The sequence below is a fragment of the Perna viridis genome, chromosome 4 (genome assembly GCF_037379345.1).
Source record: "Perna viridis isolate PV_CMFRI_1.1 ecotype Kerala chromosome 4, ASM3737934v1, whole genome shotgun sequence".
NCBI lineage: Eukaryota > Metazoa > Mollusca > Bivalvia > Mytilida > Mytilidae > Perna > Perna viridis.
In genome coordinates, this window is record NC_142448.1 from 26,782,344 (window position 1) to 26,854,432 (window position 72,089).

The following is a 72,089-nucleotide window of genomic DNA, read 5'->3' on the forward strand; positions in this document are numbered from 1 at the left end:
GACATCAATAAATCACTTTCAGTGAAAATTGCATGATTCTTAGGTGGACTGCTACTTAATATGTTCAGAGATCACAGTGTAAACACACCTTTAATGGTGGTAACATCCCTTCAACACCTCCTTATGGAGGTTCCATATTGCAACTGGTACGTTATGCCAGAGCTTGCGTGACTACCCAGATTTTTTGTATCGTGATAGACTTCTTTCAATTAGGCTTCTGGAACAGGCTTATGTTGCTACAGAATTTAAGTAATCACTACTAAGTTGACAATACGGAATGAAAAGTCATCGCGTTTGTCGTATATTTAGGTCAGTAGTTTTCCTTTACCGTTGATCTTTAAGTGTAGGTCAAAATATGAGGTAGACTTCACAGTTTCTGCAGTATCCTTTATCTCGAGTTCTTCGGAGTAGACGTGATGTATCAAATCCCCGAAACTAGGATTGTTTAATGATAATACGTCACGGCATCAATATAGCGGAAACTGAGATTAAATGATGTAGCTAAACGATGTTTAGTGTACAAGTGTATACAGGATAGAAAGTCATAACTATCAACAGAATAATGAGAATCCTGAAAGTAATAAAGTCAATCTAAAATGAATTTTTGACACCCTATAAATAGTTTACACCATTATTTTCATAACATATATTGCAATAATTAATTATATATAAACATTGGACAAAGTTTTGATAGTGGTTATAGCGGAATTTAATTATTTATGAATTTTAGTAGTAAAACACTGAAGATAAAATAAAGCGTGATTTGAACGGCTTTTTTGGGTAAATTTTGGTATCCAGAATAAGGTCGGAACGGTCATGTCAACGGTGTTAGTACACAACAAAGCAGTTAGTTTATTATTTTCTTTACTTACTCCACTCTCTGTAGAATCCATGAAATGGAAAGTTCTCGGGTTAGTTTTTTCGCTCGTGTCATGTAGGAGAGAAAGCACTTTAGCCGTATTGTTTGTGCCAGATTCCATAGTCGCTTCAAATTGGTTTAAAAAATTTGTATGATATTCTGATTTTTCACTAAGTAGATCACGAAAATTTTGTATGATATTCTGATTTTTCACTAAGTAGACCCCGAAAATTTGGTATCATATTCTGATTTTTCACTAAGTAGATCCCGAAAATTTTGTGGTTATTTTGATTATGTTGATAATTTTTTTTTGTAATTTGCACCCAACCTTAAAGAGGTAGACCTAAGGTAAGGGACATAACTCATGAAGTCAGTGATATGTTTGTATCATATTCAATTTCACCATAGCCTGTCAAGCTTTAATTTGAGACCGAATGAAATCAGTCCAGATTACTTTGATGCTTACATATTGATGTAAAATGGTGAATACAAACGTTCCAGTGATTTTTATGAGTTGTGTCCCATACCTTAGGTCTACTTCCTTAAATCCAGGATCCACCCAGTTATAATAAAATCTGTGTTTTGAATCATTGACCGACCTTAAGAAATGCGCATTAAACTTCTACGTCAATTTTGGCGAAGAAAATAGTACATAGATAGTTCGTCCACTTCCACTGCATAACAGATAAAAAAAAGTTTCACTGGGTGCAGCTTGATACGACCACAGCGGTAGAACCCGAACAGTTACGATAAGTATTGACACACCATGCAAATTTGGTTACAGATCGGGAATTTTGACTCCGATTAAATATTTGATACAGGGTAAGAATTTGACCAGAATAAAAGTGGCCCCTTTTTGATAAATGGTTCCAGGCATTAAACTTCATGGTACAATTTCAAAGCGATCCATTCACTTTTAGTTATTGTCTATATATCATAAAAATGCTTATTTCTGACCCCAATTCCAAAGCAGTTCAGGTAAAATAAAACGACTCGATCGCCGAGCACAGCATGATACGACCACAGTCAGTTAAACTCTGTTCCCAAATGAGGACACAATGTTAGTTTTTAACACACTAGGCATGGTGACTTACAGCTAATGATGGAAACAACAACTCATTTGGACACGATGTTGCAAAATATTATAAAATTCAATTTAAGTATAAAGGACTGCTTTAAAGGATTACATTCTTTTGATTACCGCTATAACCTTGGTTCCCTTGATTACTCCTTCAGCGTGCACTCACTTGATCACTTTGTACCTCATTAGATTATAGAGTTGATCTGGTAAGCATACTTTTTAAATCTCTTGTGTTGAATCTGAGATTTACATGTTGAATCCTATATAAAAAAAATAAAAAAATCGTACCAAAATTTAAAATGTCAAATTCCCTTTGGTCCCATATAATTTGAAAATTGTAAGAAATATCTGAAATCTGATTGAAAAATACAGGCAGGGATTTTCACGAAGAATCTAATAAAAAAAATCTTCAAAACCAAAAAAAACCAAGAGGCCCCAGGAGTCTGAATCGCTCACCTGTCTAAATTTAAATTAACACGTTGTCCAAAAATTTCGACTCAAGAAGACTTTGGTAAGACTTATCATAAGGATCCTTTCAGCAATGGAAGGTTTCTTTCTATTTATTATAGTTTTCAAGATATTGGCAGAAAACTAAAACAAGTCATTTGTCATCTTTCAAGGGCAATAACTCTTACAAGGAGTTGTATGACAACTTTGATTCCGTACAGACTTTTGTAGGCCTTATAATAAAGATCATTTCAGCAATTGAAAGAATTTGGCTAAACCTAACGCTTTTGAGGATATAATTAGCGGAAAACTACCGTCTGACCCCTGTTTTATTTTAAGTAACGGCAGCCATATTTTGTGACGGATAAAAATCCTCACATCAGTTCTATGCAGGATACCCCAAGGAACATTCATACAAAGTTTGGTTCCCATTGATCGAGTAGAGTCAGAGAAGAAGATTTTTGACAGGAATAACATTCAAAATAGAAAAAAAACGTCGAAAAAGGGCAATAACTCCAACATGGCTCAACAGATTAAAACGAAAATTTGAACACAGATAGATCTTATGATGCTCAACAGTCTTATCCCGATAAAATTTGGCTTAACCTAACGGTTTTTGGAGATATATGCAAAAATTACTGTCTGACCCCTATGTTCTATTTTTAGTAACGGCAGCCATGTTTTTCGACGGATCAAAAATCCTCACATCAGTACTATGCAGGATACCCCAAGGAATATTCAATCAAGTTTGGTTCCAATTGGTCAAGTAGTGTCAGAGAAGATTTTTGAAAATTTGCTTGTGACGACGACGGACTTCAAGTGATGGAAATAGCTCACGTGGCCTTTGGCAAAGTGAGCTAAAAGTTCGACATTTTTGGGGGTGGCCCATTTGTCCCCATATAATCTGTGACAACTAAAAGATTCGGAAATCTTATTGAAAAAAAAAAAAAAAAACGCAGGCGAGGATTTTCATGAGGAATTAATTTCCTTTATCAAAAAACAAGCTATGATCAAGAAATCAGAAAAAAATTCTTGTTTCTGGCCCCTTATTCTTAATTGACTCATCACATTCCTAAAAGTCAATCCCAATCTTCCTTTTAAGACATGGCACCTTGTAATACAATTTCAAATGTCTGGACATCAGGAAAATCCATGTTTCTGGCAGGTTCAAGTCTATACCCAAAAAATCTATCCAAGTTTGACCATTGTGGTACAGAATGTTGTAGAACAAAATCAAAGACATTCCTTTACTTTTATTGAAGTTAAATAATTCAATCTTGAAATGCTTGTTTTAGGCCCATAGTTCTAAAATGGTTTGGACAATAACCCCCAATATCAATAACAAGTTTTCTTTTGTGGTATGGAACCTTGTTAGAAAATTTCTTAAATATCAACCAATTAGTACTCAATTTACTGCAGGTAAACCATGTGTCTATGGATGCCGACAATACAAAACGACAATAACGACAGCGCCACACCAATATACAACTCGCAAACTATTTGCGGTCATATAAAAAGCCCAAATATCTATCCCAGTCTTCCTTACCTTGTATGGCAACTTCTTGTACAATTACGCAAGAGATCCATTCACTTTTAGTTATTGTCCAGACTCCAGACCATAGATACTAGATATTCTATTTAATGCAAATCGATTCTGGCCCTACTCCCTAAACAGTGATAACCCCAAAAATCAATTCTAGCCATTTCTTTTGAAGTATGGACCCTCATGGTACAATTTCGACAATTATAGTCAAGTTATTGTCCATTTATCATGAAAATGCTTGTTTCTGTCCCAGCTTCCTTAATGGATCAAATGCTACTCACTTATTTTGTGGTATGGCACCTTGTGATATAATGCATTTCATAGATCCACTTCTACTCAAGTTATTGTCTGGAAACCAAATTGTCTACGGACACCAGCATGATATCATTATACAACTGCAACTTGATTGCAGTTTAAGAAAATAGCATAAGAAATTTATTGATGTACATTTAAGTGAAAGTGTAACATTTTTAAGAGCCTGAATTATTCACCTGGAGAATTTGAAATAATATTGTTTGCACCAAACCACTCGAGCCATGTAAAGGCAGTGTTATGGGCCAAAATGTGTTTTCCAACAGCCACACAAGTGGATCATTGAGGTCATTTAACCTATCAAGTTACAACATTGGTACCTATCATTTTAGAGGAGTTGATTTTTGAAAATTGGTCAACCAGAATCTAAAATAGCCTTCTTGTAAAATTAAAGCCCATTTCATTTTTTTCTACAAAGTTTGGTTACGGTTGCCCAAGTGAAGCAGAGTTGTGGGCCAAAATGTGTTTCCCTGTAGGGTTTCAATGGCAATTTAGTGTGAATGCAGCCATCGGAGTCACACAAAAAGTGGATTGTTTATAGAGGGTATTGAGGTCATCAACCCTATCAAGTTAAAACAAAATTGGCACCTGTGGATTCAGAGGGTCTACAAAATTTGCCAATCAGAAGCTTAGATAGCACATGGCAGCCATCTTCTTTGATCAAATGGAACCAAAAGTGGATCTTTTGTGGTAGCACTTGCACACTTTATTTCAGCAAAGTTTGGTTAAAATTGGTCAAGGGTTTTTTATGTAGTTGAGCAGAATGTGGGAAGTTTATGGGCAACAGATGCAAAGTGATGACAAAAGCTCAATACGACCTTTTGTCCAGGTGAATTAAAAATAAGCCAAAGCTGTTGACCTGTATGAGTTAATTGCATCTGAAGTTTCATGTGTTTGTAGACCATTAGATTCCATAGTAAATCTTTTGCAAAGAACTTGTTTAGTAAAAGTTGAGTCTTGATTAATGAAATTTTAACTCTTCATAGATTTTCTAGCCATTGCCCACATGCACATCTGCTACCATTTTATATCCATTATTCACAAGAAGTAAAATTCTCCACAAAATTTGTAAATATAAGGAAGTATTCAGTTTCTCATGGTGTGTAGCTGGACTTGACTTAGTAGTTGGAAACATCACAGAAATTATCCGACTGTCTTAGTGAACTGTACAATACAGTTCACTGTAACCAACCAGACACAAGCTTGGGATTAGTAGAAACCCCACTCAGTTCTAGTGCCAGATATACAGCAGACAGTATAAGATTACTATTACAAGCAATTAGTAAAGATGTTTGATCTGTGGTGCCTTTACTTTTATTGAAATCACCTGGACAGTGACCATTTTAAGACAACTGAAATTCATTTTGGTGTCATTTTTGTAATATCTGTATTTCTTTTTTTAAATATTTTGAATGTGTATGTGTGTTTAATTTTCAGTACTTAATTAAAACATGTTTGTGTATTGGGCAACAAAATACCATGATGCAAGTTAAAAGCCATCACCCACAGAGCATGAAACCATGCAATAGATCATGCTCCAATGACAATATATCATGCTATTCTAGATAAAGCTCCATAGAGACACCATCTTTCACCAGCATGTGTGTTTTACCTTTGTCTCTTTTTGGCAAACGAAAATTTGCACCCATCATAAAATACAAGTACCTCTTAATCTTAACTTCCTACATTTTTATATTCAGAAATTCAAAGGTCATTTTTGGAAAAAGAGAGTATCATGAAGTAAAGCCCCCCACTTCCAACGACTTGAGAATATTCTCCTAAAAAGAATAATACAATTTGTCATGAACAAATTTGATTCTGTCTGAAAATATTACTAACTTTTAGTTAATTAAAAAGGATATCAATACCACAATTTTACCAAGGCAAAATCACCAAGCCCTATCTAAGGTGTTGCTAATATAATTAAGTATCTAGAATATGCAAAATATACTTTTAAAAAGAAAATCAATTCTCAACGCCTTCTTAAAATTATCCTCTCTGCCTCCTTATAAAGGAGAAGCATTGAATATCATAATGAAATGATCTTAAATTTAGCTGAATATACACCCACCATAAAAAAGACAATAAATACCTGGACACCTTCAACCTTAACATTAATCACATTTTATCATTAAAAATAATTTCTTCAAGTGGATCCCTGTTAAATAATTAACTGTATCTAAATACAATATTTATCTCCCTTTACAAATTAAATGTCTACTGTACTATATTGACATTTACCTAACACAGTCATCCCCCTTCTAAAATTTAAGTGATGAATTAAAAAAAATCTATCGTTAATCCTACAACACTGAGAACTAAGAGGTACTATGATAAAACACACATGCAAGAGCAAAAGAAAGAATTCAAACCAAGCAGTCAGGTTATCAGACTGTTTTAATGAAGATTCCTATCGATTTGTCCACAAAGCTTTAGAATAATGCAACCTCCTGACCTTTATTCCCAATATCTGAGTCTATCTAACAATTTACACCCCAATATCATGTTTTGCAACCCTAATCCTCCACCTCATGGACAAATCGACAAATATCTTACATCAACAAGACCGACAAGTTATCTAGAACAGCAGATTATACAGGGTTGATCCTGGGACTGTAATTAATGCATGCATCATATAAATATTTCGTCAGTTTGACTACAAAAGAGATAAATGGCAAGACAGGTCAACAGAGTTATTGTTCTTTGCCAAATAATGTTACCACGAACATAAATTAGTTCCAAATTTTGATTATTACTTAAGTATTCAATTTCAAATAGCAAGAAATGAACTTTTTTATACAAGATTGTGAGTATTTAGAAGATAAAACCTCCAAGTGAAAGAATTTCATAGCAAAACAACTTTTAGTGTAAAATATTGTTCCAGAACTTAGAAACTAAAGATTATCAATAATATTTTTCATTATAATTTTTTTACAGATCATTTTTTTTACCTGAAAAAATTGGGAAAGCCTAAACTCTCTTTTTCATGGCTAAACCCATAGTTAAATTTTCTTACAGTACAAAAATTTCCTAAAAATAACAAAAACACCACAAAGCATCAAAGAACAACTACTCTAAATTGACCAAAATTTCATGCATTAGCAATAAGAATGCTGTGAGATGGTACACAAAAATGACAGTTTATTTGCATCTGAAAAAAAAATCAACGTCAAAGGTCACACTAAATGTTAATTAAGACACAAAAAACTGTTCAAAAAGGTGTGAGAAATGTTAAATCATAAGTATATATATATATATACAGATATTTGTTGGTGCAAAATTTAAGCATCCTATATGGTATTACAATATAAATGTATGTGTGAATTATAAATCCCCGAAGCATTTGTGTAATATCAATAATCAGAGAAAAAATGCTAAAACAATGCCCTTATAATATTCCTGTATGTAATTCCATTCATGCAGGGCTTGAAAATGTTATTAAATCAAGATATAGAAGCAAAATACCACCACCTCATCAAGTAAAACATATATTCAGATTACAATATGCTATTTCTTTTCTCAAAATCTCAAAGAGTAAGAAGTTTTTAAATGTATAATCTGAAATGCTAAATGAAATTTCTACATTACTAAATAAATTCCAGTTCCCCATACATAGCGAAAAATTTACCATTGTAATAATTAATTTTTGCTGTATAAATATCATAAAGTTACTCTTGATAAGGGGAATTTTAATCTTGATGTAATAACTAAATATCAAATTTAATAGTCAACTTGCATACATTACATACAATAATCAATAATCAATAAATACTACATAAACTAAACAATGAAACAATAAAATGTACATAAACACACAAAGTAATTTCAAGAGAGAGAGAGAAAAAAAAACATGACCTACTAAAGATTACATAAAAGATTTTAAATACAATGAAAAAATCAGAATGTTACATCTAATTTCTGGTTAAATAGCTACAGAAAATTTCTACCTCACATCTATATGCAAAGGTTAAGTTAAAAGAATGTTCATGCCAGAGATAGTTCTTGGGTACAGGGAGAAAAGCACAATCATACATTCATAATAACATGCTTATTAAATCTCACTGAAATCATTCCTTTATTCATGCTCAATTCCCATCATGCCCACAGAGCATGCCTGTCAGTAAACAAGAAGCAGCACATTGCTTCTGCTTCTACATTGCAAAAGTTAAAACAGATCAAGAAAGATTAGGCTATCATAAAGGACATAACAAAATTAGGTACAAAGCGACATACATTCACACATAAGAATATACTAAATATGGGGGTTGCTAACTAGCACTTAACATGTTTTGCGTGGTGAATGGTGTTTTGTTTTATTTACAAGTTTGCGTCATTAGGGGTCATTTTTGCGTGTAAACAGGGTAAAGGATTAATGAACAACTCAACAGTTTATTTACGTTAAAAATTTTGCTGTATTTTGACATTTTGCTGATAATATTTTGATTATCAATAAAAATTTGAACAATACCTCCAAGAGTCAAGTGACCTTGTTGTGTATCTATAAACAACATATGTAAAAAATAAAGTCCAACAACATCAGGTAATTGGAAGTACATACACATAAAATATCATCCCAAAAAAAAAACAGAGATTGCAATAAAATAATATCAGATCAGGGAAATAGGTTTTAGACAAGAAATGCTGACAAGGGGAATAATTCATTGTCTCTAGATGAAAAAACATCTATGGTCAAAGTTCCACAGATGCAGATTAATATTATAGAGTTGAAGTAACTTTGCAGGTTTAATAAAAGTATTGCACTGCATTTTCTATTATGCCAAAATGGAAAAAAAAGCCAAAAATAAAAAAAAGGAAATATCAATTTATACGAAATGGCCTATGCTTCCCTGAGAATTCTCCCTACAAGTACCATATTTTCATTTTCATTTCTTTTCTTAAATTGCAATTATAACCCAATTTTTACAGAAAAAAATTATACAAGAAAACTGAAACAACAACTATCATTCATGATGGAAGAACAATTTTTTTTTATATTTCAACTGGAAGAGTTATGGACCCTTAGTAGCACTTCCTGAACCCTGGGAGATTCATGAACAGCCATCTTCCAAAATGTATGTCATCAGTCTACAGAACACTAGCAACAATATAATTTCAGAAGATGGTGAACTATGACACAAAAAAAGGTAATAAAATGGGCAAGAGCATTTTGGCAAGTTGATTAACATTTCAAATAACTTTTAAATTGAACAAGTTTAAATTATGATGTTTAACGAACAATAGAGACTAGTTATCCACTCAAAGTAATACTCAGACATCACAGATTAACAAATCTTACATCTTGAAGAGACATTCACTCACAACTTACACACCACAAAATACTTTCACACTAAAAGAAGAATTGATGAATTAATTCTTCAACAATATGAATATAATGATACACCCCTATCATGACAATACAATTCTTCTTAATCTTGTGTCACTCAAAAGTTAGAACTACTAACAAAAAGAGCTGTAAACAAAAATCATTTTAAATGAAAAAGAAACAACATAAAAAAAAATCAATTGCACAATAAATATGGTAAAATAAAGCACCTAACTGATCTGTGTAAGACCGACTTCTACCAGTGACTTTTCATGAAATTATTTGCTAACTGAAAAAGGCTGACTGAAACAAAGGAACACCAAACATTTCCCCCCATAATTTCTAATCAATTCACACTGTACATATATCTGTGCAGCCCCTAAAAAAGATGTATCTTTTCAGCTTCTGAGATAACAAGTTTCATTCCTTTGTATACAGTATCAATGACCTAGTCAGTTAACAAAACTTTGGTGGCTACATCTTTTGCTTAAATCTTTAAGCTATAACCGTAATTCAAGATTTTTAATTAACACCTCAAAGGAAGACTGCTCTATATCATTTGATACATTTTTATCTTATGGCTAGCTTATCAGTGAGCTGCCTGTGTTTTAGTCCTCCACTATTTCAAATATATATACATGAATGATATATATTCCTCCTTGTGTAAAATGAGAAATAATATTGTGGTTTTAAAAGCAGTAAAAGTCATCAAAATGACTGAAGCAAAAAAAAAGTGACTAACTTTCAAAAATGAACATTAAGCAAAAAAAACTGAATGAAAATGTAAAAATTGATGTGAAGTTGGATGAATGAATCCATGTGGAGAATAACTTTACAAAATGTAAATGTCTGAATCGCAATAATCTTCTACTATGACTCTATATAATACAGACTAGACTGCAACGAGAAATAGCGGAGAACTGAAACACCAGGTAACGAGGTAACAGTAACATTTGACTAGACTTTTGTTCAATATAAAGCTCCATACATGAGTATTTATACAGTACCATTATGACTCACCATTCTGTGGTATAGCCATACTCTTAGAGATTCTTATGAAAACATCCATATGGGAATCTGGTTTGATTTTTTATAGGGATTAAACATTTCATCAATTAACTTCAATTAATATCGGTCTTTTAAATCAATACCAACTAACTCAAATTTGAATGCAACATTCCTCATTATGTCAAATTTCATTTGAGAACATCAATTCCACTAGTAGACAGTATTCGAAAAATTTATAGCTGCTATTTTTAAACATACTCATCAATTGAACTGAATTATATTTGAGGATTTGTTGTCATAAATATTAATTTGATGGTTGCAAATAAACGTTTACAGGTTATGCTGACACATTGCCAGTAAACTCAATTTGTGACCATCGAATCCATGACTGAAGACTCCAAATACAATTATCTCTTAATTATCAAGTACTGAGATATTTTATTTTTTGAACTATTTAAATAACTCCATCTCAAAATTTGAGAGAGAAATTAATCATAATTAGGTTCCTGTTAAGGATTCAATTTAGAAAATTACAGGCTTAAAAAAAAAGTTCTAATAAATTGTCAGAACTCCCATTTAAAATGTATTCCTAGAATCTCAATGACGATTTTTCAAAGGTGAAGTTTTAAACAATGGCAGCGTATGACAAATCTCAACAGTGCTCTACAATAAATAATTTAAACAGAAAGCACCAATTCAGCACTGAAATATATAGCATTGCACTTTTCAGTATAAAAGCTGTCCAATACTGTTAGGAAAATCACCACAGAATCTTCTGCCTCACGTCGAGCCTTATCAGTATGGAGCAAATCTTTGATAGGCTCCCCTGTACACTGTTGCCTGTGAAATAAATAGTGGGTTGTATAGATGTTATACAGTAAAACCTATTAAACCAAACTTTCTTTGGTACTTTAAAATAGGTTTGCCTTAGACAGGCGTTTGGTTTACTAAGGTTCAAAATACATTTAAACTGATATAGACTTTCAAAAGTGTCTGGTTTAGACAGGTTTCCAAATTTTTAGAGTTTTATTTACATATTTCATTGTAATTTCATAGCTAGTTTCATATATTTAATCTTACAGTGATTTTACTTTCACGAACATAAACCATGAAGTCAGTTTTAATCATTTCTAATCTATTATGTAGCACTATCACCTTTCGTAGAGGGTATTTACAATTCTACTCATGTACCAAAGCTTATTTTTTAACGATTCCAAGAAACCAAACTAATCTAAGGAATTTCAGAGCTAAACTGCAATGAAATCCATCTTCAACTTTTAAGAAAATTTTTCACAAGTATTATTTCATAATACAATTTAAAAGAGGTTAAGCTTCATCAAACATAACACAACATTTTTTTTATAATGGAAAAAAAGCTAAATATTGAACTTGAGTTATTTCCCTTATGTCATACTTCATTTTCTTACCCCATAACCAGCAACTGGTCCAATACTATGTCCTAAATATGGATCTGTGTATTCCCTGCCCGTCAAACCACTAAAAATAAATAAAATTAATTGTAAAGACCTGCTTATGCTACTTAATGTCAATCCACATCATGAATTTTGTAATTTTCAGCAAAAGTGCTATCGGGAGATACAACCGCATAATTTGCAGTCAAAATTTGTAAAAAACTAAAGAGAATCAGAAAAAAAGTAACACATCTACATGTACCCCACCCCTAATCCTTGCCTAGTGGTATTATGGTATTAAAAAAAGAGGTGGAAAAAGTCATAACTCCACATAATAATACAATACTAAAACCACTGATTATTGAAAAAGTTAAAAAGCAGCCTCTAAGGAAGATGAATTGCAACCTTGTTACTTTCTTGAAAATGAACATCATTTACAAATATAAATTGTTTACAACAAAATATCTGGGACAGAGGAATAGTAGCAGCAGTATACTGTTATGTAGTAATTCTTTAGCAGAAATTTGCAAAGCAAAATATGTTTAAATTATTTTTAATTCATCCAAGCTTGTCTAATAATGTTATTATATTATTATGTTATAATTCTATTTTTATAATTCAAGAGGATGTTTTATCTTATTTTACTCAGGAAGGCAAGTGGGCAGAAACTTATTGTAAACAATATGACAATGAGAAACACTTACGGTAATGAACCAGCTGTGTATGTCCCAGCAACCATTTGAGCTGTAGCTACTGCTGGAATGGCCACCCTAGTGCCAGCTGTTGGGTATGGCTGTGATGCAACCAACTGAAAAAATACAAGACTCAATTAATCTGGTAAAAAATCACCCTTAACACTGCTCTAAGCCTTTTGTCTCTGCATTTATCATTTGTTGAGCAGCTTGAAACAGCAGAGATTTTCATTTACTATCAAATACTAATGTCATTGCACAAGAATTTACATAATAAAGTGCAAGAAGTACACTCAAGTTTAACATACACTGTACATGTACCATACAAATTAAAGAATGAACATATTCAAGTAAATATTACTGATCAGTTGTCATTTTGGCATAAAATATTCATAATATCATCAATGTAAGCAAATGCTGAATTACACAATATGGTCTGTTAATAAATAAAGGGTCATTCAGAATTCATCATTCCATATACAATCAATTTTCAACTTGTGACCTTCAGAACTACATTAAAGTTTCATAACTTATAAAATGCTAAGGCTCTGAAATAACTACAAGATCAATAGACAAATGCTTATGCAAAGAAAAGGGGAAAGACAATGAAAAAACAAACTCCTTCATAATTTAACCCAATTAACCTAATTAATTACATTTTTGAAAACTTTCTTTTTGGCATTTTGTCAAAATTACTGGAATATAACCTGGAGCATTTCAAAATATATATTTATCATCACTTGGTTGACATGGATGATGATTAAGAGATCATATCTTGATATTATTTATTTCTATCCATTAGCACAACAGCTGGGTCAAATGTTCCAAGATAAATATTTTTCTGAAGATATGATAGATACTGCCATAAAATAAACATTAGGGTAACCAAAAATGTATTTCTTCTGATTTTTTTAAATACATTTAGGTGAGTCATGTATTCATGATTTTACAGACAATTTTAAATTATAGGAAGGGGGAAATGTAACAGACCTGGTAACCTCTATCAGCTGCTGCATACGTTGCTGCTAAGTAGGGATCTTGAATAATTCCTCTGCAATGAAAATAAATAAAATTTGTTTAATTTGCTAATAGATAATAAAAATTATCTACACTAATCATTTCCACCAATTATCTTTTTGTTTTATAATTGAATAACTAAACTTCACAGCTTCTTTCTGTAACTCAGGTTAATCATATAAAAGATAAATTCATGAATATGTAAAAGAGGCACTATAATACTAGGATATATTGATAACTGCTAAGAGGAAAGTTTTTTGAAGTTGGCAAAAATATTTGACAAGGAATTTACTTGTCTCCTGCTCAATCATGAGTCAACAGCCTTTAATCCAGCAAGTGTACTAAAAATTAAATATACTACAATACTCTTTGTGACCCTTATTCTCGCAGGATAAAACTTACGCAGCATATGGCAAAGCTGTGGCGGCTGTAGCTAATGGTGTTGGATGTCGTACAGCTGCTGCTGCGGCAAGAGCAGCAGCACTGTAAACACCTCTGTTGGCAGCAATGGCTGCAGCAGCTCGTCCCCTTGTTAATGCTACTCCTCTGAGTGCAGCAGCTGAAAATTGGTTCACAAGCATGAAACTAAGGATGGTGAAATAAAAAACACATAAAAACAACTGAGCATGCTAATATTTGTATGTGCATTTTATGTGTAAGAGATACAATATGCAGATTTATGACATCTATGCAAGAGACTGTCTATTTAGATTCAGGCATTACACAGTATCAGACAAAATGCTGCAATTTGCAACATGTTTAAACATACTGAACAGGCAACAGTCAAAAAAGATGATAAAATTAAAAGTTTTGAACTACAGACACCAAAACACTTACAGTTAAAGGAAGTGGTAGCAAGTTCTACAAGGAGAATTTTATTTTGTAAGAAAATGAGGCACATATGGGTTGTTCATAAAACCGCCTACAGTACTGCACAAAAACTACACGAAAACATACTGGGAGCGTTTGACTGCCAAACACAAAGATTTAAATTAAAAGGAATCATTCCCAATGCATTGTTTTGTTCAACCGTTAGTCTATTTCTTTGCATGATGCCGACTGGGGAAGACAAATGCAAAATCCTGTGGATGCAATTTAGACATTGTTGAGTTATCTCCCTCTTATCCAAACATGCCTGTTATTTGAGATTGTTCCCACATTAATATTTGTCATTCCCAACCCATGCCTGTTGCGTTGTAATTTTTGTCTCGCATTGTACCAGCATAATAGAAAAATCCAAGGCTAAAAATTACTCCATAATGCAGCATGCAATTACAGCGACATTTTACAATGGTAAATAAGAGAAATAAAAATAATATGGCTGACATTCACACATGGCGGTATTTTATCTATTCTCTAAGAGAAAACTTCCTGCAATTTGAATAAAACAGATTAAAATTGTTGCTTAACTGCATACTGCAAGAGGAACCTATACTTTGGGCCTTTATTTGGAAGTTTATCACTATCATTTGCCTAAAAATCATAATTTAATAACATTTTGAAGTAAAATAACAGACCAAATGTACAAAAGTTTTGAACTGCTATTCATATTTTTTTACATTTGAAGTTCCAAAAGAATTGATTTAGGATGAGAATGCAGAACTCCCAAGCCATTACAATGGTTCTAAGGCCCAAAGTTTTGACGACAGTGTATCTTGTATGGGTATCTTACCATTCGGGATTGTGGGTGCCGCAACTGATTTTTTGGTCAAGACTCGGGCAGTGGCATTGTTTACCTAATTTATAAAATGGCAACAATTTAGAAAGCAGGAAGGATTATACTGACAAGCATACAAAAGTATCATACTAATGGTGTGAACATCTCCCTATCTTTCCTTACTGAGTTTCAATACATCTCTTTAATTTCACTTGGCTTGTTTGTAAAGCCAGACTATTTATCACAAAATTGACTTATCTGATCAATTTAACAGGTAAAAAGACCCAAAAGAGATCACTTAAATGTCTATTTTCATGTTAAAAAGACTTAAGCCTTGATTGATAGGGAGATTGTCTTGGCTATTCTGTAATCCTTAAACAAATTTGAACTTAAATCTCTTTAAATTGATTTAAAGTCTTCTACCTCAATAAAATATTGCTTACACTAGAAGATTAGGGTAGGTATGAAAAGAAAACAATAAGTAATTGAAATCGAAATTATCCCTAAAGAATAATATTGAATGATTTGTCCACCAACAATGACCTAAGACTTATCTGTATAGGTATAAATTAAAAAATATCATTTTTTAGCTCAATATTGCTTACAGCTTAGAAATTGATTTTTTTTTTCATGAAAAACATTCCTTACAGTACTCAATTGCATCGAAAATTTATTCTTACTATGAAAAGTGGAAGGACTGGAGAAATATATACAGAACAGCCAAAGATGTAATTCACACACAAAATAGTTACTAAACAAATTCACATAAATCCAACCATTTGAAAATGCTGTTTTGAAGTATAAGTTGAAAAATTCTAACTAACAAAATGAATTTAAGCCCCTTGAATTACTAAATTCTTTAAATGGTTACATAAGATAATCAATAGCAAATATTGAAGAATTACTGTTTTCCCTAAAAGAATTAGACATTAAATGGAACTAAACTTATAACAAAACAGCAGTTTCAGGTTCATAAAATGTTTGGCAAATCATATCAGATACCAAAACACCTGGCATTTCAGAAGTAACAAAGATTATAGATACAAAATTGGTTATGATTGCCATTGGGGTTCAAAGCCAAATTTCTGAAAATTACAGAAAGTGGGAAGTAAGATATCTGTCTAATGGTAGAATTTTTACTGTTGATCTGATTCAGTTACTTTATCAGAAAGATTTTGAATAATAAATGACTCTGTTGACTTAATTAAGATAATAGCTCTGTAATTTCCCTAAAGATCAAATACATCCAGATGTTCTGATATGCAAAAGCCATATAACAATTTTCTAATATTAATAATCGATTTTTCATTTGCTATATGATATTCAACAATGCTACAGGAAAACATCATTTTTTAATGTAGAATTTTAACAATAAAAACAAGTTTCATTTATTTCATTGCAATAAAAATTTAATTAACTAGGGTCCAATTTCAAAAGGCAACTCAACATGATTGTTTTTCACAAAAAGGACATGATCTTTGTTCTAAATATGGACAGAAAGTATTTAAAGAGACTCCTTTCCAAATACAAAACATACTTGTTGTAACCTTCTATTAAATTTTGTAAGATAAACTAGTATTTTTTTTTTAATTAACATGTTACAATTCTATGTGATTGTTAAAATTCTACAATCTGTGTTTCAGGTTTTTTGTAGGTATCAGATGTATTTTAATATTTGAGTAGTATTTTAATTTCACCCTCCAAACTAAACTGTAAATGTACCAGTAGACAAATTTGAGATGAATTCCTAATAACAGGTAATTTCATATACATATGGACTAATATATATATTTTTTTTTAAATCTTCCATTTCTACTAAGAGTATTAACCATGCATTTAATAGGAAGTTTAAAAGCCAAACTGGACGAAATTAAAATTTTATCAACAAGAACTGTTAATTTAAATTGCTACACATACAAAAAGTTCCAATAACTGTTTAAGCAAAAAATCTTAACACCCTTTAATTTTCTTAGCATAGGCAAATTCTCTACTTGGATACATGAATACAATCATACTGGTACATTTACAGGAATTCCCAGTATTTCTTTTACTGCATGAGAAATATTGGTGTTCACCTACCTACCGCCCTAAACTAGGGAACACCCAATCTTTATCATTGGTCTGCTAACAAGATATTAAAAAAAACTTTTTTAAGATTTGTTTTTGGTTTTGTAAGGGAATTAATGATATAAGTAATAAAATAAATACATAACAGCATAGAGAAATGCCATGTGAATTCAGTCCACTTACTATAGCTAACATACAAACGTAACAAAGAACATAGGAGGCATCAAACCCAACTTAAAATAGATAAATAGAATTACACACTCTGTGATTTGTATAGAGAGTATATTGCAGCTAAACGTTCCTTGCCAAAATGCAACGAATTAAAAAACACTGCTTGGGTGATACGATACAAAGAAATCATTCATTTCCACATTTTTAGATATAGGAGAACAGAAATATAAAATCTCCAGCATTCTGACAGCCAAAATTCAGAAGTTCATCAACCATGAGTAATTTTCTTGCATGGAAAATTTCGGTTTAAAGTAAGTTCAAATTTCTCTGGTTTGCTAGCCACTTTTCAAACAGTAAGTCTGTATGAATGTGTGAGAAATTTTCATTGAATAATCTTATATGCAAGAGATAAGGTTTAAATGACTCATGCAGGAAGAATGACCAATCATAAGTTAATAAAAAAAAAACAGGCTGCAGAATGAAAGAGATTCCAAAAGTACTCACAAGATCAAAATATGTAAATATCAAGTACGGGCATTTCTTTATACTGAACAATAATTAAAAAAACTTGTATAAGACTTAGCAGTTGGTGTTGTGCTACCACAAATTGGACTTTGGACATGCACCTCAATCTTTCTTCCCTCAACCACCGTGCCGTTCATTTTCTCTCGTGCTCTGTCTGCCTCTGCACTATTTTCGAAAGTTACAAAACCGAATCCCTACATGCATGAGGAAAATAAGGAGCATGCATTAATTCGTGCAAAACAACATATTTCTTATGGCATCAATAAAAAAACATGTATCATAATTGTCATTTTTTGTCATAATAATAAAAAAAAAAACATGCATGATTTGAATAATATTCAATAATAGTCCACTTTAAATGTCCAGGAGGGACATGCTCAACTTTCTACAAAGCTTCGACATGCTGTCATGCCGCGAAAGCGGACGACACCATTTGATAAAGTTTACAGTGAACATAAATATAAACATATAAAAAAGATAAATCATGTATATGTAAATTTTTGTAGTGTATCAACAATCATTTTTTATAATATGATAGGTTTTAGCAAAGTGACAATCAACAGTTCCTTAGCAGCAGTGTTTACAAAATGTTGAACTTTTACTACCACCAAGAAGGTTGTTTTCTGAGGCACAGGAAATTTTACTTTCTATCTCTAGTAATGGATACCAATAAGCAATGAACAGAGTTCAATTTACTGTTTTAAGTACCAGTCCATATAAAATTCAGATACTGCCTATGGTAAATGTAATTCATGGTGTAGAAAAATCCACAGAACAAACGATGCCTATTCAGTCTACATTTGCTATATTTTTATGTGACAAGTCTTTTCTGTATTTAGATCTGTACTTTTGAGAAAACTGCAGTTTAACTTCCCAGCAACACCAATCAAGAACAATAACTCTTGCAAGATGCTAATCTCATGTACAATATATATAAATTTTATCTCAAAAGCGCAACGCCCAAATGAAAAACTACAACTGTTTCAGAGGTCTATAGCTGTGTCTTAACAAGAAATAAAAGTGAATGTGGTGGGTTTTAGACATGCTGTCTGATTTTTATAGACTACGACTTAAATCATCAATTTAGACATTATTTTGTTGTCCTGTCACTACGGCCTGATGGATCTCATTAAAAAGTGAGAAAAAATAACAGTTCCAAATGACCTAATTGATTGTCTGTTATTACAAGACTTGGAAGAAGAATGAGTTCCATTGTACAAGATGATTCAATTTGCCATCTTGATAGCATGATGAAACATAGTTATTAGAAGAATTAAACTGCATGGTAAATATTGAAGATCAAAAGAATTTAATTTGGATGTTTTCAACCCTGTAACTATTTCTGTCTAGTTGATAACACAAAAGAATTTTGTTTATCATAAGGCACAGTATGATTGTAAATCTGCCAAAACCATATCACAACAGTAGATTAACTTCATATCAAAAAGCTGTGAAAAAACTGCCAGAATTTCTTAACATCCTCTCTTATTTCTGATAAAACAGTCGTTTTGATACAAAATGGCTACCTAAAACATTAGATCTGTTAATATTTTGGATGCAAGTCAAGAATTCCCTGCTTCTTTTTGTCCTGCCAAAGGCATTATTCTACATTTAACTGCAATTTTTACTCAGACAATATTCTACTTTTTTAGAGAAAACTCATATCTTGTTTAATGATACAGAACTAGAGAAATAATCTGGCAATTTTCACAACTGTTTGTAAATAGCTGAAGGGCTGTAGTTTTTAACAAAAAAAAAAATTCATTACTTCTTCTGCTAAAAAATGAAAGTCCTTCAAGCTATTCAAACAAGTACTTTGAAATATTGTAACAGAACATTGACATGATATATTTATAAAATAAAATGACAGACATGGCATTATGAAAAGGTCAAAGTTTAAAAGTATTTTTGAATTGAGAATCAGAATAAGGCAGAACCTTTTTTTCACAAACATTTTTTCAAGACATTAAATAATCTGTCATCTCATTTTACAAGTACATATTTTGAAGATGCATATCAAAATCAAATTCTTGACGCGTTTAAGTAATGTTTTTTTTTTCTTAAATATGTTTCCGGTAATTTCATTTGGATGTGACAGCTTCTGAGTTTTAGTGTAATGTGACAGACTGTATAGATTTTATGTCTATATTGTATTGCTACTGAAACATCACCAACAGACATGAAGTGTATATCATAATTACAATATCTTTTCTGCATGATGAAACACCAGTTATGGTAACCAAAATAGTATTAGTCACAGGTATACAATTGTATCCAATTTTTAAAAAAATTTGTAAATAAAAAATCCCAATAAACAGAAACAATTCATTAGTTATGGTCCCCATGCCAAAAGAATAAGTCAAACAACCTCATTTATCAATTCTGCAGTAAAAAGAAAAAAATTGAAAAGAAAGAAATCTAATTCAGCACGAACTTCATGTAATACACCAAGATTTTTTGTGTCAAAATTTAACCTACCATGAAGAAAAAGAAAAATGAATTGAGTGCACTTGTAGTTTTGCACTGAATAATATAAATAAAATTAAAACTGTTCAAATAATCCTAGGTCAAAATGGTATTGCCAAATTGTAAAGGGAAAAGACCAAAGTTCCATCTGGGAGAAACAAGGCAGAAAATAACAGCTAGAGATAACAAATAACAAGTTAACATCTGTTAGTATTCTTTAACCCGATCATATTATCATTCAAAAATACACCTGAAAACCCTCTCTAAATAAGCTAAAACTCTAGACAACTCTACATTTAACGCAGACATACATAGGAAAGCGATGACCAGAGGATATGTTTCTGGAATACGGAGAGGCATGCAGTGTACTGAGTTACCTGCCCTTTACGGATACTGCATTAGAGTAACAATGTTCAAAGGTAAAAATCAGTCTTGCTACAGTTGACAATTTTGTAAGCTTATGTTTTGCTGAGTTAACACATTTTTTAAAAATGCTTTTTTTCCTGGAGAGCATGTATCTTTTAAGTTTGCTTCATTAAATTCTTTGTGTATTTTTGTTTAATGCCAAAATGTGCTTTTCTTTATACAAAAAAAAACTGTTCTATGCTATATGTAAGTTGTCTTAAAGGATTAGCTAAATTGAGTTTATTAGAGTTTTAAAACAGCAAATTCACTCAAAGAGAATTGCAAAAATAATCCAATTACATTGTATGTTCAATTTTCAAACAAAAAAAAATGTAAACAAGACACAATATAGCTAACCCTCAAGTGTAAAACAATTTCCTGCCATCACAAAGGAATCTGAACTATTGAATTATATTGTAACCAAACCCTTATTCAGACACAAAAATGTTTTACAAGATACTTCAATAAAAAAGGAAATATTGATATTTTTCAATCAATAAGCTACGAATGCTACAATTATAGCATGTTATTGTATGGATGCACAATGCCAATAATCCCTGAGTATTTCCCATTAATATCATTCTTTGAGAGGGCAGGAAATGGTGATATGCATCTTCAACTACAATACAATTAGATCATAAAGTATAGAATCACTAGATTTGTGAGATGAATCATCATAGTTGAACAACTTTATAACAAATATTGGAACAATATTTCATGTTTTAGATTAAATTACAAGTAACAAATCATAAATCAATTTGTAATCAATGTTCTCTTCATTATGGTTGATACAAACCTCAATTACGTAAATTCAACTATCTGACAATATAGAAATTTTCTAATTTTGAAAACTTTGTGCATTGTATTAAATTCAATATGATGATTCCTTCAGCTTATAGAATTTCTTACCTTGGATCCTCTCTCGTTGAAAATGATTTCTACATCTATGATTTTACCAAATTGCTGGAAAAAAGAGAAATACATGTATCATTATTGTTGTTAACAACAAATTAGACACACTGAAGTGGGTGTCATGTAGCCTTTGCTGCACTAGAATTACATATTGGACAAAACTTCAAGGGAATATTTATGTTCTATTTTAAAAATTGTCTCTCATTTCAGTATAGTGCCTAAACATACTGGAGAGATGTTTCTTCATCATGAAAGTTTTGGGATAACAAGGATTCAACCTGACATTTCTCATCAAACATTCAACATTGAGATTCGATCAACACACCAAAAAGAAAAGCATTGCATCAAATAGGTACTCTCAAGGGCTTCAAACTTCAGTGAAATGTTTATCAAATCTATACTAACCAAATAATTTGTTGTCTTCTACACGGAGTAAAAAATCTATACTGAAAACTGCTTAATCAGAGAAATAATTGCACAAGACGTTCTCCTAAATCGAGAATTACAAGCAAATCATTATACCATGACACAAGAAATCAAGGCCCAATCACGCTTAAAAGAAAAACTGTGATGTGGGAAATACAGACAAAGGTTGATTCAAAACAAACAAAATAGAAAATAGTTTCAATTTTTTTTTTTTTTAGAGTTTCTCAAATAAAGCAATTATCAACACGAAGACAAACTAATTACATTTCGTATTATTGATAAGGTTTCCACGTGCATGATAGCATCATGGCAAGATAATCAATTTCTCTATTGATTTTGTGGAAAAATAGGATGTGATATAATTTAAACAGGACTTGCTCTGACAATCTCATTTAAATTTCAGCTGAACAACTGAAAGCGTTATCCCCAACGGGTAAAAATTTGAAAATTGTACGTTATTATTTTGGAGACAAGAAGATAAAGTGTACATAATAGGCACTTTAGCCCTTGGCATATAACGAAAAATTGTGTTGTGGAAAAATCAATACTTAAGTAACATCTGCTAGTGAGGCTTTACAATTATTGTCTCTGAGTTACACATTTCACTTTTCTTCTCCAACACAAAAAGGTGGTAAATTGAACACTTTGAAGGTTATGAACATAATGGCGGTAATTTGGATGTTACACAAATGAGCAGAGTTCTAAATTTACCCAGACATGAAAATTCTATTAAACAGAGGGTGATCATAAATGTAAGACTTTCTCACTAATGAGCCACCTGACAAAACACATCAGAAATTTTCATAACTGTCATGCATTAAAGAACATTAAAATCACATCAAAACAGCTTGCTTCAGGTCAGGGGAAAAAAACATAACACATTGCTAAAGTCAAGAAAAACAACCTTGAGGAAAACTAAGAGTATTTATATAATATCATAAATGTTTTTCACATCACGACCTCAAAAGTGTTTAATTTGATGTTTCAAATTTATATGAAAAGGTTGACTGGTTTCAACTTAGCTTTCATTCAGACAGTTTTAAGATATGTACTTGATAGTTTCAGAGTGAGATATGTACTTTTCTTCAATATCAAATTACACATTGGTCAAGCATTAAGAATTTTAACCTGAAGGCTGGAATACAAAAGAAAGTTTCTGACCTGTCTACATAATGTGGAGACTATATGATGTAAGTGATGATTGAAAAAATATGATGGGGTTGGGAAGAACAGGTTAACCCCAAATTATCTCCATTTTATGTACCTACCCCTAATAAACTTTTCAAATCAGCTTCTCTGAATCTGAATGGGATATTTGACACATGAAGACGTTTTGGACCAACATTGCTACTTTGTGATGCTGTAGAGGTTGCTGTGGCGGCTGAGTCTGGGGATGTTGCCTCCCCACTCTCTAAATCTGTTTGCTGAAAAACAAAAACATTCTAGTCAAAACAATGATTCGTTATATTCTGCTACGTTGAAATACAAATATCAAGTGTGTAAGATTTGTGTTTAGTTTTTGGTGTTATTGTGTTGTTTACTTCACTGGTCCTCAAATTCATGTCAAGCCATAGTGTAATTGACCCATTCCTGGGCTTGTAAAGTAGTCAATAAATAACTCTTCATATGCTTGAAGATATTTTTTCTGCGTTTTTTGTTTACAAGACAGAACAACTCTTTCACATGATCTACACACTACTTTCTAAAATCTAATCGACTAACCGAACTAAAGAGAAACTGTCACTCCAGAGCTTTCACAACTGAATTCCACATTTAGACCAATGCATAACTCTTGCCCTTAAGGCATCAATACTTTCCAGGATGGGAGAAATTGATTCTTAAAGATTAAGAGCCATGCCAAACTTTAAACAAGCAATAATCAAGAAAGGTTTGCCTGGTTACATCCAAACAATGCAAATTGTGTTTAATTTTTAAACAACAGCTATACAAAATGAGATGTGGGTTGCAGTCTTCCCACCACTTCTCCATCTTTTTTTTTCAAGGGAAGCATACAGAATATTGGGGAGAATTCAGAATCCCAAACCATGACTATGTATTACAGATTAACATTTCCTCCTAATACAAGACTGGTACTGATTTTATATCTTTTCTTGCCAGATTTTTTCAGCAGCACACAATTTCTCATTTCCTTTGGTAATTTGAACAATGGACTAACGATCATAAATCTTCCCAACTTATTTACAAATAGATAGGCCTCAGGATAAAATTCGCTTTCATAGAAAATCGATTCCAATGATGAAATATATGGTTTAACCTTTCTGCTCAATCTGTCCGGCTGAAATAGACTAATTTCTAATTCCTCTAGGGGCAATTGATAGAAATTTCTAGTTCTACATACACAAGATTGCTTGCCAAAATGATAGAATGGTGAAAGTCATCAAAACTTAATGAAACTGCAGCCAGAACAGACAAGTACCAAGTAATATAAAACTGTAAGAGCAAAATAATGCTACTCTGTATTGACTCAGTTTACATAATGTCCAGAGTCAATACACAAGGACATGGCTATAGTTCAGACTGGGAAAATTTTTCATCTAATAACCTTAAAACATTACTGACTCATTTTGAGCCTTAAGTACTAAGTTATAGTGTTATATTTGAAAAGACGAAACTAAAAATAAAAAGATCTGAATAACTATATGCCTGAAATTCCAGAACTTGCTGCCTCCACAAAATTTTCACTGAACAATACCATCGAACTATTCACCAACTGTGATACAAATGTCCAGATAATCTTTATGTTTAGGAACCTTGTTAGGAGTCTAACATTGAAACTCCATTAAATCAATGGCTTTTTGTAGAATCAGACTTGATATTGAAAGGAAAGGACATAACCCATGATGAATCGATACAAAAACAGACAAAATAGACTGCCTTCACACTTATTACAGTATTTATAGGGTCTATAGCTCAATTTTCCATTTCCGACTCTTTCCCTACAAAATTATCTAATTATCAATAAAAGATATGATGCTACAACTCTCATGGGTCTAGATCACTTTCTATCATGTTTGGAATGAATAAAAAAAAAAGTATTTTTCACATGCAGGCATTATTAATTTGATATACAGTTATGACACACATGAGGGTACTGACAAGATAGTAATCGATACTGATGGATTCTAGCAAATAGCATCATAAAAAGAAGTTGCAGGAAGTGAACAAACTAAAGCTTATATAACTGATTTGACATAAGCATTACTTGTCTTTTTTTATTGTGATTTTTTTGCATGTCTTTTTTAAAGCACATTTTATTTATTTTTTTATCAGTTGTATCAAAAATATAACCCTTATCACTATGTTCCAAGCAAAAATTCAAAGAATATACAAATATTCATAAATGCAAATTAAATCTTCTAGCAATTATATCTATATTAGTACACATTAATGTTGGATCTATATGCTGATTAATATTCTAGTTTACATATACATTATAAAAAATATGGCAAAAAACATTTAGCTCAATTCCTTCACCAACATAACTGGAGCTAGCCACTAAAATAAAACATAAACTGCCTGTCTCCAACCTTTCCACAAGGTACATACAGGGTTGAAGTGCAAGAAAATTATATATGGTGCTGTAGTTATTTGTCATAAGAGAAGTTATTTCAAATGTTATGTAGAGTACTTCAGTAACCTTTCCTTTATAAAATAGAATATTATATTTATTTCTAGAGAAGTGAAAATACCCTTTAATGGATTTTGTGCTTGTCAAAAGATTGGAGTGAAAATTACATTTCTGGAAGGCAAAGATTGTGCTGCAAATATTGGAATAATGCAACCAGTAAGAAACAGACAAATGCCAGCATGAAGTGGTTAATTCGAAAGTCTAATTTCAGACATTATCTGATTTCTCCAATTGAGCTGAAAATAGAATATGCCAGAACTGTTGAAAACAGATGAACATACAAGATGTACCAATCTTATCTTTTCTTTGTAACTAACTAACTGACAAACATGGTTATTAAACAAAATAGCTAGCAAGTCAAAATTGGTTTTAAGTAGTTGTCTTTGTAAGAATCATGCAAAATCTGAAAAATGTGATACACCCCAAAAAAGGCTACATATTTTTATATTCGTAATTAAGTTGTTTTATGGGTCTATACTATGGAATGTGTAATTATTCATTCAAATCTGCCTGCTCTTAGGAGATAATTTACATTTGAAAACCCAGTAGATTCTATTGTATTTCAGCGTCATTTACAGAGTTATCTCCCTTAATTTTGAAATCTACAGAGCATTCTATATAATTTTTATCTCATAAGAACACAGGTTATATGAAAAACCACATGATAATTTCTGTTTACTATGACATTTCAAACAAAATATCAAAAATAAAAATATGTAGTCTTTTTACCCATGAATCACATTTTGCATGATCCTTAGCTGGAGTGCTACTTAAAAGCTCTAATTTTTTTTTAAAAGTATGAATAGCATATTAGAACATTTTGTTGAAATGACAGACTTTTGATAATTTTTTGCTCATTTTCAATGAAAGTTATAAAATGACATTTATTGCGTTAAAAGGCTCATACATATGATAGCCTTTACTTAGCTGACATTATTTTTCTGTTTCTTGACTACACTGAATAACTGAATAGAACTGTTAAGAGTCTTGAGTTTTTTTGTCTAAATTCCTCAAATAAATAAGTACTAGTTTGAGATCAGACTAAACCTCCCGGCACAACATTGCATCACAAAGAAACCCTCATTTGTCTGAACAAAAAATTACAAATAATTTTTTCTAAGAATATTTGAAGACTTTATAAGCATGTACAGTATCAGTAAAAGTGAAAATCAGCCAATTACATTCAGTAATTCAGTGTAATTTGGTAGTTTATATGGAATTTTAAACCATAAAATTTCCCTTCTATCATTTACGGAGTTGATCACTGACTCATGTGATGACAGATAATCTATAATGGAATATAAATGACACCAATTATCATGTAAAATTAGAGTAATCCCCAGTCCTACACCAAGTATAGATTTTGATAATAGCTAGCTATGGAGCTCTCAGTATTTTTTACATTGACTTTGACAAGAGAACAATGATCAACTCAGTCTCATATAACAAAGCCAGTCACAGATCTTTGAATTTCATGTTAAGTGAGTATCTCAGTGAACTACAAAAGATGTTTACTTCTGAACAAATGGTTGGATGAAAGTTCAGTCTGACTATTTCCTACTTTTCAAAAGCCAAATAAAAATATACTGGTAATCTTCTTGAATTTCCATGCAATATCCATGATCAAAAACAAGAAAATCTGTCATAACTAACAGTCTGGCTTTAGGTTAGACTGGTTCCCGATCGCAATATTCAGTATGTTACACGTATACAAATATACGTGAGAGTGTATTGCTGGTAGCTAATACCTGAAACGTAGTACCGGGAACCAGGATAGCTTTCGGCTGGAATTGGTTGGTATCATTTCCATTTCAATAGACAGAAAAAACATGAAATACATAACGACTTGTGACTAACTTAACATAACAATTTGGGCCATGCAATTTAATGAATGATGAGTGGATAAAACCTGTCCAATTCCAAGCTGCAATTCTTCATAGTGTGAGGTTGGCATCAATATATTCAATGGCTGTCCCTACAATATGACACACAAGCAAATAATTGTTATCATCTTGTATTATCAAATGGTGTTGAAGGTAAGAAATACAGAATTCAGAGTATGTACAGTTGTAGTTGTTTTCAGAATATCAACCTCATAGAATTAAAGGTTTTTACTCCCTACACTGAAATTTTTAACTCAAGTTTGATTATTTTTACACTTTCTGGGATTCTGTTTTTACAATTAAGTATTACAATAAATTAGCAATCCTGGAAAGATCATTAAAAAGACTTAATTTATTTTTACCCCATGTTAAATGGTCACTTTATTTAACAATGAAGTCGAAAACAGTCATTTAGAACAAAGCACTTATTTAGTATATTCACTGAAGATTGTGATAAGCTTCTAAACAAGGCTTTCCTTCTTAGCATGTTACAAGCCAAATGCATTCAACATCTTGTGCTGTTACAGCCACTTAAACTGAAAAAGGAAGTCACTGAAAAAGCTTCTTCAAATAACCAGATGTTATAATGAGTCATATGAACCTGACAAAGGCTTCTTCTTAATACTGAGTGTTAAGGGTGATGGATGGTCATGGGATCCAAGTGGGAAGGAGAGTTAATGTTTTAGACACAATCACAAGTCAATAAATTGTGTTAGAATTTTATCAATATTAATTTTGTCAATATCATGTTAAAACTCCACAAAAAAGGGGTCACACACAAGAACACTGTACTAAAAATATAAAATTGTGCTAGCTTACATGTATATCAGGAACTTAAACACAAAAATGCTCCTGCTTCTATGCATTATCTTTATAAGCTAATAGAAAAAAACAATTTAAAGGCTTTCCTTTTTTGAGCCCAAATATTTTCAATGTACACATTTGACTAAGTGTAAAAGTCACTTGCAATTATCCATCTTGTAAAATATCTGTCTAAATTCTAGTACAGTATTGTAATCATTTTAGACAAACATGCCAAAACCAACTTCTTTAAACTGATTTTTCTTTTCCAAATGCACTAGAAACTATGATGACAAAATGCATGGTATAAAATGACCCTGATGAGTAAATCTAATTTGTACCCATATGTCAACATTTAATTCCCAGTCAATCAACACCATTGACAATTTATGTGCTGTAAACAGCAGAATTAATAAGTCAAACTTGACAGTGATGACATCAAATTTTTCAGGTTTATTGCAGTTCAAAAAGGGTCAATGGGTGTGGTCAGCACTCAATGTTCACATTTTTTGTTTTCCTTGAAGTATCAAATTCAAATCTTTAAAATACAGTATACATTTATGTTTTTAGATATGTGACATATTTTTGAAAAAAGATTACACAAATTAAAAGTGTCTTTGCCTGAGAAATGAAAAACTACTTCTAAAATTTATTTTTTAATGAGAATTTGATGCCATGTATGAACTTCACAAAGTTAATTACACTAAAAGCATGCACAGAAATCTGTTCTAAGTGCCCTGCTGGTTAGGTGGCAGCTACCATTACCGCAAACTTCCACAGCACTCTGTACATGCTAAGAAAGTAAGGGAACGTACATTTATCGACCTGGCTCTTACCGTCTGCTGTTCTACCCCACCATTGGGTGTGACGGCAGCTGTCGTAAATGATGATTGTTCGGATTTAAATGGTGATGTGGCTTCTGAGGAAACACTGACTGGCATAGCTGAACTAACTACGACCTGTGTATAATCCTGTAACCCTGTTGTTTGTAGACCACTCTCTGTGAGACCTGTCTGAGTTAGGCCTGCCTGTGCTAGACCTGTCTGTGCTAGTCCAGCTTGAGCAAGTCCTGCTTGCGTGAGCCCCGCAGGTTGAGCTGCAAATTGGTATGTTGGGGGCATCTGACTTTGCACCATGTGCTGAAAACAAAAATACAAAAATATGAATAATGTCAACTTACAATGATATTAAATATAATATTACAATAATATAATAATATATAATATTATACAAATATCATTTTTTTCCCCACAAACCAATAAAAAAATATCAATTACATTTAAATTAGGTTCATTCATATCCTTGGTGAAATTGATGTATTTAAAGAGTGAAAATAAGTCATTTACTTCTTAACTTTACTTACAAAATGGCAGTTCAAATCATGTGAAACAAATTTATAGTAAAAATAAAGAATGATAAAGCTGTTCCTGTTGGATGAATATAAACCCTTATCATCAAGCACAAATTAAAAGCTAGATTTCCTGTCACCCAGGTTTATATATATGTACAATTAATCTACAGCTTCCTTGACTATAATATAATCCAATTATAAATACACACACACACTTCCTATGAATATGTATACACAACACACGTAGCTAACATTAAACTGCAGGCAAAAATATTTACCATCATGGCGATAGGAGGAAATGCACAATTCATAGATAAACTTGTACAGTTACTAAAACAGTTCAATAAATATCACTTTTCTGAAGTTATTTTCATGTAATCAAGTTATCCCTACACTAGGAATAAGAACAATATATCCTTTTCAAACCCATCATACTACTCCACCCTAGCATTTGACAATGCAATATGAATATAGAGATCACAAAATAGCTGTCTACACCATGACTTGGTTAATATCAGTTCTCCCAACAGATAAGAATTTATTAGACACAATTTTCGATATGAATTCCCTACCCACAATAAAGGTCAGCTTATGGTAAGATCCAAACTTTTCCAATTTCCATAATTGGATACTGGTAACTCCAGGGTTTTGGATTCATATACCAATGTTATATTTGACCATTTTTGACCTTTTCTTGAAAATAACACTGACCAATAAATATGACGTTAATAACCTACATACTTTATTAAATTTCTTAAAATTGTTAATTGTATTTTATATCATATTTGTCAAAACATGAGGGCTGAGGACTTGATGGGGTTTTCCTAAATAGAAGCTTAAAATCAATACCAATTTAGTTCTTTTTCCATTTTTACTGATAAATGTGGTGTTTATTTAGCACTGCAACATTGCAGGCAGCCAATGTTTTAAAGAAGATTATGCAAATTTTTTTTCTACAACAAGCAGGATACTCTACATTTTGATCAGTGTCTAATTTCATTCTACTATCAAGGAACAATAGTTTGCATCAGACATCACAAGAACATCTGTCAGCCAATTTTTAGTTACTTTATCCAAATGCTGTAGATGAATTCTCCTGAGGACAAAAACTGTGGGGTTAGGACAGACAAATATAAAATGTAGTACAATTCATTAAAAAAACAGTAACTTAACCCTCTCTCTCATTGAAGTGAATGAATTGATTTAAAAGTAAGCATGGACTTATATACTTGTATTGCACAAAACACTGTCTAAGTTTGGGCAATTGCTGCAAAATCATGGAGATTCTAGCACTTGAAAATATGTAATTTTTAAGAAATATATATGAACATTTAGCATTGTCTGTCCATTACTGAAATGTACTTTGATTATTGGTATTAAAATTGCCTTCATTTTTCCAACTTTTCCTGTTTGTTAAATGTTGATCTCACAAATATTTTACCAGACAAAGGATACTTTCCATAGCTAATTGATTGATCTGTCTTTTGTTTGATTGACATAGTAAATTTCTAATTCATATGCCAAATAAGTGTGTAATTAACCTAATTGCATTGATTTTATACAAAAGATTTGTTTTTATCACTTATATCCAGGATATATTACCTGGTATAATCAGGTTATCAAAGTAATTAACATATGTTTTTTGCAGCTTTTCAAAGGTTTGATGGTTTAAGTGATTGGCTGATTTGTAAAAATCAAAGTCATACGATAATACTACTTTTTAAAAAGAAATTTCTAAAGTACTTGCAAAACTGTAAATAGGGAGTCCATCATGAATCATATCATACATTATGATGTGAAACATATTTTTTTAGGAAAGCTATAGATTAATTTGTTTAACTTTATTGATTATAGACACTCAAAAGATTGAAAAAATGCTCAATTTTGACCATATGTCACCAAAAAATTCCACTAACAGCTTGTTATTATAATAAATGAATTAACAGAAATAAAACATATTTATCAATTGGAGTAACATGTACAACATGAAAATGCAGCATAATTGTTAAAATAACATTAAGCATAACATATTTTATAAAATATTGATTGAATTGGTTTGACTATACACAGGCAGGAAAATCCCTACTAATACAAAATGTCCATAACTACATTTTAAAATCATAACAATGTCAGAATTTGATGACAATAATACATGCTGTACTCCATCAATCAAAAACTTTCTAAACAAACCTGTTTAATGTGGATAGGATTCGATATTAAAGTACTTCCAAGAACCATGTTTAAAATCTCTTGTTTTCCTGATTTCACTTGAAGAAAATCACAGAAGATGATGCTGACTATTGACCAATCACAATCTTAACACACACTGATTGCTTCTGACCCAAGAATGGGATCCAAATAGATGTTTGAGAGTCAATAAACAAAACTGACAAGAACTTCCTCCATTAAAATTATAATCCTGCAAATATACAATCTCCCTGGGGGTTTCAATAAACAATGTCAGTATAGAGCATCCCTACAGTTTCAGTTACTAGTCGTGGTTTGACACTGTTCCATATGATTTGATGACAGGAAGGACTTGCCCCTTAATACATTATGTATACATATCAGTTATGAGCTGTCACAGCTCTAGTTATACACAAACATACACTGGGTTTTCACACCTAACTCACACACATTTAGAAATATCAATTGGTCACAGCTGATCTTGCTGTTTGTTTATTCTGATATTATCCCCAATCAACAAAACATCTGTCCATTAATGGGAGGGGTAATATCCAGGAAATCCATTTAAAAAAGAGTGTGTGGACAATAGCATTTGAAATTAAACATGTAATTTTCAAATTCAAGTAAATTATATGAAAAAAGGATGAATTAGAAATAAATGATCAAAATCATAAAAAGTTAGAAAGACCATACTTGTAATCCACAAGTTGCAGGGATTCAAATTAGCAGTCCAAGGTCTGGGACCTTTAATTTCTAATGCAGAACTTTTGAAATATCATTTACCTAGGTCCTGGACCTACATGTACCTATTTAGGTTTACTCTTATTGACAAACTTTCAGCTTCTTATACAGGGCCTTTCATTTAGTATGCAGAAAAATCCTGGACCTTTCACTCTTGAAGAAAATTTGAACCCATGAAGTTGTAAGAACCTGAACAAAATACTGCCATAAACTGGACATGACATTTGTAAAATAAAACTCTATCTGGTTGTACATTACAAAAATCTTTTGAAAAAGAAAAGGGGTGTGTGACCTACATAACATGCATTTCCAGCATGACTCAGTGACGGCTAAAGCTCATAATTTCACAACAAACCCTAAATCCAACAAAGAGGTTGAGAATCTGACAATTACAAATACCATAAACCTGGTTCCTAAAGTAAACTTTTAAGCCCCAAGAGCCTGAGATATAGAGGTGTTTTTCTATAGTAACTCCTACAAAAGGTAGAAATTTGGTTTAAATAAAATGTGCTCTGGAAAGTAAACAACAGAACTTCTTAAATGGTTTAACCTTAACTGCAAAATGATCACTGGTAACACTTTAGAGATTTCATAGTCCCTCCAAATCTTTTCTATCATGTCTACTTAGCATTTACACTGCCTGCTGATTTACAAGGGCTGACATTGTACAAGTAAACAACAATAATTTGGTTCTACACAAACCTGAAGAAAACTATTTGGCAGAGGGAACTTCTTAGAAGATTGCGATAATATTGCCATGTACACATTAATCAAGCCTGCCATTTCTCTATATCTAGTCCATTGATCTTATACACTCCTGATATTTCTAGTTGCCATGACGACTTCTATCATCAGAAATCTACTGAGATTTAACTTTAATAAACCTTGTCTCTGATGTCGGTAGAAATTAAAATTGTTATAGAGAATATTTTGAAGTTTAATACAATAATACTGGCTTTAATTTTTGGAAAAGAGTTTAAGAGAAAATGTAGACATTTTAGTTAATTTTGATTTGATTAGGCCAAAAAAAAAAATAAAAATGTCTGTTTCAGGTTTCCCGACCGACCCTAATACATTTTTTCGCCAAAATTGACAAAATCAGTAATTTCCGCCAATTTCTGATATAATACGGATCATTTCCTGTAAAACCGAAAGTACATTAAAAACCAGGTCACAATGACCTTTGAATAGGAGACTAATTTATATCACGTAAATCCAAGTGTAAATACAGTGTACTTATATTTTGTTCAAAATTCCTACAAAAAATAAGTGTATTGTAATAAAAGACATGAATAATAGGTGTGTATGTTAAAAATTAAACTTTCTCCTTAAAACCAAACACTTTCATGACATAAACATGCTATTTTACAAATATAGGCTCAACTTAAGTCGACAAAAAATAAAAAATAAAATAATAAAAAAAAAATAATAATAAAATGAAAATGTCTACCGACCTACCCTATTTTTGGGAGGAATGTAACCCTAAAAAGACCTTTTTTTTTTGGCCTTAGGGAAAACTTTACATTTCTTCAACTCTGAATTTAATTTTCACATTTTCTTAATTCAAGAATTAGTGCAGCCAACTGAAACTTATATATTTTTATATATGTGGGAAAAACCTCCTAAAAAAGCTCTAAATGTTTTATATAAGAAAACATGAAAAACTAAAAAAACGGATGCATGTCGATTAAAAGGACAACTTGCTACCTACTGAGCATAAAATAACAACACAGATATTTTTCTAATGGAAAAACCTTGGCTATTACAACATTTCTATTTGAAAATTTAATGGCAAAGAGCAATAGTATAAAGAGGACAACTATCCATTCTAAAACAAATGGAATAAAAACACTGACGAAGATGTGACAGTTGGCTAAGAATCCTTTTTTTGGTTTGTTTATATTAATAAACATTAACAATTCCTCACAAGAAAAATCTCCTGTAAGCTTCAATCACTAAATATTTCATAAATACAAAACCCTTAACTCCTTCAAGAGCCCTCCTCAAAAACCTAGCTTGTACAACTGGTGTAAAAATGGCCCTAAACACGTATAGAAATAAACAAATGTCACTTCCGAATTTATACGGAACATCTATTTGATCTAAACAGCAATGAAATTTAAGAAATTTTTACAAAATTTCCCAGAATATTTCAATACATCTGTCCCTTCAGTAAGCCCCATAAAAAGTATAGTTACGTGTACATGGAATACTTTTATCCAACTACAATCATTTTTAACACAAATGACAGAAAAAAAAACATGAATTATTTAAAAGACATTACCAGAGGTTTTGCTGCTATGGGAGCTCCTGTCCACATCATTTGGTTCATGATAAAAATTCTTCTAAAACTTCACATACATAAATTTTAGCTACCACATCTACACAAGTTCAGCGAAGCATCTGGATTGAATTAACCATCTTGCTCTTCCTAGGGTCATATGATAGTACCAAATAAGAGGGGAGGGGTGTAGATAAGCATTAGTTAGATAACAGACACATCCAGAAGTCTTCAAAAGTAATTTAGATTCATTAAACATTATCTATATGCTAATGACCTTATTTTTAATGGAAAGACAAAATGTCAGTGCAATTTTCAACAAGTGAAAATTACAGTTATTAGCATAATACTACTAGTACATGATGAGTAACATCACCAAAACCAACCTACAAAATAATGGCATCTTCTGCATTTATCAGAAAATTGTTTCTGTCATGACCCCTTGTTGAGTTTCCTCAGAAACTTGATACCCATTCAGGGTTTTATCTTGGCATGATATCCCTATCAATGTTTATTCACCATTTTAACACACACATACCCAAAGCTCTTTGTTAATTGCATCCCAATCATTGTTTTTGGATGGAAAGACTTTTTGGTTAACTTCAAAAACTGGATACATTCCACATTCCTTAACTACTAGAGTGCCAGAAAATGTAGCAGACGACACATTCTGCCCATGTCCAAGAATTGAAAGGAACAACCTGTCAATCATACTTACAGGTCAAATTTAAAAGTGCACCCCTGCATTGTTTATTTCCTGTGACCTTTGTTATACTTTTCATCAACTGTTTTGATCAGAGGTCATTGCTAATTATTAATAGCAAGATTTGGAGAACCTTGATTCTAATTTTAGATATCATGACAGGAATACTTGTTGAGATATATATACTGATGCAATTACACACGTCAACTACAGTTCCTTAATGCAATACTTTGACAGAAATTTTATTTTATAGGACCACACCTGTACGTCAATTATTTTTATTCTTTGTGAATAGAAAATAACAAATATTAAGTGTAATAATAAATAAATATCAAAACACTAAGTGTAAGTATTTATTAGAGATTTCTAAAAGTTCCTTTAACCTCCAAGAATTACATTGTAATTTTTTTATGACAATGAAATAATTTCTTCATCTGTCACAAGTGTACTTTTTGATCCACTTTGAATGAAAACAGGAATCACTATAATTGCATACATGCCAACCCTACTGCTTTAGGCAGTAGTCTACCAATTTTCTGATGATTCTACCGCCTACCGACTTCAGAAACTTTTCTACTGATTTCAAAAATGATTGCCGATTTTTCATCTTTATTTAATTCAACTCTGTTATGTTCGAGTCCATAATGTGATAACTGCCATTACTGGGGGAGTTTATTAAAGGGGAGTAAAATGCATGTCCAACATAGTATACCTATACCCCGACCTTTTCATTGTTATTTCAATACATATGTACCAATTAAAAAAGTTAATTGGCACGCTAGATTTGTAACTTGAGAAAATCCCTGATACAATACACCAGAAGCCCCAAAAATGTTTATATTATGTTTTTTTTTTCTTTCAAAAATTTGCCCAGCAGGATGCAGCATTTTTCTTCATCATAGAAAAAATCGGGGAGATGGGCAAATATTATGAACAAAATGGTAAGTTTTCACTCTCCTTATTAAATGTCTTTTATCCTCCAAAATGTGCCCAGGATGCAGCATTTTGCTTCCAGGATAAAAAAAATGTGGGGGTGGGGCAAACCCCTCTACCACTTTTGGTTCCAAAAAGGTTGGCATGTATGGAATTGAGGGGGTGTAAAAATAGGGTAATGAAATTTACAAAATTTGTTGAAGGGTCTAAGAAAAATAGGAACAATAAGGAGGATTTTATGTAAGATTTGGGACTAAAAAGCTCTGATATATGCATAGACCATTTTTATCATGGGGGGATCTGATGTGGGATCAGAAATGTTTTTAGTGCAAGCGAACGATTTTTATATATATTTCAGCAGCAACTGAAATCAATATTTTTTTTTTTAAATGAATGAGTAAAACAATTTTTTTCCAAACTTTGGAACATAAAAAAAAAAAAAAAAATCCCAAGCCCCCCTTTTGCTAATAAAATGGTACATGCCTAAACTGGTTAAGGATACAAAATTTACCCACAAATATGACTTCATAGCTTTAACAGAGCAGACTGCAAGAATGAACTAGTTTATAAACAACAAACTCCTGTTACAATTTGTTCTCATTAAAAAAACAAAAAAAAACATGAAATAAAAGCAACCTTTATTTAAATTTCAACAATAGGTCTATTTACAAAAATACCTGTAGATCATTGCACATAAGCCCATGTACATCAAAACTGATTGACAAGATGTTTTTCAGTACAGTTATTGTTATATATTGTAATATTATCACCCAAATCAATCTAATTTCCCAAGAAATAACACAACTATCAATTTCAAAACCTCTAATAGGTTCGATATCCAACAATCAGTGTTTTATTCCACGTTACGATTAAGCATATAAGACCATTTTAGCTTTTTTGTAATTTACGGTAATATACACGAGCCCCCATTCAGAAGCCTGTCGATGAAAAGAAAGATACCTACAAAGCACTATGAATCATGTACAAGCAAAAAGTCTATTTAAATCTGTAAACTTAGTCAAGGGTCACTTAGCCAAATCAAGCTGAGTTTTTTCTGGATCAGCTAGCTCATATATGTAAGAACTGATCTACATTTTTGGAACAAGAGGAATCTTCCCAGATAAGTTTTATCTAGACAGACAAGATCAAAGTAATTAATTTGGGTAAATAAGTCATAGATTAGAAACAGACACACCTGTCAATCATGTATTGATCAACCAGAGAAATTCCTGTGTAGAATAAATCTACCATAACATGTACATGTATCTGTCCTACAGACAGGAGACATTAACAATGCCCAGAAGTGTGTCTGGTAGCAGCCAACAATGTATCATATTTCAAATCCAAGAGAAGGGGGAGTACAGATCAGGATTCAGGTTTTATGCTGACTTTAAGCAAATGAAATGAAAAAAAGGGGAAAAAAGAGGAAAAGCTTTTGTCAAGGGTTTATTAGGGAACCTGGTTAGTAATATAATGTTTAAGTCATATTAACACCTTTCTTTTATGTCAATTTTGAATTAATAACAAAGCACCTAGTTTGTTAAAAACCTTATCTCCAGATGCTTACTACATGCAGCTGGTCCACCATGGCAACCAGGTTGATTGTACTTCAGCCTGTGATAACAGGAGATAAATTTTGTGGTTCATCTGCTATTTCACACCATATTTAGTAATAAAGATTAATAAAACTGCAATTAACTAATATTCTGTTTATTCTGTGACTTTATGCATGCATTCAAAACATGTATTAAACTTCTATTGTATGTGCTGGTTGTAAACACACAGAGGAACACAATATTGGGTTTGAAACTTCTTCAAAGTGCTAGAAACCATAACTGAAGTCCACTGTTGCTTATGCAAATGACAAAAGGTAATCTCATGATTCAGATGCATATTGGAAAAAGTTTGTTGGAAGAATTGGCATCTTAGCAAAAATATTTGTAACCATTTTGGTAACACAACATGATCAGTATATTCAACCAATTCAGACTTCCAAAGATAAAGGTCACTGTAATCAACAAAGCATACTAAACCTACAAGCTGAATTAGGTCCTATCTTTGCCAGATATATACATTGTTAATTTATTATGATGATACTTGGATAGGGAAAATTATGAATAAATATCACCTGACCACATTAAGATTGGTGATAAGAACCATGTGCTGATAATAGGTATATAGAGAAGGAAATCTCCATGCACATACACAAGGCATAAAAAATTTAACACAAAATAGCTTACCACTATCACTGATGACCATTCATCAGACAGCACAGAAAAACTTTCAGGGAAAATTAATTTACTTTTTGACCTGAGCCTTTAGACCTAACCTCAATGGCAATAAGGTTTTCTGATTGTGATTGTATCAAGTTTGATAAAAATCCATTGAAGGATGTTGATACAAGTGTGTTATTGACAGATACTAGCATAATGGCAATCGTGACAGGAAAATACTCATATGCAATATAAATGTATACATGTTACCCAAGTGAATGCATCAGAATATGGTAATATTATGAATTAATTGCGGAACACTAAAGAAAACCTAAATTGTCACAAAAAATTGTTAAAATATATGTTTAGTTCACAGCCATTTTCTATTTCCCCATATCAAACATTCTTTGTCAAGGTGAAAGTTAAGATGTCCTCTCAAAGGTTTAATTATGAGCTTAAAGATAGTAATCTTTATCAAAGATGTAAATACTATTCTTCAGAAAGTGGATTAATCTACCTGCATTTCTGACCCATTAAGTCCCTAAAATGTAGATAACTTAGTATCCATGAACAGATAGACAAATTTTACAGGTAAAAGGTAGAGAAAGTCATCAAGGTACTAAAGATTGACCTCAGGAAAATTGTCACCTGTACACAATTTATCCTCGTCATATTATTCATCCATAAGGTTTAACTTTCACTTGTATAACCCTAGGCTGTTTATCTCGTTACATCGACCAAATCTACTTTCTCGCTCATAAAATGCCTCTCGCTCAAAATGTAAATACTGTCAAGATTTTTAAACTGAAAAGCCAATCTCCACCCTTCTCCCCACTTAAGCTTATGCAAACATCAATGGTACACACTTAAAAACCTTACAAGTCGTCTACAGTCAATTAGTGGTTCAGTGGAAAATTTAAAGCAAAAATTTAACTTCTTAACTATTTATTGAAAAATTTGTATTTTGACAAATCTTCATTTTCCCAAAGGAAACAAATAGGTGTAATATATGATCATAGCTGCAACTGCTTGTGATTTCATTCTACATTTACATTCTAACTAAGGACTTTACATATCCAATTTAAAAAGAATTAACAAATATAATCCCAAACCAGGAAATCTAAAAGAATCTCTTTAGCAAATGAGATTTATATCTGATTCATCAGTAAGTAAATACTACCCTCCTAATACTTCAATACTAATTAAACACCATTCATTTAAAATCTTAACTTAAAAAAAACCATTTTGTTATTCTTTCATCAAAATTGATCAATTCTGTTCTCCGATTCTTTACAACTTAATAAATGAATGTGTAACCACCATTGTTTAGATCAATGTTTCAGCTGCATCAAAGACCTAATCACAGGTGGAAAACATTTGTTATCTTACCTGTGTATAAAGTGGAGAAGCTAAAATCATTCTTTTCAACACTACAATTTAACCATCATGAAACATAAATCCATAATCCAAAATGATAAATTACATGTCCACAACCTTTCACTAAATCCTGTGAAATATTGCTGTATTAACCTAAACTCATACTACATCCATCCATGATTTTTCAACGTCAACAAATGATGTCGTTGATACAACAATGCAGGCTGTTTTACCTGGATGGGGGACACAGGTAGTAGTGAATACAATAGTTAATAGTCAGGACACAATATCAAGTAAAAGTTGCTTGACCATAAATATCCATACAAATTTACACTACAATCTTTCAGGTAATATAACGACCAATCTCAAAGATTCAGGTAAGAATTTATGACAAAATGATCAGTGGACAGGTAAGACAGAGTCTGACAGGTGTAAAATCACCAGAAACCAATCATCTGCGACACAATAGATTTTAATTGATTACTTTCCTGTTATCTCAATCTGATTGGAATATTATCGATTTTCAGGGATAATTGTACCAGGCTTGCAACTTAATGATGCCCTAAAGGGGTACAATTTTCCATACTGAAAATGGAAACTCAGATCATATCTTTTGGCAATATATAAAACTGTTTGACAAAGTGGTAATTATCCACAAGACTTTCAATTACATGTACATTATTTCCAGCCTTGTGACACATCAACTTGTCATTTCAGTGACTTGCCTACACACTTGAATGTAAATATTGTAGAAAGACACATAAATGTGTACAGGTGTAAAAAGTTGTATGAGAGTAACAGAAAATTCATGTTTACACCGAAAAGACCACAATTTAACTAAAAATACCAGCTGTTACAAGCTTATTTTTTTCCCTTCTCACATTCTTTGGAAAGTTACTGTTGGTAAGATGCATCTTAGTCTTAGGAATAATATTTCCCTGAGAAGCAATTAATTGACAAAACATAAACCAAGAACAAATTAGTTTTCAACATATCATTAATTATAGTTTGTTTTTAATATTGCGTTTCACTTCATATCTGACTATTTTTATTCACTTCATATCTGACTATTTTTATTCAAATTTTGAGAAAATTTCATGATATGAATCTGAATTATTGTGATTCTGTTTATTTTTCACAGTAATTAACACATCAAATAAATTTCTGATAAGCAGTAGACAGCTGTTTGTAAATAAGTTTAGAGAAACATATTTATGAATGGTTCAATGAAAAAAAATTCTTAATCTTATGTTTGATATACAGATTAAGTATGGCTTTTTGTTACATATTGGACCACAATACTACCATAGCTTTCCTGTTTAAATGACAAGTGACACTGACATAGGTTATAAAATTTCCAATTCATCTAAGATTCATTAATATCAACATAGTCTTACCAATATCAACATAGTCTTGGCACATCACTTACTGGTATTCAGCAGCTTGCATTTGTACAAATCGAACTCTAATTAGGTCAATTTACCAAGAAAAAAAACTGACCTCTCACAGACTACAGAACTGTAATACATCAATTTTGACAAAAAAGCTAAAAAAATATACTATAAAACCTACCATCATTGTTAAAGATTATCAGAAACTAAAATTATCCACTAGGAAAGCAATAAGATTAACACAAAATAAATCCACTCTTGAAAACTGTATATTTCTCTTCAACAACCAAGGACCAATTGTTCAACAGTATGCTACACCCATATTCTCCGAGGGACAGAGCTGCTACATTAATCATTTAAAACCCCTCAAAGCTATCGCTATATCTGGTATAATTAATATACTGAACACACTATCCCTTTCATGTGTTATTACTATAGGTAAAATAGTTGGACATAGATCTTATGGGTGGTGACATCTCACCCTCAGGTCGTATGTGCATACATTTTGTGTGTCAGTCACCTATATGAAACATGGCTTTAACGACATCTGGCGTGTAATGGTTCTCATTTATAATGATAGCTGGTCTGAGGCTAGTACATGTAGTTTTTATGCAGAAATTAGTTTTTTGCCAGAATTTTTGAAAATAGTAATTAAGAGGAAAAATCTGACCTCAGCTTAAGTACAATATTCAGAAAACATACTAGGACGTTACTCCCTTATTTTGAATAACAAATTGTAATAACAAATGCACACAAGAATACTTAATTTATTGTAGTTTTCTTGAAAAGTAAATGCAGCCAATTAACTGCAATACTACACTGTTACAACATTTTTATCCCTTAGTCTTATAATAATAGCAAAGTCACTCATATTATGACAATGATACTGCAAGAAATTCAGACAATATCTTTTGATACAATCCAACTGTCAAATACATACTGGGTAAAATTCTCTTTAATAAAGATTTTCAGCTACATTCGAGGCACAAATTTGAAGCATTTTACAATTTAAATGTCACTTATGTATTAAGAATAAATGGCTTGAATCGTAACTTTAAAGTTCAATTTAATCAAATTTGTTACCCATTTATTTCTTGTTATTTACACCTCTGGAGAACCAAACAGAAATTTAGAACTACCAATTTTTCTATTGAACCTTAAAATGTACCCAATAGGTGTTCAATTCAAAATATAAAATGTAATGTTTACCAAACTAGATCTCAATTTTTAAAGCAAACACTCCAAAGGCTATAATTTATTATGAGCCCCTAATAAACGCCTTTTATTTTAACATTATAAATTCATGTTACCAGTGCAAAGAAACCCAACAGCAAGTTGCTACAGGAAAATCTAATTTTATTAAATTATGGCCGTAAATAATCGTTCAATTATGATAAATTTACAGCAAGTATACAATAATGGGTGTATAATACAACAAGACATTCTTTGAGTAAGAGTTTTAACACCACGGTTGCAATAAACAAAGAACTTTCTATGTGTACTAAAACACTGTTAAACTGTTTTCCATACACATCTTAAATACTACACATTTTATAGTAGTAACCACACAAAAACAAGTGGTTCTTTCTTTAATGCACAGAACATAAGGCGTGTGAAATTGAAACTGATGAATTTAAATGTTGCTGATACAGACAAAAGGGAAGTAACTCTAGCCCTGAGTAGTAAATTCTTCAATGTCTTCAACTACAGATTATCATAGTACTAATGATTTCCCCACAGAAATTGGTGATCCATAGATAATAGCAGAGCAATCTTGGTTGCTCTATAGATTTTAGCAGAGGGATCTTTGTGGCCCAGAAACAATAGCAGAGAGATCTTGGTATTCCATAGTTTGAAGCAGTGATCTTTGTGCCCAGAGATCATAGCGGAGAGATCTTGGTGTTCTAGAAATTACAGCAGTGATCTTTATGCCTCACATTGCATAGTGAGCTTGGTGTTCCACAGATTATTGCAGAGCAATCTTGGTATACCATAGATTATAGCAGTGATCTTTATGCCCTAGAGATTATAGCAGAGTGATCTTGGTATTCCATAGATTATAGCAGTGATCTTTATGCCCCAGAGATTATAGCAGAGTTATCTTGGTATTCCATAGATTATAGCAGTGATCTTTATGTCCCAGAGATTATAGCAGAGCAATCTTTAGTATACCACGGATTATAGCAGTGATCTTTATGCCCTAGAGATTATAGTAGGGTGATCTTAGTGTTCCATAGATTGTAGCAGAGTCATCTAGGTGCTAGCATTAGATCACTCTGCTTTAATCTTGTTTTCCATTTCATTGTATTTTTCAAATGCTGAATTGAGGTTTAAGCATTTGAAATGGCTCATTGTTTCACTACTTTCAATTAAAAAAGTGTGATAATTTGTTACAAGTATAAAATATTGGATTATGATATGCTTTGACAATTGATTTTGTGTTACTGCTGCTAAGTTAATTATTTCCAAAAATCATACATAGGATTTTGGTGGGATTAAAGTCTCATCATCGTCATAATCTTTATTTCCTCTTTACAGAGATTTTTAATGGTCGAGTTCTACAGAATTTGAGCTGTAAATTTTCATTTTTCATTGGTCCAAAATATATCTATCAGGTATTAAGTCTATACAAATCAATTAACACTAATATTCTGCTTTTGTATGATTCAATGGTACTATGAAAAATAAAATACTATTTTTAAACAGGACTGAAAATTCACCAATCAAATTGTAACCATAAAACTACTGGTTCAAGTTGTACCCACGATGATCATGAAGACATAGTATCATTCCACATTCTAAAAACCAATTTGCTGGTGTTAAATATATCATGGCTAAATAAACTGAATCCCATTATTCATTATATATTAACCATAATAATAAATGGGGAAAAATAACAAAATAAGATCATCAGTAGCTTTCGGATACCAATCTTTATGAAGAGAAGCATGTGATGCTGGAAGGGAAGTAACTCTAACTCTATCAAGGTGCTTATCCTTTCAAATCAATTGGAATTTAGCAATTCAGACTTTTATTAGGTAATAAAAAGAAATACTAAAGAAGACTGAATTTGGCTAAAGTACCTAAAAATCTAATAAACGGAATAGCACTTAGTGAAGATGTTAATGAATAGATTACTGCAAATAGTTCTAAGCCTGGACTTGTACTATGAATTTCAGTTTTCTTCACAACCTATGTGGTCTTCATCATTTATCACAATGAAGACTCATGAACCCTTTTAAGAGTGGAAAACATCTTGCCCTTTAATCAGTGGGAAAAAGACTGTCTATAATAATCAAACAGAGTATTCCGAAGTTTAAACATTAAATATTGGGAAAAGCGGATTTGTGTAGACTAAAGATTAATAATTTATTTACTCTAGCAAAAATCATTGATCACCATGTGTGTACATAACGTTATTTAAAGGCTATTAAATATTGAGCAGTGTTTGTGACGGGGAGAAAGTGTTATCAGGCTAATCTAACCATGTTCCCAAAGGTGTAAACAAACACAGCCCCAAAATTGACTTTAAATCGATATCAAAATATGTATTTGCACAAGTGACACATTGTTACAGATAAAATACTAGAAATAGTAATATCTTACAGTAAAATAACAACATAGAAAAGGAACATGTATATATATCTATATAATTAAAAGCACAATAAAAGTATGGAATATGTCAATATTAGCTGTTTAAATCAAACTAATACTTAGGCTTCACTAGTAAAATATCATAGATATTAACAGTGTACACAGAGGTTGGAATAACTTTTAAACATTTAAAACCTTTATGGCATTAACACTAGAACATATTTATCGGTACTACCAGCAAAATAATTAAAATATATTTACAGAAGTAAAAAACTTTTGTAAGAATGAGGCTTGGAAATTTCTTAACTGCAGGACAAGTCTTCAGCAGATCTAAAAATGTTTCATCTAGTCTATATTTGGATTAAATCTTTATAAACTAAGTGTTTTCAAACAACAGTACAATAAGTAGACAGATATGTGAATTTGAGAGACTTACAAAATCTTTAACAAAAGTGAACGCCCTTTCCAAAAATAGCATCATATCAAATTCAACAGATGGTTGGATTCCATTTTATGCTTGCTAATTGCACAAGTACAAAAGAACTTAACATTTGAACTTATATAACATTCAACACCTGGCCGTCCTGGGTTCTTACAGCCAAGTATAAAGTTTATACATCAAGACCTGAGTAACCAGTGTGAAAAAAGTCGATAAAAAGTATGGTGAGAAAGATATAACCATAATAATACTTCTATTCAAAGCAACACTACAAACACACGAACCTATAAATAAATAAGAGATGAAATAAGATTGCACACTTTTTATAGGGTAATAAAAATGAGCTGTAAAATTCTTCTAAAAAGACAAACTTTATGACCTAATAGATCAAATCCTGGTTTTCTAATCCTTGCTTAAGAGAGAAATGTAACAATCAGTATAAAAAAGATATCAAATGATTGTTCTCCGATGGAAAAAATCCATGGAAATCCAACATTCTTGAATCGATGAAACAGAGATACAATCATTGGAATGGAACAAACAGGATCGATGGAAATCATACTATTTGCCGATTACAATTAATAAATAATGTTTCAATATCCCAAGAGAATAACCGTAACAATGGCAAATGCTTAGATTTCTAAGTTTGTGCATTACTCTGACTAAATAAGCAAATATTTCCTGTCTAATGGCCATAAGAAATCAATAGGAATAATGGGATTTGAAAGTTTTAATATAATTGACAAGAGATAATACTATTAAATTGTTTTTATGATCTTATAAGTTTTTTGACTGAAAGTCAAAGGAAGGGAGTTTCACCCAACAACCATCAGAGATCTCCTAGGGTCATAAAGCTGTAGAATTATAAAGTTCAGTATTATGCTATCTGAAGCAAGTTTAGATAGAATGCACTATAGATACTGTGCTATAACACTGAGGAAAAAAACCATAAGAGCTATGCTGTACCAGAGATCACTGTGCATTTATTTCAAATCCATTGTGAGAAAACTTGCCAAGATAGGAGACCTCCAGAAAAGCAAGGTTGTTTTTACACTTCTCCTAAGAATATCTATGTATTCCATGAATAGACTCACTCTAACGTTGAGTTGTAATGTCCTAAACCATGGGTCAACATCATGAAACCTGCCTGACCAGAAACCAAAATTATCTTGGTTCATTCTGTGGCACTGAACACCTCTGCCAAAATGGAAAATTACAAAACCAAAGATAGAAGGAAACATTTTAAGCATAAAGCCTTCCCCTACAAATAGTTTTGGGAGGGTGTGGATAACCTCCCTGGTTGTCCTTTTTTGTCAATTTCATCTAAATGAATGTTTATGCTTGCATGATGTGCCTTCAACATACTAGAATGTCTTTTTTAACCTGGGTTAGAACTACCTTGACCATTTTGTTCAAAAGATGTAGGGAACATGAACATGTAATAGGAAGCAAGAAATGATCTCCCTAAGATTTAAAGATAGCATTCTGGTAACTCCAGAATTTCAATATAGCATCTTGCATCTAAAATTTATAGCATCAGATTTGTATTGGACTTTATGGTTAGTTCTTTTCAGATAGCATACTGGTAAAAAATAAAGGAACAGGGCAATGTGATGCTATATGGCCCTTGGGAGATCACTGGCAAGTGTAACCTGTCAGAGAACTAACTCAAATGTATATTCAGCAGGGGTTTCATTATTTTTTTAAATGCAGGTACCTTTGGTTTTGTAGGAGGTACTTTTCATCATTTTGTTTCATAAAAATGTATGAAATTTTAAAATTCTGGAGGTACCTTTCAGTAGTTTAGAAGGGTAAAAGTACCTGGTACCACCTCTTACTGAAAGGCCTGATTACTAATATTAGTTCTTAAATAGTTTTGCTTTTTTTAAGTTTTACAGCAACTATGATTCTTTTCTCATAATTTACATTTATGTAACAAAACTTTAACACATGGTCTAATATAAACAGATTTTGATTTTTTGTATTTGTTTATGATACGAAACTGATAAAGATCCTTACTCAGTATTACAGATTATACTTCCTGTCAGACTGAAATCTGGCTGTCAGTGCTTTTAAGGTCAAAGGTTAAATTTGTATTAATTACCATTATGGGGACTTCTCTATAATTCATAGTTCATTCAGGTTACTGTTATAATGAAATTTTACTTTAAATCTAATACATGTACAAATGTACATTTACATTTGTCTTATTTCTTATGCTACATACATGTTGTTAATACACAAATAATATGGTCTACTTGTACCAAAAACAATACAGTTTATGTGACAGAATGCATGGGAAATGTAAAATATTTTTAGCATAACTCATAAGCTGTCAAACAAATACTCATTGTGCACTGACAAGTAGAACATTTTTTTTATTTCTAAACTTCTAATGTCATATTAAATATAAACACTAAATCATCATTTCGTTTAAAAGGTAAAATGGGAAATTTCAGATTTTGAACATTCTGAAATAGTTCACATATATATATATATGTGAAAGCCTTTTTATTAGTTTTTAAAATAAACATCTAAGTATACATAACTCAAAGAAATGAAGTCAAGATACATGGAAAAAAGAAAAACAACTCATTCCAAAATTCTGAGAAACTTCTAAAGGAAACCAAATAATAAATCTACATTCACACATCTTCAGTATACCAATTACTGGCAGTAAAACAAATACAGACATGCTGTAAAAACTCTGTTTGGCATGCAGTAAACAGTGGAGCGGTACCTAAAACTGTTAGCAACACAAAAAGATTCATTCATCCAAAACACCTAGTCCACATCAATTTTCACAAGTCGTTCTGAATACTTGTACATGTACAGACATATGTTCATCCAGTTCTCTCATTTTTATACAGGCCCACCTTCATTAAGAACTAACCTTTGAAATTCGGACTTTCTGACACAGTCTTAACTCTTTACTATTGGCCTGTAGTTATATATAAGTCCCAGTGCTCTAGAATTCCTATTTCCTAGTGGCAAGTAATATTTACCTAAGGGAAAGTTGATTTCTGTAGCAGGAAACTTAACTTCTATGCCAAATTCCCCCCCCCCCCATGGAAAACAGAAAGTTTCAAAATTCTAGATTTAATTTTCATCATGACTTCTCTCCCTCCCATTCTGTTGATTCTTCATACACAACGCTATACTATTAGTTAACAGAGAGGCAGTTGATATTAAGAGCTATATATGTATAATGTTAGGTGAACCCTACTTTTTTCAATATCATAATTTCCTTGTTTCAAATTAATAATCTCTTAATTATTTTTAAATAGATAAGCTAAGTGCACATGTGTCATAAATGTACATGAAGTGCCAGTACTTAGAAGAAAGGAAATATTTCATGACCAACACAGTGTTCAAATTTAGATTACATTGTTTATATTTCATAAATACATTTTTGTAAAAATGACTGTTGGTAGATTTCTAGGATTTGTATGAACAATGAACATTTTATACATGTACATGTACAAGGTATCCAGATGTGGATTTGGAACTTGCAAGCTAAATAATATAGTCATGCTACTTGTGAACCAATCTTTCTCTATGGTTAGCTTACCCTAAAACAGAATCAACACAACACAAGCCTGAAAATCATACAACATTGTTTTAAACTCAATATCATGGGAAATTAACAATTTGTGTAGAACATAATAATGATGTGTCAGTGAATAAATGAATTGTACACTCATACTCTACAATTATTTATATCATTTGCACCTTACATTGAGCTATTAAAAATATCTACATATGTACACAATTTACAATCTACCATTTTATATACTGTACCCACTTCAATATCATTAATGGTGTCCTTACATGAACCCATTGGTACTTTTAGTTCTTGATTTGCAATTGATGAATTGAAGGTGTGTCAGCAACATCATAAGTATTCTTATTAATTTGTTACACCAGGAAAGGTTCTTTTTGTTTGGGTAGATTTAAAAGTTTATTTTAGAGATTCAGAACTGTTGTTGGCTTTGTTTGTTGGGATTTAACGTCGGAGCAGCAATATTTCAGCTATGTTGTTGGCAATCATTGAACATACATGTCTGTCATGTACAAATAGTTTAATCAAGTACATGTACATTAAAAGTTGCACCTTTTTTTTTTATAAACAATTACATTGTCATTCAAAATTACAATACCCTACTTGTTTCTTGAAGTACAATCACAATAGCCGGAATCTTTGTAAAGTCTTTGTCCTAAATGAGCATGAACAAAATACAATGTATGTACATGTATATTTGGGCATGTAATTGATTTTTTACTGGACCTAATGTAGAGGATGAAATAAGCAATCACTTCTCCTTGTTTGTGCTCACATCTCCCTTTTGTCGTCGACAGGGAGAAGTTTTTGTAATATACTATATAGACAAAAAAGTCAATATTGTTATTTTTCAGACGGAATTTACTAAAACTTCTCCGTGTCATCAATTTCCAGATTAGGCCCTGTCTTTACGGCTATTTTTCATTTCTAAAATTAAGGTCAAACTACATGAACAGAATTCAAAGACTACAGTTTTAACATTTTCAGCAAGACAGTTTGTAGTACAAATCAATTTTCCTACAGATACACATGTAATTTCAGATATACTTGTATTCAACGAAAACATGACGTACACTGTAATGTTCCAAAAAAGTTATAATTTTCTTAGGACTTGTATTCCAAGTATGTGACTATTGTAGGTTTGTTAATATCAAAGAGTAAAAAAATTCTATCAACCTACATATATACATGTACATGTATGTGCATTTGAAGTTTTAAATTCTATGTAGCCAAAATACCACACAAATATACCAGTACATACTGTATATTACATTTTTAAAAGGTGCATCCAGTTACATTTACATGTATAAATATATACACCATTGGTACTAATGCATAGAATTACTTGTAATTAAATATGTTACAATGTACACATCTTATACTGATTTAACATTTTAAATATGAATGTGTTTTTTACTTGAATGATTCTTAGGCTGCAGCATCACAATCTTTTGTCGATTTTAAATATGAACCAATCATTTTAAGTGGGCTACATGATTTCAATAACTTCAATATTGTGCTTAAGATATTCGTTTTTCTACTCATAGCAAACAACGCTTGGATATTCTTAAATAAAATCACAATATTTCAGACACAAATCCATAAATTGAGTTTGTATCCGTCAAAAACTCTATTATTGCACAATCAAAGAAAGATTTAAAAGTTAATATACTTTCTTTAGAAAATTTTAAAGGTAACTAACATTTTTAAAATGATAATGTTCAAATTCATTTTCCAAAATTCATTGAGAACTACATGTACATGTACCATGTTGTAATAATTAAGTGGGGTAAATGCATGTTCATGTACACTTAAACTACAATACTTGACCAAACATTGGCCCTAACAAACAGGCTATTGTATTGCCATTTTATCCGAACTTAAACATGTAAGTGTAAAATTTATTTTTCTTTTTAAATAATCAAGAAGAATCGATTAAAACATTATTTTTGTAAATGTCAGTTAATAGGTTAAAGATGAATAAAAAAGCGAATGTGTGCAACAAACATGTATACTAGTGATAACACTATGACATTGGTTCTTCCAAATAATTAAAGCTTAAGTTTAAATAAATGAGTATTTGAGTCTCAAGAATTTGTCATATTACGTGTAAACTGACATAACATTTTGTTTCATACAACAATGTAAGTGTGGAATTTCTTTCTGAAAATGAAAAAGAATGTGAAAATATCAAATTTCTGATAGTCAATTGAAATGATTTTAACCCAAATTTTAGCTAAGCTTAATGAACATATTCATCCTGAAATATTGTTCTATACCTACCTGTTCGCCTGTGTGTCAGTAACAGGTGTTCGTTCTTATCAAAACATAAACATTGGCACATGGCGAAATACTCACCTCACGTTTCCCTTCATTTTCTTTGTTGTCCTCTCTCTTCACTTGACATCCATTGATGAAGGATGGCTGTGCCATGTTGTTTAATTTACAGTTAAAATCTTGGATGTACATTTTCACAGATTTGTCGTTAGTTATCATTAGTCCATCAGAAATTTGTGTGGCTACTTCCGCCATTTTTCGAACACAAATGAAAATGTTTGCTTATCAAATTTAATCACGCTTCAAAGCCCACAATAATGTACTGTATCTTTTCTCAGGTCACCTATCAATAAATGATTTACTTTAAATTTAAATGCCTAGCATGATTTGTACACAAACTATTGAAAAAGTCTACACGTTGAGTTTCTTTCCCGTTGTACTTTTCGGCAATCAGCTGCTGCAATTGAATGATAACCCGGATGTCATCAAGTGGGTTTTGTTTTGTACAGTGACATCTAGCGGCAATGTATTTATGGTGATGCTTTTTATATTGAATTCTAAATAAATGGATTTTGAATATTATGAAGAAAAAACACAAACACACGCATATACTTGTGAGCTTTTATTTCTTGCGAATAATAATTTTTAGTGTTTTGAAATTGTAGTACATTCTGGTTCGTCCTTTCCTGGTTTCCAGTCGAGTGCATCTCTTAAAATATATATAATTTTTGATGACATATAGATGCTAAACATAAGAGTTATTACTAAACAACAAAACCGCCTTGTTTAAAAGGCAAATATAAATTTGGATCCTGATACAGAGTGAGAATGTATTACTTTAAAATGATGTAAATGTGAAATTCAGATACAATATAGCTCTACAAAATCTTTACCAACAATGGAAGGCGCGTTCAAATGGGGTACATGTGTATACGCTACCCAAAATATTCAAACCTAAGACACACACTTAGCCTGCGTGTATCATATTTTGCTAGTCTAAAGCACTGACTCATTACTGGGAAACGGAAATCTTAATTTAAGCAACGTTTTCCTACTTTAGGTTCAAATTTCCGTTTAATAAAACTTGTAATGATTATGAATATTTCAAACATTTTATATCTAAGTGCTGTATCCGTTTTGCATGTGAGATCTTTGTTAAAATCACTTTATACCAAATTGAATTTCCTGTTTATGTCTTGCTTCAAGTAGATGTGTGACTTACCAAGCTTCTACATCACACATTTTGTAATTTGTTGCATTAAAGAGTGTGAACACATTTTGTTGATTTTAGCTTTTAAGGGCTGTAATAACAAAACTGACATTGTAACATACATGATGAAATAAAATTGAACTTTTTATTCATTTATTATCAACTTTTCCACTTTCCATTAAGACATGTATTACTGATATTCCATTTTTCAATTGAATAATTGGTGTTCTCAAGTCGAAATTTGAAAATCTCACTAAAGCACTTGATCCAGAATTTTGGGAATCTTGGGGAATAGTTAATTCGACAAAACATCCTTAAGGAAAGTGACAAGTTGAATGGGCAGTAGGGTCCAGCTGGTTAACAAATTTATATAAGTTTTCAGAGCGTGAGTTTTTCGTGCATTTACCAAAATTTTAACAAAATCGTCAACCTGTCGAACGATTTAAGTTACTTTATAATACACTGTAGCTGTGTTATCATTAATATAACGAATACATAAAATGCACGATCGAGTTACTGAGCGTAACAGGTCTTGGCAAAAATATGAAATTTTGCATACAGACGTATGATACCATGTAATACCGAAATAGATAATTAAAGTTTTAGATTTCAATATATTTTTCTTTCGTGTAAATTACAAAGATACACCTGTTTGATAATCTCAAAGGTGATCAAGATCAAAAGATTAGATTCGGATGATCTATCGTTTAACTTTAAATGGTTATAAATATTTGAATGGAATACAAACTGAGCAGGTTGCGATGGTATGTGAATTCGGTGAATTACATATAGTTGGTATTTATCATGCATGCAAAATTGGGTAAAATAAAATTCTTTGTCTTCGACGAACTAATCTGGAAACCGTTCTATGGATACTCATCAGTGGGCGATTACCATGATCAAATATCTTAATATACTCTCAAACGGTGTGGATATAGAAATTTCGGTCCCATTCTAATATTAGACATTTTTACTGAAATAATGCACAAAGCCTTTATTTTTTAGGAAAAAGGGTGAAGTCCAACAACCCTAGACCCTCACCTTGATCTGCTCTAAATACAGGATACTAAATCTCAAAATATGTAATTTTACTTAGTTCAGTGCAATATCAGAACAAAGGAGTTATATAAAGAGTAAGTAAATTCTTAGATGAATTCTAGATGTTGAATATGTATAAAATATAAACACCATATGTTTATGCAATAGACGTATTCAATACCTCGAAGGATGTGTTCTGATTTTCTGATACTAAAAAGGGGGAAGTTTCATATTCGACATTGTACGATAGGTGTTTTCAGATATGATCACCACCCATCTCGACAAGCGACAAGAACTTGTGGATTTATCCGCCTTAAGTAAATACCATATATAACAATCTGTTACACCTTACAGTAGGGAAAACGTGAAGTGACAATCCATTACACCATGCACATTATATATTGTTGAATGGTCGAATATTTTCTCGCCTTTTTGAGTAGCTATACGAGTTGTATGAGATTATGAAGCAGTTTTAATGGGATTTTTTCTGAATCAAGTACAAAGCTATGGTTACTGACACAAGAGAAGCACATTACTTTAAAATATTTATATACATGATATAAACTAATGGAGCTTGAAGGCCAAAATCTGTTGATAAAGACATGTTGAAGTATGCTTTATGGTATTAAATGTAATAATATTTATATACACCCCCTTAAAACGGTTTGGTATTTAGTGAATCGTCTGTCATACTGTTGTATTTGTAACCCCTCCTAAATTTCTTTAAGGTTCTTTTTTATAAATATTTCAGGGAATGGTAAATAAGTCAAGGCCATAGTAAGTCCGCTATTTTGATTTCGATGATTGGCGTTTTTATTACCTATGTCATGGATTTTGTCGTGGACTCTTAATTAAGATTCTAGCGGAAATCAAAATAGCACAGTCCAGGGACAAAGACTAGACAGAGAAAACAGACACAAACAACAAAGAACAGAAAATATTTAAAAAAAAGTATGCAAAGCATATACTTAGTCAATCATCGACCATGGGGTCAATCTCCTAATCCATAACCCCATATAAAACCGCAAAATGGAATTCGGTGAACGTTTTTCTTCATGAAGGCATTCTGCATCCCCTACCTTGCTTTTCTATCTGATTTAGGTGGGCATCACCGAGTGAGCTTTTTAACATTCACCATACCCATTTTCGTTATATACTAGTAGATTCATCATATTAAGTCTTTACTTTGAAAGATGCAGTTTTTTTTTAATTATCGCAAATTTCTTAAACTTCAATCTTCAAAGCTCATTTCCCATATCGATGTGAGAACTACATTTAGGATTTGTTTACATGCATGGGCTGGACTTAATTCAGGGTTTCACATTTTTGTTCTGCTTTGCAATATTGTCTAATTGTTTTATGATACATCCCTACGTAATAAAAACACAAAAAACCTAACCTAAATGTTTAAACCATAAACATGTTTAACGAAAAAAAGTTTTAAGAATGTTGAAAAATGACAAAATCAATTTTTGCGGAAGAGTCACGAATTGGCGAAAATGATACTCGCCAATTCATCTCGTTCTTTTGTTCATCAATTATAACACGTAATCCCTCAAGGCTAAACAAATAGGACATTAAATCATTTGACTCTTTGGTGAAACGAGTCAATATTTGTATTATTACTTAAGCCAGTCATGATATTGACCCTCACTGGATATTGTTATTATGGCCCATTAATCCTATTTGCCGAAGTCAACCCTTCTAATCCGTTTTATAAATCGGCAAAATCAAACAATTATTTTTATAATTTAATGATAGGTTCTTAATGTCCAATTTGGGAGAGCCCATGCATTTCAGAACGAAAAAGTGCCGACTGGAATTCTAATTGGATCTTTTAAAACGGAGACTATACCACTTCACTCTGTGTGTGTGTGTGTGTGTAATGCACTAAAGCATTTGTTTATCATCAATGAAAAAAGTCAAGAATTCGCCACAAATACAACTTTTATTGCGATCGATAGAAATTACAGTAAGCCCCTTGAGGCCTGAATGATAATACATAGTGTCGTTAAAAGGGAAATAACTCAATAGATACACTAGAAAATATGTTCATTACAAGTATCAGTTTTTTATCGAATGCTCCCAGTGAAATAAATTTCGATAAATCACACTGAAATAAATTCGGTAATTTCACTGTCGGACTTTCTCCCGTCACAACTTTGAAATCAATCTGCCGTTCACAAAATTTGAAATTTATGTTGAAAATAGAAACGAATAATTGAAGAAATTTATATAATAAATAGGACAATCAATTGGTTATCATAAATAACCACAATATGATCACTCATGCCAAGAACGCAGTAAGATTTAACGAGTGTGCGGAACTTGTTCTTCGGCACTCGTGATCATATTTTGGTTATTCACTCCCTCAAATTAATTATCCTATTAAAAACATCTACTACTAAGGGGTTTTTAACGTCCTTGACTACCCAGTCGGATCTCCCACGGACATATAAAATTAAAAAAAATCTTGTGTTTCTAATGATCATATAACCTTTTAAAAATGTGGCAAGTCAAAGTGGACAAAAATGAGTGTTTTCTAATATTAAAATATGATTTTTTAATAATACAAATTTGATTACTAATATCACCAACCTTTTTTACTGCTATAACATTGGTTCCCTTGATTACTCTTTTCAAAAATTAAGAAAATCACTTTTAATATTATAAAGTCAATTGAATTTCTAATATTAAAAAAACGATTTTTTTATATTAGAAATTGATTTTCTAATATTAAAAATTGGATTGTTGTATTCAGTTACGAATTTTTAATATTAGAACATCAATTTGTAATATGAAAAAATGTGACTGATTTTGCAACATTGCATAGTTTTTTTTTAATATTACAAATTCATTTTTTGATATTGCAAATTCATTTCCTAATATTACAAATTCAATTTGTAATATTACAAAATTTGTGACATTTTGTAATATTACTAATTCAGGAATTGAAAATGAATTTTTAACATTACAATATGAATTTAAAATTTTAATATTAAAAAATGTTTTCTGATATCAAAAAATGGTTTTGTAATATTAACAAAGTATGTTTTCTAATATTACAAAATAAGCGAATGAATTTTTAATATTACAAATTCATTTTCTAATATTACAAATTCGTTTTCTAACATTACAAATCAGATTTCTAATATCAGAAAACACTTTTTCAAATATAAAAAAAAATGTTACAAAGTCAATTGAATTTCTAATATTAAAATACGATTTTTTAATATTAGAAATTGATTTTCTAATATTAGATAATGGATTTGTTGTATTCAATTACGATTTTTTAATATTAGAAAATCAATTTGTAATATAAAAAAATGTGACTGATTTCATAAATATTTTTGGTATTTCTAGTATGCTCCAGTATCTTTCCTTGTGTAGTTCTAAATATAGGCAGTCTAAAAAAGTAATTTATTGGTTATATGGCCATTTTAAGGTAGGCCATATCTAATACTTTTTTGTCTTTATTTTTTCCTAACCTTTTCTCATAAAATAAATAATATAAATGAAGTTGAATGAACATACCTGAGAACATACCTTAGGTCACCGAACTTAAATTCTGGACAATGGAGCCTTCTGTTTGCTTAGATAATTTTAAAATAATATAGGATCATATACAGATTATGAAGGAAATTTACCATATATGTCAAATATATTATTGAATTAGATTTAAATTTAATTTACCAAAGTATATGGTTTATGATGAAACAGAACGATTTCCCCCTATAATTGTACCCAAAACAAATTGTTTATGTTGTTGGTAGAAACTGTTACAATGTGGTCAAACTGCCTGGCATTTTATATGAAATTATGTATAAAATTCACCAAGTAAATATTATCCAATTTAAATGGTTATCTGATGTCAAAGGGATACTAGATGAATGTGGATATATCTATCTATGTTCCAACCAATTAACACCAAAAATTGGCGCCATAAAAAACATACTAACACAAAGGCTAGTAGACCAACTTTATCAGACTCGTTTCTGAAATGGAACAATCTTCTATGGCGAAGGCTGTATCTGACTATAAAAGCAAAAACATATTTCAAACTAGAAAAATACCAATCTGTATTAAACTATGCAAATTCAGATGCTCAAATTTTAAATTGCGAATCGTAGTAGGTCGCTGGCATAATGTACTATACCAGGATAAGCAATGCCTTTGTGTAATTCTCAAGAAGTTGGAGATGAACATCATTATCTTTTTACTTGTAGTAACAATGAGTTAGTAGAACTGAGGAATAAATACATTCCAAGTTACCACACTCTAAACCCTGTCTTCCATCAAGAAGCCCGGGTTTATTGTCCATTTGTAATAAAAGAATTGTTGTAATGTTATGTATATTTTGAAGGAATCTAGAAAAAAATGTTTTCACGTTTTCGACATATGTGTTGATTTTCATTTAGGCATGTTTTCTTTCTTACTCTGTCAAATTGTTAAATACTTGTTTATATATTGCTCTTGTAGCACATTGCGCATGAGTTAGCAAAATAAACGTGCCTTGTCTTACTCTTTGCCCAATAGTGTCCGAGAATTTGAAAATGGATCAGCTCGGTTTCAGAAAAAGGGAGGTTCCAGACTAGGTTTTGCTAATTTTTACCCAAATTTTGCTGAAACTTTACAATATTTACAACAAAAAGAAGGTCGGGCCACTGCGAGGTAAGAAAATAGCTTACCAGATAACCACATGCATTTGTGGATTTGTTTAAATCTTATGCAAACATGCACGTTCAAATAAAGCAACACCGATGTACGATTGACGAATAAATATTCATTATAAACAATAACGATATCATTTTAAGCTATCACTAAACCCAAGCGATATCATATTACTGATACCAAAGGCTGACATTAAAGCACGAAGAATCGGAAATAGCCAAATATAGTCATGATAAGTTGACCTTTACAGTAAACTAATTCATTAAAAATATTGCTGTATGTATATTTTATTTAGATTACAAGCTGTATTTTGGGCAATAAAGGAATTATTCATATTTATATTTTTTGATAAAAAAAACTTGTACGGTAAATCTTGTAATTTCAATGTAAGATTTTACATTCATAGGCTTCATTCACACCGCACGAGCGAGTGTTTGAAAATGTTTATTCGAATATTGGTCTAAATATGATCAAAACTGCCAATGCAATACAAAATACGAAAGTGCGCCAATACGGGATATAAACAGTTCAATGTGGATTTAGCCGTCCAAAACGGGATTTAGCCGTCCAACACGGCTTTTACCCGTCCAATATCTCATATTGGACTGGTTAAAATTCATATTGGCCTAGCGTATTAGATTAGTTAGTCAATAAAGGTATAATTGCATAAGGTTTTCCTTATTGGCCGGGTCATTTCTTCTCATAGGATTAATCTAGGGCTGTAACTTAGTACACGATGAAGAATGAACCGGCCAGCGAAAGCCATATTTTTTTTATAGCCTAGCTGGCCGAGTGGTCTAGAGCGCTGGACAGTGCAGGCGGTGTTGCCATAGATGTCCTAGGGGTACGATTTTTACAAAATGTTAGCATTCCTTGAAGTTGAAGACCAAAACAGTTAAAGGCAGATAATTCTATTTCAAAAAGAATAGAATTAAATTAATGATTGAAATAACTTGATATACAAAACGTATAACCTTGAGGATTCAAAATTGAAACTTTTAAGCAGAGCCATATCATTTTGACAGCCAAACAGATCTGGAAAATTAAGCAGGAGCATTAAGTTACTTTCTACACAATAACATATAAAAATCTTATGCCCTTTCCAATTTCAAGAACATGGAAACAACAAGAGGTCATTTTTCACTTCATTTTTTCGAGGGTTATAAACACCATAAAAAGGAACAGAATCATTTTTTTGAGGATGAACACCGTATACTCATTCCCTCTTGGACTAATTAAAAATGGCTTACTATAATATTAAACTATATTTGAAGGGCCTTAGTTTTATAATGAGGAAGAATAGATTCGAGAAAGTCAGGATTTAAAAACATTGAAATCATTTATTCGGGAAAATGACGTTGTTTTGGTATGTAACATAACAATGTTAAAAAATTTCTTCTGAATCTTCTTGTAGGACGAATTAAGATGAAATTCATAGAAAAATCGTATTTCTTTGTTAATAAAAAAGATTTATAATTGGGCGTTGCATGCATCCAGACGGTCTAACTGAATGACGACGTTTACTTCTTCGTATAAATAAAAATGTTATGGCATGTTATGGAAGAATATATATCAAAAAAGGCAAACAAGGGGCATGACCTTTCATGATATGAAGAAACAATTAAAAATACCAGAGGTATAAATATAATATTTCGAATTTGTATTTAGAACGAATAAGACACACTAGACTCTGAGAGTTATTCAAATATTTGAACTTTGGAGAAAATTATTATAGGAAAACTATTTCATTCGACCCCTTCAAGACCTTGTGTTTTATTTCAAATAACATGTCCGGAATAAACATGACATTTGTAATGGATGGACATTAATGTAGCTACATCAACTTAGTGTCAAACGAATGTTATTTACACATCATCAAAACGTAGATACCTTGTCATCCGACATTATTTGGACCCGATTCTTTCTGTGGTAAATTATACTAGTGAACTGCAGCATAACCACGTACATTGCATATTGGACTAACTGGCTTTCCAGTGCTGTCGGTTTTATCGGGATACTGAGGTATAAAAGACTAAAGTAAGACACTCCTTGCTACTCTACATCCGTCTGTCTATTCCGCCGGCTGCAATGAAAACTTTCATTCTGCTTCTTGTACTGATGTTGACACATTTAGCCCTTGCTCAGTGGCAGTTTGGGATGATGCAATTGATTATGATGGAAGAACGATGCCAACGATGCAAACTATGTGATATTTCTAAACAATATTGCGCAAGTGGTGTTTGTGGTACTAGTGTATTAGGAATTTGTTCATATTGCAAAAACAGCTTTCATTGTGACACGACATGTATTACCACTTGTAGTGGCATGTTTTAATAGATACCACAAATGGAGATTTTCGGACTGAGACGCAATAAGTGTTTCTGCCAGTGGCATTGGTTTTAATCATTACACCGTGTTAAAACGACTGTATATAGTAAAGAATTCTTGTTAAAATTGAAGTGTAGTTCTATTTTTTTTCTTAGTTACAGCATTTCAAAAAGAGTAATCAAGGGAACCAAGGTTATAGCGATAATCAAAGGAATGTAATCCAGGGACAAAGACCAGACATGCAAAACAGACATACACAACAAAGAACATAAAGTAACTAAAATCATACATACAAAGTAACAAAAGTAAATGAGCAACCCGGACTCCACTAAAAACTGGGAGCATGGACCAAGTGCACCGGTAGGGTAAGCGTCCTCAGCTTTTCTAGAAACACCCGCCGAGTTGCTCATAAAAAGTCAAGTCAGTTAAAATCTTGACTTTAATAGTCAGACTTCAATCTGAATTGCGAGTTTAATAGTGGTTATTGGTTTTCAAGGGGGGGGGGGTTCGTCCGAACCCCCGCGAACCCCCCTGGCTACTGGTATGGATATAATGTGGCTCAAATATGTCATTATTTATTTGAAAACTATTAAAGAAATAGATGAAATGAAATGAAAACAAGACACGTGCTCACCTGTGTATCCGTTATTGTTATTTTTTTTTATCGAGGTTAAAGTATTTTTAACGCAGTTGTATGTTCTGTCGGCAATCTCCGGAAGTAATGGCGAAAGATAATTGGACCACAGCTATTGATCTTATTATTGACATTTATTGCTTCAATTGCCTTTCTACAAACTTATTTCATTGAATCAAAATTCAGTAGAATAAAAACTGAACAAATTTGGTAGCTAATGCAGCTTTAATTAGCACATACAAGGGTAGTCTAAACGATATTTACAATAATTGATGCTGTACATTAATATCTATCAAATGCGATACAGCATATTAATTTCAAAGGGAAAATGAAAGTCAAGTGCAGTAATCGCGAATACTTAAATAGTAGTCTTTGTAAGAATCATGCAAATTCTGTAAAATGTGATACACCTAAAAAAAAGGCTACATATTTTCATTTTTGTTATTAAGTTGCTTTATAGGTTTATATGATGAAATGTATAATTATTCATCACAATCTGTCTGCTCTTAGGAGGTAATCCACATTGAAGGCTGACTTTATAGCTGATCAGATCAGCTATAAAGTCAGCCTCATAAGAGTGAAGGAATAGGTCAGCAAGTAAAGGAGCACAATTTGTTCCCATTGGAATGCCGACTGTTTGTTGAAAAACACGTCCACTACACTGGACAAATATGTTGTCGATTAAAAATCCAGCATTTTGTAAACATCTTCCTCTGTATATTTGGAAGATGATTAGGAATTATTTCTTACAAAGTATGAGGAATCTCTACCAAGAACTAAATATTTGTATCTAGGTGTACCATCTTTTTTGGAAAAACAACGATGTATAATGTTTTTAAGTCGGGATTTTAACTGAGTATGGGGAATAGAAGTATACAGTGTTGAAAAATCATAGGTTTAAACCCCCCTCCCTCCCTTGAAAACCAATAACCACTATTAAACTCGCAATTCAGATTGAAGTCTGACTATTAAAGTCAAGATTTTAACTGAGTTGATCCATAAGTGCTTGAACTGTTACTCACAGTCCACGTTTTTATTGGAGTTTATGTCGAATGGTTTGTTAACTAAGCTCGGTCATATCGGTAAAATTATTTATACTCAAAGTCACCTCAGTCAGATTGTTTGCGGTTTTTTGCGTTTATTTTTGTAATTACTCGACGGTTCCTTTCAAAAACTTGCCATTTTATTCATGTCGTTCTGTACTACGATTCCCTTATAATTATTTTTCGTTCTTATCCCCGAGATTGAAAGAATTGAAAATTTATTTTTCCTATGAGAATTTTGTACTGAACGTATTGTTTATCCGCCATCATGTTTCTATGGATATTTTGAAATGTTCCCTATTATCTCACAATTGAAGAGCTGAAATACCATGATTACCTGCTATATTTCTGCTCTTTACCTTTAATAAAATTGTATTGCCGATTATTCCCGGTGCGGATTTCGTCCGGCATTGATTTTCTTTTATACATCACATTACGATTTCCGGTAGATAGCCGAAGCGCAAAACCTTATTTAGGGACTTCAGGAAAAAATCATTATACTCTGAAATCCTCTTTCTCTGTTTAATTCAATTTACATGACCTTCACCTACAACTTCTCCTGCTTTTTGGTCATGTGTGAAGATAATAGCGGTGCGGAGGTCGATAAATTGAATTTTGTTTTGAAAATTTAGAAACTGGGAAAAGCTAAAACAGTAGTTTGTTGTTCAATTACCCAGTATGTTGGAGAGTGTTATGTTCATTTTTTAAGTGTTCCATGTAAACTGACATCAAACCTGAATATATTACGCAAACTGGTGCACTGCTACAATGCATTATAGATTTGGTGTGTGTTTCTGGTAATGACCTTCGTAATCTGAATGGTGAATTTAAGAATTAATCAAAGAGTTCTATATTAACCATTTACAACAATAAGCTTATGTTTAGATACATTGAATTCGCTCTGTATTTCCTTTCATCAAGCCCAATTTTTGCAATTTGACTGTTATTTGTGGCGTAAAAATTCAAACGATCGATATAAATTGAGTCAGTACATGAGTACTTTGATTTCAAATTGGGACCTATCTCCTGGGGAAAAGCATTATTCAGCAGTAATTTAAGGCAAACAATATCACTAAGTCAAGTGTAGAATTATTATAATATGTATTGTAAAGGTTCTTTTAAGCTTTTAATCTAAAATAAAGTTAAATATGTAAGCTATGAAGTACATAGCATACTGAAACACACAAACATTACATGATACATATGAAGGTACATATGTCAGTGATTAGTTTTATTTTTTCTTAGCTTTCATTAGTATTACTCTCATTTGTCTGTATATGTTAAAAAGGGTAATTATGTGACTTTTGCATTAAACAACTACATTAGGGGTCATCATATAATACTGTTTAAACTTTAAAATTATAATTGACCATTTTCAATGATAATGGGAAACTGCTCTTGTGGCTCAATGTTCCCAAACCCTTTTTGTTGTATAGATTGCTTATATTTTTAAACAGTAAAATTTTAGTTTAACATGATTATGGATTGTAACAGTTGAGGTTCACTTTCAAGCTTGTAAAATGCAAGTGTATGGAGTTTTAACCCCCTCATGCCTTAAAATATTGAAGTAAAATTATTTAAACTCCCCTCACCAGATTTTTAAATCATATTAGTTTATGGTGAAGAGAAAATTCTCTAATTCAAACACATTTTATACACATTAAAGGAAATCTCAAGTAATCCCTAATCCATAAGCTTAGAAGATGGTGTTGGAATCAAATATACTGTATTTACTCTTGTGCATTACATTATGAATAATAAACATGTTACAAAAATGTATATTGTTGTATTATTGTTTTTTTTTTATCCATGTTTAATAGTATATCATAAATGCCTTACATATTTGAAATTTTTGACTGTTTTTGCTATGTTGATTTGCTTAAAACTTTGAAGTAAATGTATAGATGTAAATGAAATAGAAAATTATGTCTATCTTTAAAAATTGGTTAAAAAACAGGACTTTCTCAAATACAAAAACAGTGCCAGGAAATTGCTAGATTGCAGGATGGAAATGGAAGCTTGCATTATATTCGAACTTTTATCTTTTACGGCTTGAGTCCGTCGGTCTTCCTTGCCGTTCATTAACCACTTTCGCTTTGCAATCAGAAGCGACCTTTACAGCACATGCGCGGATTAAGGTCACCAGAAGTCACATGCATACGAATTTTATCTAGGTCGATTTTTTTGTCTTGCAAGACAATAAATGTATAGACATCTATTTCATGTATTTAATGCATTTTATTTGTGGATATCAAATGAAATTATACAGGAAAAGTACAATTTAGTAGAAAGAATTCAAAGTAATGGCATATTTCAACAGAAACAAAAATTACCAAAATGACAGCTAATGCAGCTTTAAACAAAAACTACAAAACAACAAGAACAAAGAAAAAAAAAACAAAACAAAACAAAGAACAAAGAAAAAAAAACACAAACAAACAAAAATTAAAGTGTAATCAAGGGAACAAAGAGATAGCGGAAATTCATGCATGGATAAAAACGGAGTTCGGTAGACGACAGAGGAATGGAAAACTGACGCGGTGAACAAATCTGTTCTCATTATGCTGATTGATATACCACAATGATCCGCAAGTTAAGAAGAAGGTCGCAATTCAGTTCTTGGTAGAAAATGATTAGTGTTACCCTGGAAAGCTTGAAAATGGCGTTTTTATTTTTTAGAAATTTCAGCTTTGTTTATAGAATTTATTCCTTGTACAAAAGTGCGCCCATGAAAGAACTTGTCGTCTTCGTACCCTTTTCGTAGCCAAAAAAGTTTTCACTGAAAATGTTTCCAGTTTCAATCCAAACGTGGCTGCCTTTAGAAATACGACAAATGTTACGAGTTGTAGCAAAGAAATCCCCAGTGCCTCCAAGTTGGGAAAACTGCCTTTGCGTCGTGATATTGTCTACTTTAAGTTCTGTATACCTCGCTTTTCCTTTATGACACTGAACTTCCCATGAAAACAAGTATAGTCCAGATTTAGATGCGATGAAAATGCTGTCTCCGGGATTAAAATGACATCCTTCGTTATACATAGCGCGGCTGAACTTGACAATCGAGTTTTTGTTGTAGACTGTATCAGTTTGGGCCATCTCTGCGTCGAAAAAAAAACGGAGTCTATATATGTATATAATTTTGAAATGTATGTGGCTAACGGTTAACAATATGTAGTTAGAGTATAACTCAGAAAAAGTGGCCCCAGACCGATCCAAGATTATATTGTTAATAACCATTCAACAAAAATGAAGGAAATTGGTAAAAATGTAGGCGCTACCCTAGATTATTTTTGGAACATACATATGAGACCATCGTAAAGAAAGAAGAGGGAGATCAAGGAAACCAGGCAAAAATAACTTAATCCAAGGATGTTCTCTGTTGTGTGTGTCTGTTCTTCCTGTCTGTTCTTTATCCTTGGATTATGCTCGTTTAATTTCCGATCGAATATTGGTTCCCTTGACTAATCTTTCTGTAATATGCTGCTAGTTGACGAAATTTTGAACGTATATAGTCCCATTCCCAGGAAAAAAAACTAAAAAAAAATTTATGGACTTTGAATGTGAGACTTCGACAGATTACATGACGTGGTCGACTGAGCATTTTATCCCAAACATTTAATCGGTTTAATTCTTTATGATGTCAGCTGATAACACGGAGGTTCTCTTAGACGAACTTAACTGTGGACAAATACAAAAGTTATTTCCATTTTTCCAACGTAGTCGGTATAGTTTCGCTTTTTATCCTTTGACCTTAAAGACGCTCTTCCTTGGAAACGCAAGTTACCTGATCTAAATTATGTTACCCGATTGGCCAAATACTGATAACTTAGTTGGCGTTCGAAAAACTGTATCGGAAATTAAATTTGCGCGCCATGTGTAATTTTTTGAGTGAAATGTAGAAATTTATAAGTAGAAGAACAAATTTACTAATCGGCTATCTTTTTTTGAGATAGTTCTTGTTTTAAGTTGTCAATCCTTTCTATGTGATTTGTTTCAATCATACCAATTAAAAAAATACAAACCAACACTTGGTATTTTTAATTTTTTTTTTAGACATCATGTGTTTGTGGTCTCAAATGTGTGGAAATTGTTTGAAACAAAATTTGTACTTTGACCCAAATTTTTCGATGAAAACAGAAATAAATAAATAAATAAATAAATAACAAAATAAAACAAAAAAGAAAGAAAGAAATAAAACAAAAAAACTTAGACTAAGATTTTGACGGAAATCTTTGGCTTATAAGGTTACATGTACTTGAGATACTGCATACAATACATAATTGCAAACGTTTGCTAACAAGTTGAGCTTTTCTTGCCTTGTAGGCACTTATTTAGAGACAAAAGGGACTCACGTTTTGTAGCCATTCCTGCTATCATATCTGTCATATTTTTACTCAGCTCGTCTAGAATGTCAAGGGTAACAATCTTGCTTCCATCCATGGATACATTTTTCATTGATTTTGAAAATATTCCATTCACAAAGATTGACAGGAAAATGCATCCTCGAAGTATAGAAAACATTTTTACCATTAGCACCAGGACGACATTCTTGGCGCATTTAACGTTAAACAGTTAAAAAAGGTAAAAAGGTAAAAAAAAATAAATTTTGAGAAATTGCAGAAGTTAGATGTTGTAAACATCGGGTGGTAAAACACATGTTAAGGTGAGTACTTTTGATTTTGTGTATAATGATAACCTTTTGTAAGGTTGTGAGAAACAAACCATGACTTAATCTATTGCATTAAAAAAACAAACAAACAAACAAAACAAAACAAAACAAAATAAAAAATAAAAACGGATACTTTTGCGAACCTCACAATCGCTCGACGAGTTTCGAAATATGCTAACCCAAAGTTCAAGTTTCTCATCATTCAAACTACGATTTACGCTTCATAATTTGTTGGTAACTTTCTACTTCCAAATTTTTGTCTTATTGGCTGCAATGCGGTCAAACAAAAAAGCTTTTACATGCCACTACAGGGAACAGGAATATTTTGAGGGGGCTTTTAACAAGCTGTTGACAAAATAAATGGCAAGTTTTGGCAGTCGCCCGCTGTACATTATGTTCATAACTAGATTAGTATTTCTTTTTTCATCTGGAAAAAAAGGATAAAAATTAAATATGCAACTCATAAAGTTGTCGATATGTTTTTTTACTTACATGTGTCAATTTATTTTAAGTAGACTTTAACTATCCTGGCAAGACTAGTTACAAAAAAAAAAGACACACACACATTTTGTCAAACATTTGTTATGACTTCTGGTAAGTTAAATCTAAATTCTTCAACTTAAATTTCCAGAAGGTAAACTGCATGATATGCTGATACAATATTTTTGCTAAACAAAATTTCGGTGAATATAAAGAATATTTTCATGGGATAGATCTATTTTATACGGAAGCCCATTAGTGCCAGGTGTTCACTTATTTTCAAGTCGTTATAATGACTTAGGATCTCGTAATAACGACTTAGTATCTCGTTTAAACGACTTACTATCTTGTTTAAAGAACATAATTAACTTGTTTAAACGACTTAATATCTCGTTTTATCAACATAGCTAACTCGTTTAAACGACTTAGCATCCCGCTCGTTTAAACGACTAAGTATCTCGTTATAACAACATAGCTATCTCGTTTGAACGACTTTGTATCTCGTTTAAACGATTTAGTATATCGTTATAACGACATAACTGGCGTTGCTAGCTATGTCGTTAAAACAGAATACTAAGTTGTTTAAACGAGTTAGCTACGTCGTTATAATGAGATGCTAAGTCGTTTAAACGAGTTCGCTATGTTGTTATAACGACTCTTCCATATGTTATACTTTCGCCTTCTAATCTGACCGTGTCTAGATGCCCTGGCTATCTTGATCTTAAATTTAACCACCATAAGTTGAAGATCGGATGCTATATCAGCGCCACGATAAGCTCTAACGTCTGTCATGCTCTTTCCCCAACTCCGGGCGACTGTAATGTGGTTTATGGTTTCCAGTTTCCAATTTCTGGAGTACCAGTTTTGTATATATCCTTGTAAGGGAGTAGAAATGTTGAACCTCCTATGATCAGATCGTTCTGGGGACGATAATCTGTATTCTGAGTTATTCATTTTCGTCGGTGTTACCAATTTATTCCTTTCCCGTGATGTGTTCTCTCCCTGTGTTGTCTCTTCAAACTTGGCATTCTTGTCACCCATCACAATCAAGATGTACCAAGTGTTGTTCAATTTAGTCTTCTTCCTCTGCTACGTGGGTAGAAACGTAGCACTGAATGACTTACTTTTTGTATCTTTGACATAAATCTTGTAACGATAATTCTTTCACTCACATGATTCCTTTCGATGAATGATGATTAGGCTTTCATATTTTCTACACCATGTTGATGGTTGCCATTCTCGTTTGGTGATATATAGGACGAGCGTTGATACAGCATGTGATACAGATTTTAACTTGTCATATTCATTATATCATATGTTTTAACCATACTGTACTGAGAAAGGGTGCGATGTAAGGTATGCGTTATAGGTCTAGGGGTGTAATATAGGGTATTATAGGGTATACGATATAGGTCTACAGGTGTGATATAGGGTATGCGATGTAGGGTAGACGATATAGGTCTACAGGTGTGATATAGGGTATGCGATGTAGGGTAGACGATATAGGTCTACAGGTGTGATATAGGGTATGCGATGTAGGGTATACGATATAGGTCTACAGGTGTGATATAGGGTATGCGATATAGGGTAGACGATATAGGGTTATAGGTCTAGGGGTGTGATATAGGGTATTATAGGGTATACGATATAGGTCTACAGGTGTGATTTAGGGTATGCGATGTAGGGTAGACGATATAGGTCTACAGGTGTGATATAAGGTGGACGATATAGGTCTACATGTGTGATATAGGGTATGCGATGTAGGGTAGACGATATAGGTCTACGATATAGGTCTACAGGTGTGATATAGGGTATGCGATGTAGAGTAGACGATATAGGTCTACAGGTGTGATATAGGGTATGCGATGTAGGGTAGACGATATAGGTGTAGAGGTGTGATATAGGGTATGCGATGTAGGGTAGACGATAAAGGTCTACAGGTGTGATATAGGGTAGACGATATAGGTGTAGAGGTGTGATATAGGGTATGCGATGTAGGGTAGACGATATAGAGTTGAAACAAACACTTATAATGCATATACAAAATGTTATATTTCAATCTAAATATATGATATAAGCCAAATACCATAGCCATATGTTCGTTTTGACAAAACAAATGATATAGATAAAGATGTATTTTCGTTAACTATTGTCATGTACTGATGAATTGTTATAAATCGGATCACAAGAGCTCGATGGTTACTATCCTATTTAGTTAATTCATGGTACTTTAGTGATAAATAGATGAAATTGTCAAACGTTAGTTATTCCTTCCACAGGCACTTTGGGCGCAGATGATTCTGACAACCTTTATTCGCTAATACACCGGCCATTTCTATCGTGAAATTAGGTGGGGCTGCATGGGATTTGATGTCGGACAAGTTTTTTTTTTCGCTCAAGCGCAAAATTTGGTTTTGACTTCAAGAACAACCGAGATAAATATTTTTATTTGAAAATCTGCCGTGTTAAGTAATGGGAAAAATAATAATTATTTTAATTTTTTTCAATATGTGAGTAAAAAAATTGTCTCAAAAATTTGGAACATTTACATTTTTTCCAAAAAAAAAAAAAAAAAAGATCCCAGCCTTATTAGCTAATAAAATGATCGGTGCCTAATCTGTTTAAAGATGGTATTTTTGCCAGTTTCTGGAGCTATTCATTGAAAACACCACAAAGAAAATGCATATTTATGATACCAAAAGCAAATAAAAAATCGACTCGGTTACTCTACTCAACTGGCAAAAATACAAACGAATGGCAAATAAGCTCTGTATAACACAGCATTACAATGAAGTATTACCGATGTAGTACACTGAACCATTATAACATGCAAACATCACCTCCATTGTAACTTATCTCGCCAGAAATGAATAAGCGTTGATCTTCTCATCTTTTCAAATAAACTTGAGATAATTATTTCGCTTATTCTCTCGTGAAAATTTTCCATTCACTTGAGATAGCATTTTATCTGCTTCTGTGTAATGGGTGTTCATCTCTTATCTTATATGCTATTTGACGGTAGTTCTTGAACCATTCTAAGCTATGGTACTGCTACCTAAGATTAGTCATCATTTCAATTTTTTAGGCTACCGAGAACCCGTCCATTGAAGTTATTGCCTTAATAAACTGATGGTTTATTAATGTTTGGTTTGATGTGTGTAGATGAGACACACTTGGAATCCTATGGATATATCAGTCTTGACCAATGACAATGAACATCATATGCCAAGTTTAAGAAAATCCACCGAAGGATGTTATTCTTGTCATTACTTCAATGTTGAGTCATAACTTTTCAGATGAGATGGGGACACATTACTATCCCTAGTCAAGAGGATAACAAATACATAACGATACATGTATCTTTAAAAATGATTTTATTTACGTCTATGGTCAATAAATAACAATTGTCAACAAATCAACAAAATTTACTGACATTAATGTGACTGTATATTCATGTTTATGAGATATGTCAATATCAACAATATCAACAATAAAAACACTACAAAACTTTAAAATATCCTCCATGCTACAGAATCACAGAAAAAAAAACTGATAAACACATTGTCTTTGTAATTACTTTACTTTCATTGCTGATTTTATTCAAACTGAATATAACTTTTACTTTAATTGTTCATGCCTTTCAGAGCTTACTTAAGGGTGATTCTACACTTATTGAAGACCTTTTGGTGATCTCTGAAAGTATTTACTATTTTGTTTTAAGGTTATAGGCTGGTGCATTTGTTATGTTTCAATATATATGTTTTTTTTTTGCTTTTATTGATGTGAGAAAAAAAATCATAAAACTTAATAAAAATACTATTCTGGTAACCCTGAAATAATCTTCAATAACTAAGTAGGTTCTAGACTTGCTACAAGTCCCTCTTTATTATTATTATTATTATATATATATATATATATATGACACAGAAAATCTATATCATTAACCTCTCTGATAACACCACTACTAATGCCTCTCTCCCTTAATAATTAGTAGATTTGCTATCAGAGGGATACATGCAATCAATAAACTTTTTCATATATTCTTTAATATAAAGAGAGGGACTTGTAGCAAATCTACGTAGGTTCCAATTTAATAGATATATAAAATGACTTGAATGATGAAACACTTCAAGAATATCAACTGATTTGCAAAAATAAACTAATGAACAAAGACATTAACAGGCTGACAGGTGCTATACAAATAAAAGAATTAAAAAAATCCAGAGAAAATCATGACATTTTCAGGAACCTTCTATTCCTATAGGCTTCAACATATTATCTAAAATAGATAATTATGAATTCCACAAAGCCCAA

At 31.9% G+C, this 72,089-nt stretch overlaps 2 protein-coding genes across 25 annotated transcripts in view; both read right to left on the reverse strand.

The window, feature by feature from the left end:
• Nucleotides 1–8,611: 8,611 nt before the first annotated feature.
• LOC148619535 (RNA binding protein fox-1 homolog 1-like) lies at nt 8,612–52,188 on the reverse strand. 23 transcript variants are annotated; one of them, XM_088579552.1, is made up of 14 exons: nt 51,787–52,188; nt 49,438–49,465; nt 29,472–29,795; nt 27,882–27,947; nt 23,592–23,747; nt 21,895–21,948; nt 18,216–18,308; nt 15,367–15,430; nt 14,532–14,555; nt 14,097–14,253; nt 13,668–13,728; nt 12,690–12,793; nt 12,001–12,070; nt 8,612–11,413 (listed from the first exon to the last, which is right to left on the reverse strand). In XM_088579552.1, exons 3-14 carry the CDS (start codon nt 29,790–29,792, stop codon nt 11,369–11,371), a joined length of 1,215 nt encoding a protein of 404 aa, XP_088435678.1. In that variant the 5' UTR covers nt 29,793–29,795; nt 49,438–49,465; nt 51,787–52,188; the 3' UTR covers nt 8,612–11,368. The 23 variants fall into 23 exon arrangements, with proteins under 23 accessions (XP_088435678.1, XP_088435665.1, XP_088435664.1 ...); XM_088579539.1 differs by lacking the exon at nt 49,438–49,465 and having other exon boundaries at nt 29,493–29,795; XM_088579538.1 differs by lacking the exon at nt 49,438–49,465.
• Nucleotides 52,189–71,132: 18,944 nt separating this feature from the next.
• The window catches only part of LOC148619536 (SEC14-like protein 5), a 34,069-nt gene continuing 33,112 nt past the window's right edge, over nt 71,133–72,089 (reverse strand). For both annotated transcript variants that reach the window (XM_088579529.1, XM_088579528.1), the window contains one exon: nt 71,133–72,089. This exon is cut by the window's right edge and continues 4,675 nt beyond it. The gene's annotated coding sequence lies outside the window, so the exon portion shown is untranslated.

Excerpts from the sequence above, each read along its gene's own strand:
- LOC148619535 (XM_088579538.1), bottom strand. The coding sequence starts at position 51,960 with ATGGCGGAAGTAGCCACACAAATTTCTGATGGACTAATGATAACTAAC. Across the intron at positions 15,431-18,215 it reads TTGAGGGAAGAAAGATTGAG|GTAAACAATGCCACTGCCCG; the intron begins GTGCATGTCCAA and ends TTTATAAATTAG. Across the intron at positions 13,729-14,096 it reads ACAGCTTTGCCATATGCTGC|AGGAATTATTCAAGATCCCT; the intron begins GTAAGTTTTATC and ends TTTTCATTGCAG.